General features: G+C 38.0%; 1 protein-coding gene and 1 pseudogene across 1 annotated transcript; both read left to right on the forward strand.

The window, feature by feature from the left end:
* Nucleotides 1-10284: 10284 nt before the first annotated feature.
* LOC122436123 lies at nt 10285-10397 on the forward strand (annotated as a pseudogene).
* Nucleotides 10398-17452: 7055 nt separating this feature from the next.
* On the forward strand, nt 17453-49024 carry YIPF6 (Yip1 domain family member 6). The gene is made up of 7 exons (XM_043458486.1): nt 17453-17755; nt 35221-35349; nt 36396-36474; nt 39191-39233; nt 41473-41598; nt 42239-42396; nt 44338-49024. Exons 1-7 carry the CDS (start codon nt 17699-17701, stop codon nt 44454-44456), a joined length of 711 nt encoding a protein of 236 aa, XP_043314421.1. The 5' UTR covers nt 17453-17698; the 3' UTR covers nt 44457-49024.
* Nucleotides 49025-72089: the final 23065 nt, after the last annotated feature.

Genomic DNA, 72089 nt, shown 5'->3' on the forward strand with positions numbered 1-72089 from the left:
TTTTTTTTAATGTGGAATTTTCAGTCTGCTTTTTCACTCTTTTCTTTCATCCTCATTAAGAGTCACTTTAATTACTATTCACTTTCTGCCATTAGAATCATATTATCTTCATATCTGAGTTTGATGATGTTTCTCCTGGCAATATTGATCCCAGCTTGTGATTCATGCAGTCTGGCATTTTCACATGATGTGCTCTGCATATAAGTTAAATAAACAGGGTGACAATATACAGCCTTGTCATACTCCTTTCCCAATTTTGAACCAGTCCGTTGTTCCATGTCTAATTCTAACTATTGCTTCTTTACCTCCATACAGGTTTCTCAGGAGACAGGTAAGGTGGTCTGGTATTCCCGTTTTTTAAAGAATTTTCCACAGTTTGTTGTGACTTTAACCTAGTCATTGAAGCAGAAGTAGAGGGTTTTCTGGAATTCCTCTGCTTTATCTATGTATGATTCACCGAATGTTGGGAATTTGATCTCTGGTTCCTGTCTTTTCTAAATCCAGATTGTACACCTGGAAGTTCTTGGTTCACATACCTCTGAAGGATTTTGAGCATAACTTTACAGATTTAAGAGAAAACAGATTTAAGGGAAATTTTTTAATATTTTCAATTAAATGAAAATGAAATATGTAACATTTTTTAGGATGCAGCTATAAAAGTGCTTGGAGAAAAGATTATAACATTAAATTCTTAAATTAGAAAAGAAGATCTTAAATTGGTAAATTAGGTCTCCAAATTAAGAAATTAGAGAAAATAAGAATAGAAAAGAAGTTAATCTAAAACAAACAGAAAAGTAAAAGTATATAAAGAAGAAATGAATGAAATAAAAAAGAAAAATGGTTCTTTGAAAAAGATCAATACAATGGATAAATCTCAAGAAATTCTCACCAAGAAAAAAAGAGACACAAATTACCAGCATCAGAATTTAAAGAAATCTGTACTGATTGCACAGATACTAAAAGAATGATAAAGAATTAATGTGAACAACTATGCTAAAAAAAATAAAATAAAAATAATATAGGTATACACAATTATAAATTTTGCTAGATATACTCCTACCTGAAAAAGTATGTCAATTACTATTTCGTGAGTTTGTTCATGTTTTCACAACTTTTTATCTCAAGAGTAACTGTGGATTTTTTAAGGATCACCTATCCAAAAACATAAAGTACTCCACCTTATACCAGTCTTCTACCGTATTTGTTAAACAGGGAACAGGTGTGTGTAGCCTGAAAAGGCATCCAGGTAACCTGCTGCTGCTGCTAAGTCACTTCAGTTGTGTCCGACTCTATGCGACCCCATAGACGGCAGCCCACCAGGCTCCTCCGTCCATAGGATTTTCCAGGCAAGAGTACTGGAGTGGGGTGCCATTGCCTTCCCCACCAGGTAACCTGAATACTGACTAAATCTACAACTGCACTATTAACCTGACCTCTTCCTAGCCCAGTTGGAAAGCTCTTGGAAAGCTCAGGGATAAAGTATACGGTGGAGGAGTTAGAAAGATAACTTATTTTGGAGACTGATGTAGAGATAAGAATTATAAAAACCTCAGGGAAGAGGAAAGGATTAGAGAATGGAATTAGGGAAGGGCTGGGGCAAGACAGCAACAGGGAAAGAGGTGGAGGTAAATAGAGAGGTTAGGGAAGGTTTATCACTAATTTTTTACAACAGGAGAAAAGAGAAACTATATTTACACTAGGAAGGGTGGAGTGTTTATACAGAGAAATGCTATACTTTGGAAGAGGTAAGTGCCAAGAAAGGAAAATACTGAAAGTGGGAAACATGCCTAAAGTTTATAGAGCTGGAAGGTTGCTTGTACATTAGAGAGAGAGGGTTAAGATATGGTTAATGGACGAGGATGTCCATGGGGACCAATTGCCTCAGAGAGAATGAGCAAGGCTGGCTTTGGCCCCAAAGTGAGGAAAGTCTAATTGCATTGCCTAGTACTTCCAGAACAGTATCAAATAGTTGTGATAATAAACATTCTCTGTTCTTGTGTTTCATGGGAATGCCAGGTATAGCAAGAGGTTGCTTTTGGTTTGATACAGATTTCTTTACCATGTTAAGTAAGCACATTTCTATTCATACTTTATTAATATACTTAATTTGTAAAAAAAAAAAAAAAATCACCCGCCATTCAAGTTATCAAGTACCAAGTCATTAGCTGTTGCAGTCACTGACCTACAGCACACACTGAAAGGAATTTAGGATGAAGCATTCTGTATTTTGTATATATGGGCCCCTAGATAGTTAAGATGCAATGCATATCTAAGGAAGAATTTCATTGACCCCATATTCTTGCATATTCCCATACATAAAAAAAGCACTAAAATAATTGAGATACCTGAGCTTCATGACTAGAAGTAACATTTTACTGAGCTGTATGCTTTGTAGTTCAGTCACTAAGTTGTGACCAACTCTTTGCAACCCCATGAACTGCAGTATGCCAGGCTTTCCCGTCTTTCATTTTCTCCCAGAACTTGCTCAAACTCACGTCCATTGAGTCAGTGATGATATCTAACTATCTCATCCAATGCTGCCCCCTTCTCCTCTTGACCTCAAATTTTCCAGCATCAGGGACTTTTCCAATGATTCAGCCCTTCACATCAGGTGCCCAAAATATCAGCACTTCAGCATCAGCATCAGTCCTTCCAATGAACATTCAGGGTTGATTTCCTTTAAGATTGACTGGTTTCATCTCCTTGCTGCCCAAGGGACTCCCAACAGTCTTCTCCAGCACCCCAATTCAAAAGCATCAATTCTTCAGCACTCAACCTTTTTTATGGTCCAACTCTCACATCCATACATGACTACTAGAAAAACTATAGCTTCAACTATATGGACCTTTGTTGGCAAAGTAATTGTCTCTGTTTTTAATACACTCTATCAGTTTGTCATAGCTTTTCTGCCAAGGAACAAGTGTCTTTTTAATTTCATAGCTACAGTCACCATCTGCATTGATGTTGGAGCCCAAGAAAATAAAATCTGTCACTATTTCCATCGTTTCCCCATCTATTTGCCATGAAGTGATGGGACTGGATGCCATGATCTTCATTTTTTGAATGTTGGGCTTCAAGCCAGCTTCTTCACTCTCCTCTTTCACCCTCATCAAGAGGCTTTTTAGTTCTTTGTTTTCTGCCAGAGTGGTATCATCTGCTTTTTTGAAGTTGTTGATTATTTCTCCCAGCAATCTTGATTCCAGTTTGTGATTCAACTAGCCCAGCATTTCACATGATGTACTCTGCAAAAAAGAGCAGGATGACAATGTACAGCCTTGATGCACTCCTTTCCCAATTTGGAACCAGTCCATTGTTACACATCCAGTTCTAACTGTTGCTTCTTGTCCTACATACCGGTTTCTCGGGAGACAGGTAAGGTGCTCTGGTATTCCCATCTCTTGAAGAATTTTCCACAGTTTGTTGTAATCCACACAGTCAAAGGATTTAGCATAGTCAATGAGCAGAATTAGATTTTCCTTGGAATTCCGTTGCTTTTGCTATGATCCAGAGAATGTTGGCAATTTGATCTCTGGTTCCTCTGCCTTTTCTAAACCCAGTTTGTACATCTGGAAGTTCTTGGTTCACGTAATGTTGAAGACTAGCATGAAGGTTTTTGAGTATAACCTTGCTAGCATGTAAAATGAGCAACATTGTATGGTAGTTTGAACATTCTTTGGCATTGCCCTTCTTTGTGATAGGAATGAAAACTGACCTCTTCTAGTACTTTGGGCACTGCTGAGTTTTCCAAATTTGATGACAATATGTGTAGCACTTTAACAGCATCATCATTTAGGACTTTCAATAGCTCAGCTAAAATTCCATCACCTCCACTAGCTTTGCTCATAGCAATGCTTCCTAAGGCCCACTTGACTTCACACTCTATAATGTCCAGTTCTAGATAAGTTGACCACATCATTGTGGTTATCTGGTTCATTAAAATCTTTCTTATATAGTTCTTCTGTGTATTCTTGCCACCTCTTCTTAATCTCTTCTGCCCCTGTTAGGCTCTTACTGTTTCTTTCCTTTATCATGCCCAGTTTTGCATGAAATGTTCCCTTGATATCTCCAATTTTCTTGAAAAGATCTTTCATCTTTTCCATTCTATTGCTTTCTTCTATTTCTTTACATTGTTCACTTAAGAAAACTTTCTTATCTCTCCTTGCATTCTCTGGACCTCTGCACTCAGTTGGGTATATCTTTCCCTTTCTCCCTTGTTTTTCATGTCGCTTCTCTTCTCACCTATTTGTAAGTCCTCCTCAGACAACCACAGCTATGTGTATTTCTCAGCCTTCCCCCCAAATCATATATATATATACTGGCTCCTCCCCTAATTCTTTGGAGCAGTTCCTCACAGCTATCTGGGAGGCTGTCTCTCCCAGGCTATAGTACTCAGTTAAGTTCCAAAATAAAACTGAAATTTATAGTTCTCACATTGTTTGGGGATTTTTTGTTGTTGATGATTTTGGCAACCATGAAGGGACCCAAGGTATACTTCCCACCTGAACTATATTATCCTAGGAGCCCTGGTCCTGTGATCATCCTCCTCCTCAGCAAGTCCAGACCAGTGAGAATTTTCCCAGTTTAGAGACACTGGAAAAAGTGTGTAGTTGGGAAACAATGGGAAGATTTGCTCAGTTGAAAGACACTGAGTAGTTTGGACTTGGTGATTATGTAGGAGACAGGCCTAACATCTTTTCTCAATTTGAATACCTTAATAGAATTTGTCAGAATTAAAGTGAAGACACCATATGAGAGTTCTCTGCTTTAAAAAAAAAAAAAAAAAGGAAAGGGGACACAGCTCTTTCTGGCCAATTATGGCTTTCTCAGAAATTGAGAAATTTATGGGAGTGGTGAAGGCAAGTCCTCATACCATGCAGTGGTCCGATGGGGAAAACCACTCATTAATTAAAAACTTGCTCACCTAGTGACACACGATGTAAAAGTTGACCAAGCAGTACTCTAAGCACCCCATGGTGGCTTTAGACTGAATGAGGGAGAAGCTGAGACACATAAAAGAGCTGAAAAGACTCTAGGGTGACATCTAGAGGAGTTCAACTCACAAACAGCACACGGGTTCACCATATAATTTCATTAACAATTTCATTCCAACAAACCAACTTTCAAGTGGGTAAGAGTTTCCCAAACAGTGAAATGAGGGGAGTCAGAAAACCTCTGACTTAATACCCCAGCCAGGTTTATGTATGTCCAGATGAAATTGAATAAGCGTCTCTTATTCTCAGATCTACCAATTATTGGTTGACAATCCTGAGTTTTATTTGGCTGTGAATAAAAAGGTACCTGACTCCTCAGTTAACAGACACTGAAGAGGATTTTCCCAGTTTAGAGAATTTATATTCACAAGTCCTTTTACACTGTGAATTAAAGGAACCCTTGCCCTGAAATGGCCAAGATGAGACTCGGTTGACATTCCAAATTTAGTTTCTATGCATGCAGTTAGAGAAAGCTGGCAGAAGGTAAAAATTCTTACCATATCTGTCAGTTTCTTTGACCTCTGCCTGCAGGGTTTGCTGGAAATTAGAGTGGTAAGAGTTCTCTTTTCTAAAATTAGGTTAGTGGGAATAAATTTTTGTAGAGTTAGCTCCTTGGATTCAGTGACTTTTGGTTTGAAACGTGGGAGAGTATTCTAGGTTTGTTAATCCTTTTCCTCCCAGACACAGTCAGGTTTTCTTGTTGTTTCTGTCTTTTGTGTCTTTGGTCATATGGAGGAAAATTATTGGTCTGATTAGGTTTTCCTTTAATCTTGTTATATATCCTGAAGACTTGTCTCTAAAATACAGAAGGTGCATGTACATTTGGCAGTCACTCAGTATACTGGAATTCCAAACTGAGAAATTCTTTGTCTGACAGAGTCAGCTCTCAGGGGAGTTTGTCATAAGGGATCTCAGTCCATAAGCAACCTTTGTCATCTCAAACTTTGTTGTTTCCATTTGTACAATGAAGGTCTTTACTTTCTTAGAACATCCTTGGGAGTGAAATGTCTGCATCTTGTGAGGGCTGCATCCTTTGTGATCTCTTGCAGGAAGCCTCTTACATACTTGGTTTAGCTACAAAAAGGCTTATTGAGTTGAGTCGCTATTAAGATCCTACTCCAACAGACATCACTTTGCCAACAAAGGTCTGTACAGTCACAGTTAATGAATTTTCCAGTAGTCAGGTATGGATGTGAAAGTTTGACCATAAAGAAGTCTGAGCACTGAAGAAATGATGCTTTTGATTTGTGGTGCTGGAGAAGACTCTTGAAAGTCCCTTAGACTGCAAGGAGATCAAACCAGTCAATCCTGAAGGAAATCAACCATGAAAGTTTATTGGAAGGACTGATGCTGAAGCTGAAACTCCAATACTTTGGCCACCTGATGCAAAGAGCCAACTCAATGGAAAACTCATTTCCCTGATGCTGGGAAAGATTGAAGGCAAAAGGACAAGAGGGTGGCAGAGGATGAGATGGTTAGATAGCATCACCAACTCAACGGACATGAAATTGAACAAATTCCAGGAGATAGTGAAGAACAGGGAAGCCTGGCATGCATGACTTACTGACTGAACAACATCAATAGACAACAGGATCCTCAGAATTTGAAAGACTTTGAAATTGTTAAAATTTTAGATAGTGCTCATCTTAAACACTTGTACCTATTTTAATTGGTATGCAAAGTCCCCAAAGACTTCTAATTTCCAAAACAGCTTCTTTGAAGGATTTGTGGGTATAAGGCTAATGAATGATTAAAGATATAAAAAGTATCTAAAACAAAAGACTGTAAGTTTGACATAGCTCCTACTCCCCTCTATCCTCCTTTATTTGAGTACTCATTCTTCTAATCTTCTGTGTGAATTGCTTTTCCACTCTGAAGAGACTGTTAAGCAGTTACCTTTAGAAATGGGACCACTTGAGGCTGTAGGAAAATCCTCTTTGGGTCAAGGGGTGAACTGAGGGTCATAGTTAAAGAATTCCTTAAATGCAGAGAGGATCCTCAAAAGTTTTTGTAAATGGATTACCTTGATGGGAGGCCATTGGTCTGATTAAACTAGTGAACACAGCTGATATTCACAGCCTGATAAGGAACTTTTTGGCCTTCTCCCCCAAGCTAAACATACCCAGAGGGAAAGAAAAGCATCCCAACATAGGTGGACGGGTATGTCCATCCTTTGATGTTTATGAAAGTGAGTGAAAATTGCTCAATTGTGTCTGACTCTTTGCAATCCCATGAATTATACAGTCCATGGCATTCTCCAGGCCAGAATACTGGAGTGGGTAGCCGTGCCCTTCTCCAGGGGATCTTCCCAACCCAGGGATCAAATCCAATCTCCCTCATTTGCAGGCAGATTCTTTACCAGCTGAGCCACCAAGGATGTGGCTACTCAATTCCTTGATGGACTTTCCAGGTGGATCAGTGGTAAAGAATTTGCCTGCAGTGCAGGAGATGTAGGCAGATACAGGCAGATTCGGGTTGAGAAGGTCCACTGCAGGAGGGCATGGCATCCCACTCCAGTATTCTGGCCTAGAGAATCCCATGGACAGAGGAGCCTGGTGGGCTACAGTCCATAGGGTCGCAAAGAGTCATATACAACTGAAGTGGCTGGGCAAAGGATGCATGCACTCAATTCCTTGAGTACAGCAGTACTCAATTTTACAGATATACTCTTTTCAGGACCAGAGGAATGGCTTGAGAAACAATTCAAAGCCCATCAATCTTTTTTTTGTTGTTGTTTTCTCTCCCTCAAACATCTCCTAGTCTTCCCTGGTGGCTCAGATGGTAAAAAAAAAAAAAAAAAATCGGTCTGCAATGCAGGACACATGGGTTTGACTCCTGGGTTGGGAAGATCCCCTGGAGAAGGGAATGGCAACCCATTTCAGTATTCTTGCCTGGAGAATGCCATGGGTAGAGGAGCCTGGTGGTCTACAGTCCATGGGATCACAAAGGGTTGGACACAAAGGGTTGGAGCAACAACCAACACTAATTAACCCAAATTTCCCCTATTTATCTTCAGAGGTTTGTAAGTATTAAAAGAAAAAAAAATTCTGGCCTTATGGGAACAAAGCCCTCCTAGAAGGATCTTGCATTTCTCTCCCTGAGCCTTTGAGATGTAAAACTTGGTCTTCTCCAGAAGGTTTTATCTAGGCCACCTTTTTAAAGTGCAAATTTCAAGAATGTAATTTTTATGGAAAGAAAATGAATAGGGAGATAGGTCATTTGGAACTTGACTTGTCAAGGACAAATATAAGTCTTCAGTGTCTTCTCAATAAATATTAGTAAAAAAAAAAGGGGGGGGGGGGTTTAGCCACCTAAATAAGTGACCATCTGCCAGAAACCCAATTCAAATCTGACCTTTTCCATAACGAATGGGTATTGTTTTATTGTACCTGACAAGGCTGAACATTTGGAATTGGAACTAAGGGATCTCTATTTGTGTGTGTCTACATATATGTGTATGTTGTAGATGTGTGGTATAGTCAAAATTAATTTGTAAAAGAGTCCTATTTGGTTGGTTTAAAGAAAATTAAGCACTTAGATAAATTCTCAGAAATATAAAAGAAACTAAAATGAATTTCAGTTTCACAAGATTTGGGAAATATTCAGTATTGAATTAATGTTTGGTATTAGATAGTTTAGTTCTTTATTAATATAGATATGTCTTTAGAGTTATCAGCATTAAATATAATACTTTTGTTGTACCTAGATTTATAAGAAGTTAAATAAGATCTTATTACATCTGTTGAAAATTTGTCAGCCAGAAAAATGACTTGATATAATAAAATTTTTAATAGTAAATTAAGTGTGTGTTCAGAGTTTCTAAGCGAACTCTTTAAGAGTAATCATGTTTTATGGTGTGTCTACTTAAGAGTTTCTCTAAATATTTTTGGCAACTTCAAACTTTAGAGTTTTACTAATTTAAGGTAAATGACAGAAGTTTATTGACTATCTAGATCATCCCCTAATAAGATACTGTAACATTAATTACTAAACATAAGCTTCCTTTTACAGAGAAACTAAAGATATTGAGGGCTATTTAGTAAATATGTTTGGTGCCACATGGAGATATCTTCTATAAAAAAGCACATAGTTTAAAAAAATCATAAGTAGTATTTAGAAGTTTGCCAATCTACAGAATGTAAATATTCATAATGGCTTACTTCTTAGTTTTTGTTAGAAATGAAGGTTTTTAAAAGTTGAGAATTCTAATTAAAATATGTAATTAAAACCACTAAAATTAATAAAGAAAACATCTTTGCTTTCAAGAAAAAAGAAGATATGAGGAATGGAAACACATTTATTTCTGGGAAGATAAAGTAATTTTGTCCTAAAAGTAGTTTGTTTTTTTTTCCCCATTTATTTGTATTAGTTGGAGGCTAATTACTTTACAATATTGTAGTGGTTTTTGTCATACATTGACATGAATCAGCCATGGATTTACATGTATTCCCCATTCCAATCCCCCCTCCCACCTCCCTCTCCACCCTATTCCTCTGGGTCTTCCCAGTGCACCAGGCCCGAGAACTTGTCTCATGCATCGAACCTGGACTGGAGATCCGTTTCACCCTAGATAATATACATGTTTCGATGCTGTTCTCTTGAAACATCCCACCCTCGCCTTCTCCCACAGAATCCAAAATTCTGTTCTGTACATCTGTGTCTCTTTTTCTGTTTTGCATATAGGGTTATCGTTACCATCTTTCTAAATTCCATATATATGCATTAGTACACTGTATTGGTGTTTTTCTTTCTGGCTTACTTCACTCTCTATAATGGGCTCCAGTTTCATCCATCTCATTAGAACTGATTCAATGCATTATTTTTAATGACTGAGTAATATTCGATGGTGTATATGTACCACAGCTTCCTTATCCATTTGTCTGCTGATGGGCATCTAGGTTGCTTCCATGTCCTGGCTATTATAAACAGTGCTGCAATGAACATTGGGGTGCACCTGTCTCTTTCAGATCTGGTTTCCTCGGTGTGTATGCCCAGAAGTGGTATTGCTAGGTCATATGGCAGTTCTAATTCCAGTTTTTTAAGAAATCTCCACACTGTTCTCCATAGTGGCTGTACTAGTTTGCATTCCCACCAACAGTGTAAGAGGGTTCCCTTTTCTCCACACCCTCTCCAGCATTTATTGCTTGTAGACTTTTGGATAGCAGCCATCCTGACTGGCATGTAATGGTACCTCATTGTGGTTTTGATTTGCATTTCTCTGATAATGAGTGATGTTGAGCATCTTTTCATGTGTTTGTTAGCCATCTGTATGTCTTCTTTGGAGAAATGTCTGTTTAGTTCCTAAAGGTAGTTTTAAAATAGAAAGAGATTGGAATCACACAGAGAAGATTAGCATGACCCCTGTGCAAGGATGACACACAAATTTCAGAAGCATTCTATATTTTTATTAACAGATGCAAACTATTATATATAAAATGGTAAAGAACAGGTAAACAACTGTCTAGTATAGAGAACTATATTCAATATCCTGTGATAAACCATAATGAAAAAGAACATGTAAAAGAATGTATATATATATATATATGTATATATGTAAAGTTTTTTTTTGTTACCTTTTGAGTAAATTGTTGTAATTTCTGTATTTGCATTTGAAATCTTTCATCACTTTTGGGTGGATAACTAAGTATTGTTACATAGTGACCTATGATCCTATTTGATTGTTTTAACACTTTTAATATAATTGACAAACTTCCCCCAAATCAAATTCTAAATGAAGTTTTTTTACCTCTAGCTAACTTTGAGGTTTTCTAGAACACCCCTGGAACACCTCAAGATGTTTTCTCTGCTTATCAAAGAAAGACATTAAACTAATTAAGACCTATTTGGTAAGTTAAATTACATGGGAAGCATTGTTAAATGAATAGTGATAAACCTTCTTAGGTTGCATTGTATAGATAAATGTCATTAATATAAATGTTCTAGAAATCAAATGAAATTTCTAAAATTTAAATATGTCCCAGTGTGATGTCATCAATCATAATTCTAGCTATTATTTTAATATTATATGCCACTACAATAGCAAATTTCTTTGACAATTTCATTGTAAACAGGTTTTTAACCTTGCTTTTTAAGTCTTTTGTCTTCAATAGATAGTCATTTTTGTACTCTGATGCTTTTGCAAAAATGTTTCATGTTCAAAAATATTCATAGAAAGGGCCTTTTGACACATCAGGTTTCTGATAACTTTCAGCTCATACCAGTGAACTAGTTAAGAAATTAAATAATTATAATGGAAACTGATGACTTCATAAGACTGTTAACAGAAGATCATGATCAACAAGAATTAATTACATAGGCTGAATGTTAGTGTGTATGACTTTTTGTCTGAAATATTACCAGCTTTTAATCTTTGTTGTCCAAATATAAGGAAACTGTTCCCCTTAAGTTAACTAGGACTTACAGCAATTGATACATTATAACTTTGTAAGCAGAACTGTAACATTCATCTTTTCTCTCTAAATTCCTACAGAATTTAGAAACTCTTAGTGAGGATTCTTATTTTTATGGCAATATAATTATTTGCATAAGTTTGATAAGAATCTGTTCTTAGAACAGGACATACTGGAAACATTGGGGTTACATTACCATGGTTTTGACTGGAATGCCATATTTGAGAAAATCCATAGAATCAGATGTGACCAGATAGCTTTAAAGAACTAAGGTGAACTTTATGGAGCCATGAAGCCCATTAGGATTGTAGTTCTTGCTTCTTCTGTTTGCCCTCTGATGAAAGAAGAAGGTAAGAGGATTGTGCAAGCTTGCTGACAGGAGGCACTGGCTGTGGGGAAGACTGGGTCTTGCTCTGGTGGGCAGGGCCATGTTCAGTAAATCTTTAATTCAGTCTTCTGTTGATGGGTGGAGTGGTGCTCCCTCCCAGTTAGTTGTTTGGCTGAGGTGCCCAGTACTGGAGTCGACAGGCTCTATGGTAGGGCTAAAGGCAACCTCCAAAAGGACTTATGCCAACATGCACCTTTCTGGACTATGGCTGCCAGAGTTCCTGTCCCCGCAGCAGGCCAAGTCTGACCTACACCTTTGCAGGAGACCCTCAAACACTCACAGGCAGGTCTGGCTCAGTTTCCTGTGGAGTCACTGTTCCTTTCCCCTGGGTCCTGGTGAACACAAGGTTTTGTTTGTGCCTTCTAAGAGTCTCTGTTTCCACAGTGCTGTGGAAGTTCTGTAATCAAATTCCACTGTACATCAAAGTCAGATTCCCTGGGGATTCCCAGTCCCTTTGCCAGACCCCCAGGTTGGGAAGTCTGAAGTGTGGGGCTTAGAACCTTCCCAACAGTGCAAGAACTTCTTTGGTATTATTGTTCTCCAGTTTGTGGGTCACCACCCAGCAGGTATGAGATTTGATTTTAACATGATTGCACCCCTCCTACAATCTCATTGTGGCTTCTCCTTTGTCCTTGGACATGGGGTATCTTTTTTGTGTGGGTTCCAGCACCCTCTTGTTGATGGTTGTTCAGCAGCTAGTTTCAATTTTGGTGTTCTCACAGAAGGTGAGTGCACATCCTTCTACTCTGCCATCTTGAGGATTATGAATCAGATAAGTTGCTACACTGAGAGCAGAGAAAGTCCAGCACTGCTACACCTATGAATCTACCTTAGCTGTTGTGAACACACAATGAACATGGGAGTACAGATATCTTTTTATATCTGTTTTTATTTTCTTTAGATATATACCCAGGAATGGCTTGCTGGATCATAAGGTTGTTCTATTTTTCCTCTTTTGAGGAAACTGCAAACTGTGTTCCATAGTGGCTGCACCAATTTACATTCCCATTAACAGTGCACAAGGATTCCCATTATTGTTTGTTAATTCACATTATACTTAAAAATTTTATATAGTTTCAATCCACACATTTAAAAAATTGTTTCCACTTCTTTTCACACTCTTCTAATTTCTTTGACATCTTCAGCTATATTCCCTGGACAGCATATTCAAAAGCAGAGACATCACCCCGCTGACAAAGGTCCACAAAGTCAAAGCTGTGGTTCCTCCAGTCGTCATGTACAGATGTGAGAGCCAGAGCACAAAGAAGGCTGAGCACTGAAGAACTGATGCCCCTAATTGTGGTGTTGGAGAAGACTCTTGAGATTCCCTTGGACTTCAAGGAGAGCAAAGCAGTCAATCCTAAAAGAAATCAATCCTAAATATTCATTGGAAGGATTATTGCTAAAGCTGAAGCTCCAACACGCCAGCCATCCAATGCAAAGGGTCAACTCACTGGAAAAAACCAATGAGTATGACCATATGGTCAAAGCTGTGCTTTTTCCAGTGGTCATGTGCTTTTTTTCCAGTGGGACGTGAGAGTTGGACTGTGGAAAATGCTGAGTGTCAAAGAATCGATGCTTTTGAATTGTGGTACTGGGGAAGACTCTTTTAAGTCCCTTGGACTGCAGGGAGATTGAACCAGTCAATCCTAAGGGAAGTCAACCCTGAATATTCATTGGAAGGACTGATGCTGAAGTTGAAGCTCCAATGCTTAGGCCACCTGATGTGAAAAGCTGACTCACTGGAAATGACCCTGATTCTGGGAAAGATTGAGGGCAGGAGAAGAGGGCAACAGAGGATGAGATGGTTGGATGGCATCACTGACACAATGGATATGGGTTTGGGTGGACTCCAGGAGTTGGTGATGGACAGGGAAGCCTGGTGTGCTGCAGTCTATGGGGATGCAAAGAGTTGGACACGACTGAGTGACTGAACAACAACCATAACAAAGCCCTTTGGAAAAACAACCTGTTACCTTACTACAGGGAGCCCAGCAGCCTTACCAGGTAAATAAGAAAGGTTACATCCTTGAAGGCCAAGAACCTCAAAATATTTTGAGGACCCCAAGCAGACGGGTATTCACCTGATCTATATGTATCTATATAAATATAAATAGTACAGGCAGATCTGATGACAAGTCTTTGGTATGACTTTTCTGATCTTAAGAGGCCTTTTATTAAAATTCAATCTGAGATTCCTTATGGAAGGTTCCAGCAGAGCCAACTTAAAAAAGCCTGCATGATTAGTTATGCAAATAATCAGGCAAAATTTACTGAAACCAGACTTCTTTTGCAAACAAGTTAGTCTTCATTTCATTTGGGTATATTTTGTAGAAATGAGGGTAATTTTAGAGAGAAAATGATTGTTTCTGTGAATTCTGAGTTCTAATGTTGTTAATTGTCTTTGAGGTTTTGTATTTACTGCCCAAGACTCACTTCATGGATATCCTTGTCACTATGTTGCATTGTGACAAAAGTTTAGTCCAATTATTTAAAAGATATACTAAGATTCTTTCTGAAGCTTATCACATGGATCTATTTTTGAATGAAGACTGGGTGACCTATGGCCTACACCCAGGAGATAATGTATAATATAAAAGAGATCATTGAAATGACTCTCTCCAGCCTAGATTAAAGGACCCTTGTCAGATTCTCTTAATTAACTCTTGCACAGCATTACTTACTTATTTACTTAAGTAGTGGCTCAGTCCTGTCTGACTCTATGTGACCCCATGGACTGTAGCCTACCAGGCTCCTCTGTTCATGGGATTTTCCAGGCAAGAGTACTGGAGTGGGTTGTCATTTCCTTCTCCAGGGGATCTTCCTGACCCAGGGGTAGAACCCAGGTCTCCCACATTGCAGGCAGACACTTTATCATCTGAGCCACCAGGGAAGCCCCAGTTATGCACAGCATAACTGAAGAGAATTGATTCTTGGATTCCTATTTCCCACTTAGAAAGGGACCCTGCACTGGACTTGTCAATAGAGAGGACTGCTGACCTCAAACTCACCTTATAATAATACTCAAACAGAGGAGAAACTACTTCCACCCCAAGATAAGAAGAAGACATTAGAAGGAGATAGCTTTGCCCAGATGCTGGATCTGACCCACATGATTATTTATAGTGTTTTTTTCATTTCTTTGACTTTTGCACATAACTCAAATGTTTTTATATCAGGGGCACAAGTCCCATGTAGAGTTTAAAAATTAATCCAATTGTTGGATTTATGGTCAGTTACCTACATCAAGAACTTCTTGGTGCATTTCTCCAAGGCTCTGATTGGACAACCCTTAGAAAAATTACTCTAGAAGAAAGAAGTTATATTTCTGTTTGAGCCACTTTTGATATTGCTAGATCGGAGGCCTTCACTTGGACAACCAATCATACTTGTTCTGACCATGGTCATAAATATGAATTACTTAAATCTTCCTTAATCACCCTTGTTTACTGTTGCTTTTCCTGGTAACCTCCCATAACTCACTCTCCCCACCCTCAAAATTCTATTTTGTCTTTAGCTGAGGATGATATTTAAGGTGACGGTTTTGGCCATTTTGGTGAGTTACCAGTTTTTCTGGGTCTCTTCCCAGAAATGTTATTAAACCTTGTTTTATTTTCTCCTGTTAATCTTTCTCCTGTCAATTTAATTCTTAGACAAGCCAGAAGAATGTAGATGAATAGAGGAAAATTTCTTCCTCCCTGACAGTAGCCTTCAAATCCATTCAGTACCTTGGGGGTGGGAGGGGAGGATAGCTCTTTGTCAACTCTTTTTTTTTTTTTTTTAAGTAACACATAACACATGTATATAGTAAAAATTTCAAACTGGATGAAAGTTCATACAATGAATAGCCTTCCCTTGAAAGTCAATAAACAATCCCTCCCACTTTATTGCCAGTCCACCAGTTTCTCCCTCAGAGGCAACCACTGTTAACAGTTTCTTTGTAGCCATTGGGACATAGTCTGAATATTCAAATACATGGATATACATTCCCTTCTATTTTTTTTACAGAGATGATAGCATACCATGTAAACTGTTCTGCACCTTGTTTTTTATATTAAAATTTATTTTCTTCCAAAATTTTGTCCTAATGAAATAAGCTGTTTCTTTTTTGAGTTAATTTTGACCATTTCTTCAGGAAACTGCCTGTTCCCTCAATATTTTCCAGTTGTTTTCAGAGTTAGAACAACTAACAAAGTTCTTCATACCCATTGGTCTGTTAATCCCACTTCCACCACTTACAAAGTTTCTAAGCAATTTGGGCCAAGTCCTGTGACTGGTGATGTAGGGTAAATGTTCACAGTGTAACAGAGGGTAATGAATGTAGCATATTAGAGTAATGAATCAGTTTGGAAATTTTGTTAAGATATGGTTGCAATTAAGAACATAAAACAATTACTATTTTGGGAGTGTAACCCTATGCCACCCCTTTCCTCTTCAACTTTCTTTCCTGAGTTTCTCTCTTCATAGCATATTATCTCACATTCAACTTGTACCCTATTAGTTAAATGAGGAACACTGGCATTTTCAGACTGAAATAACGCCTAGGTAAGCCAAACACTGACTTTCTCAACAATTGTTGTATGGCCTGTCCTCCTCTTAAGCCAGCACCAAGGCCATCCTGAAATCAGTGGCAAAGAGGCCAAGAGATAAGGTTAGGTGTTATAGTTGTGGTTTTCAGTTGGGGAGAGATAACTAACTTTGGAGGTTGGCAAGGAAACAGAAAAGGTTATTAAAGGCCTCAGGGAAGCCAGAAGGGACTTGGTAACCTGATAAGAGTGCTGAGGTCAGGACAGGGTAGGGGTGGCATTGGGGGGTGAGAATGGTACTGGCAGGGATGGTGGAGGAGGTATGGGAGGCTGAAGCGGGGCCTGGGGAATTGTACATAATATTCTCTTGTAACATTTTTTTAAAGTTTCATATCTACTGGCCTAATTTTTAATATTATTCCCATCAGTATTTGCCCAAGTACTGAAAATGTGCTTGGTCCTACAAGGTGAGTTATAAGAATATTTAAACAAAACAGAACAACACACACACCCCTCATTAGTTTGGGAATTTCATCACACTATAGCCACATTCTTTTACGTTTACTACTTGTGTGCTTTCCTAGATTGCCCCCCAAAAATAAAACTCCCTATTTCACATCATCCCCTACCCTGTTTGTTAAAAGTGGAAAACTAGTATTTACTTGCCCCAAGAGGCACTCTAGCGTATTGCTCACATCAACAATGGATGCATTGCCTGATCTCATTTTAGCCTGGGGCGAGGTGAACTGGAGTCTGAAACACTGAGAAAGTCCCGAGATGAGACAGAAAAAGAGATAGGGACATGTAGGAGTATTCTTTAAAAAGTTACTTTAATATTCATCCTCTTTCAGCCTGGAACATCTTCAGTACTTGCCCCAGATCGCTTAGGGCCAACAGTAGAAGGAGCAGTTGGTAGGGAAGGCTTCATCCTTTTATTCAGCAGCTGGGAAACAGCCGTTCGGCCGCTGGGGGAGGGGCAGGGTTTTTCCCTAAAGTGCAGTTGTGGTGTGAGGTTGGGGGCGGCACACCGAGCCTCCGCCTGAGAGCCGGAAGCATGAGCTGGAAGGGGAGTGGCGCTGAGCCGGGGGAGGAGTGAGAGAAGGAAGCAGCAGTCTTCTGGCATACGGAGCCAGCTGAAAATCAGGGTTGAATGTTAAAAAGGGAGCGTATTTAGCGACACTCCTGGCCCCGAAGAAAGGAACTGAGGCGACACGAACCCCCTGTCCAACACCCAGAAGACGAGAGACCAGTGCCAGGGCCGCCAGCAGCTGTTAGGCGCTTTTTGGTGACGCGGCCGCCGCGCGCAGACGCTGTGACGGGCCACGGAATTCCACGTCGCAGGTTCCGCAAAGGCCTGTGGGAGCGACCGGTAGGAGGGCCAGGATGGCAGAAGCGGTGGAGTCTCCAGGAGACCCGGGGACAACAACGCCCAGGCCCCTGGTGAGCTTGGGATCTGCGACAAAGGGGACCGAGGGTGAGGCAAAGTGCCCCTTAAGGAAGTAGGATGACGGGCTTGTACTTGAGAGTACTGGAATTTCTTCCTCCCGACAGGCCCTTCCTGTATCAGATGCCAGATCCAGTCCCAACCCTCTACCTGTTCTTTGGGCTAACTGCCCCCCCATCCCCCTCGCCACCGCCCCTCTACTTCTTTCCAAGCTTTCCTGTGAAACTCTCATTCACTTTCCTTTCGCAGGCTCTCACCACTTGTCCTCCTCCCCTTCATTTTGTTAAATGCTGAGCTTTAGGCGATTTAAGTATCTGCATCTGCTATCCCCTATTTTATCGAGACTTGTCACTAGTTCTCGATGGAGTAGCAGCGTTCTGAGATTAATGAGAGATTGATTCTCATGGGACATGATAACTTGATTATTTATTTGCTCAGTGAACCCCAGTCGTCCTGTTTTAATCCCTGCCCTCCCTTGTCACAGCTCCTTGCAGTCCTCTTCATGATGATCTCTTGCGCCTGTCTCTGCAGAGGACAGAATTTCTATTGCAAGTACTACAAGTCCAAAGCCTGGACATGTATTTAAGAACACAGGGTTTGGAGTTAAAATTACTTGGCCTGGAATCACCCATTCTGGCACTTGTGTGAATTTGGGCAAGTCATTTAATGGAGAGTATTTCTTCATGTGTAAAATGGAGATAAAAATACCTGCCTCAAAGAGTTTTTAGGAAATTGAAATGACATAATTTATGTGAAGTGTCTAATAAAATTAGTACCATAACTGAGTAGTGTCAACTCAACATTCTGCCCCCCATCCCACCTCCCAAACAACGTTTAGTCATGTCCCAAATAGTGTTTATGAGTAGGTGCTCAATAAATGGTACATTCCTTTTCTCTGTTTTAAATTGTCAACATAGTAGAGGACTGACCTGGGAGTCAGGTGAAACTGATTCCAGTTATGGTTCTGCTTACTAGCTTTATTTGTTCATCTCTTCATTCTTTTGACAAATATTTATTGAGCATCCACTATGATCCAGGCACTCTTTTAGACATGGTGGATACAACAGTGAAAGAGAGTGAGTAGGTCCAAGTTCTCATGGAGTACTTGTGACCCTGAGGAAATAACTCTGAACCCGTTTTGCCTTTTGGAAAATGATAGTAAGTCACCACAGAGTCAGAGTACTGAATGAACTAATATAAGCATAGGGCATGGTATGCCATAGTTACAGGTGTTTAGATGTTTTTAGTTCCTGTTTTTCATCTAAACTGCCCCACTTCTCTTTTATGAAGCTTTCCCCCAATTAATTTTAGTGGTTCTGATTACTCATTACTCAGTATCTGATACAATTCTATTCAGCCGTGTTTGTTGATCTCGCACAAAGTGTAATACACTATGCTAGTTGCTTTAAGAAATACAAATGGCCTGTCCTTATGGTGCTTACAGCCTGATTTTAGACATAAGACAAACATACAATGCTAACATAAGACAGTATGTAAGAAAGTTACAAATAACATTTTAACATAATTTAAAAGATGCTATCATGTCTTGTTGAGGTGATGAAGCAGGCAACATGGTAGAAGTTATATTTGAGGGAGCCTCAAAGGATGGGTAGGATGTGAACATAAGAGCTATGAATGATTGACTACCTGATATGTGCCAGGATTGTGCTAGACATCCTTTGCATATTTTCTAAACTTTATAGCAACTATTTCAGTTAGGTGGTTTTTAGACTATGTTTTACTTGTAGGTGAGGAGATGAGACTCAGAGAGATTTGATGATTTCTGTAGGGTGACAAGGCTGAAATTTGAACCTGGGTCTGCTTCTGAAACCAAGACTATTACCATTAATGCTACACAGACTCTCATCGGTGAAGATACAGAGGTTAGGAGATACTAATGTATTTGTAGAACAACAGAGAGGTTACTTTAGTTGAAGCACAGGGAAGTATTAGAAAAGAAGCCTTAAAAGATAAAGCTACTGAAGTAGAGAAGCAGTATAGAACAGTGGCTTTGTGTGCTCTGGGAGTCAAATTGTCTAGGTTTTGTTCTATGCTCTGTTATTTAACTAGCTGTGGGATATTGGGGAAATTACCAAAATCTCTCCATGTCTCAGTTTCCCTATCTGTAAAATGGAGATAAAGTAATACAGGGTTGTTCGGTGGATTGAATAAGTTAATACACATAAAACCCTTAGTGGAGTGCCTGGCACATAATAATCATGCAATAAGTGTTATTTCCTTTTATTGACTACTATGCCGGGAGGTTTAACAGGCAACAAGTCAGTGGAAATTTTTGAGGAGGGAAGGGTTTTAAATCATGAATTTGACAGCATAACAAAGGAAAAGTTACCATGGGAAATGTGTGGAATCTAGAATACCAGTGCAATTGTTGCAGTAGTTCTGGGATGAAGTGATGGCTACCTGGATTATAGCAGCGGTAGATGTGAAGATTTGAGAAAGGCAGAATCCTCGAGGATTTACAGTGCTAGGGAGAATGTGTCTTAGTGTTTTTCAAACTTTAACATGCTAGCAATCATCTGGGGAATCTTATTAAATTGCAGATTCTCTTTTAGTAGGTCTGAGATGAGGCCTAAGATTCTGCGTTTCTAATAAGCTCCCAGATGGTGCTGCTGCTCCCAATATCACATTTTGAAAAATAAGACTATAGATAAATGGGAGGAAAGTGATACCCTAAACAGAAATACAGAAGAAGATGAGGGCCCTAAATGTTGATTCATTCATTCACTTTTGGAAGTGTTTAGTTCCAGATATTGGCAGGCCATCCAATAGATATCCAGCAGGTAGTTGGACACTAAAATCTGGACTTCAGGGCTCACAGGAGGTCAGGACTAGAGAGATTGATTTGGAATCATCTGTATAGAGTTGAGAATATAGAATCTTGGGTAATGCTTGTCTATTGCCTATCTATTTAAGGAGCAGAAAAAAGAACCATAATAATCACTGTAGCCCAGGGTCTGGAAGGATGTTGGTCCCAGGTGGACCATGCCACTAAGCCCCTTCCCGCCTGCTTGGACCAAGTTGTTTCCTGCTTGATTTCATCCTCCCCAGCCCACTTGTTGACCTTGTTGACTTCTTTTTCTCTTCAGAATTTTGTCCAGTAGTATGACCCATCTGCTCCCAAGTGCTTTCTTAAGGCTGCAGTCCCCACATTTATTGTGTGTTTTTGGCCCTGCCTTTACTTGCTCCCCTCATTGGCCCAAGCCAGGCAGCAAAGTGTGCACATGTGTTTATACACATATGTATGTATGTGCACAAGCCTGCCAGCACAGAGGAAGGGGAAGGACCTGAGGTCCAAGTCACCTTTCATCCTCACCAAGGGGCTAGTCAGAGAGCAAGGTCCACTAGCTGAGGGCCTGGTAGCACTGTCTCATATATGGGGCTGGTGAGCTTCATATCCTGGCTCAGTTCACTGAGCAATGTTACTGATTCTCTGGAGAAGAGATATTGAAGAACGGTTGGGATGAGGGGTGAGTGGGAATCACATGGCACTTTAGTGACTACAGTCACTTCCAAAACCAAGTAACTGGAGTTAGGCCAAACTTCCCCAGTTAAGGGCCCAGTCTTCCAAAAGATTGGCCACTTCATATACCAGCCACAGGTTTGGAGGTTCCCAGGACCACCCCCACTTCTGAACTACTGCCTACAAGTTCAAGGGTTCCTATGGTCAGGCTCTGTAATTCACTAGAATGACTCACCGAACTCAGGACAATGGTATACTTAAAATTACACTTTTATTACAGCAAAACGGTACAGTCCAAACCAGCAAGAGGGGGAGATGTGTAGGTTGAGGTCTGAGATAGTTTGTAACACAAAGCTTCCTTGTCTTCTCTCTGGGGAGTAAAGGCAGGACCTTGTTACCCTCCTGATACGTTGATGTATGACAGACAGTAGGCAGAATATTGCCATCCAGGGAAACTCACCCACATACCTAGAGTTTTTATTGAGGTTTCATTACATAGGTGTGATTGACTGGATCGTTTTTTCTTCCACTCCCAAGAGACCAGGTTTGTATCACAGTACTCAAGTGAAGTCGCTCAGTCGTGTCCAACTCTTTGTGACCCCATGGACTGAAGCCTACCAGGCTCCTCAATTCATGGAATTTTCCAGGCAAGAGTACTGGAGTGGGTTGCCATTTCCTTTTCCAGGGGATCTTCCCAACCCAGGGATCGAACCCAGGTCTCCCACATTGTAGGCAGACGCTTTACCATCTCAGCCACCAGGGAAGTCCTCACAGTACTCAAACTTAACCTCAATCCTCTAATCTTACGTTTGGTCTTTTAGGAGTGGTTAGCCCCTATGCTGAGTCATCCATTAGCATAAAGTAAGGATCTACCAGGACTCACTTGTTAGCTAAACTGTTAAGGCTCATTGTGAATAACGAAAACATTACTATCCTTTAGGAAAACCCAAGAGTTTAGAGTGTACCTCCCAGGAACAGGAAACAAAGGTTAGCCAAATACTTTATTCTAAAACAGTGACAGAACCTGAATTGACTCCCTGGGACCCTGAGCTCCTAATGTTTATTTAGTCCTTGCTGTGAGCCTGCTACTTAAGTGCTTTACTTCTATTAGTATATTTCTTCCTCAGGACAACGCTGTGATGATGGTACCATAATCTCAATTTTACAGATGAGGACACTGAGGCACAGAGAGGAAAAGGAACCTGCTCATTGTCACACAGGTAGTAAATGAAGAAGTTAGGATTAGAACTCTTGGAGCCTCCAGGAGAATTGCACCCTTAACCAAGGCTGTCCACATGCCACATGTTGAGCATTGATTATGTGCTACATGACTTGCAGGTGTTACCTAATTCTCATAGCAGTGTTGTTTCCAAGGAAGGGCCATTCAGCTTCAAAGCCCATTGGTTCTGCACTGCCCTGCTTACCCTAGCTGTAGCAGGCAACAAGATAACTCAAAACACGAAATCCTGGAGTTTGAAAGGACAGTATCATAGTAGTGAAGAGAGAATAATGACTTCAAAATGGGGTGGTTTACACATTAAGTGCTGAAGAATATTCAGAAGATGAAACTGAGAAAGGATTCTTATATTTCCCTTTTTTAATTGCAGATTTTATTTATTTATTTATTTTGGACAACCTGTAGTGTGTAGGATCTTAGTTCCCTGACCAGGGATCAAACCCATGCCTCATGCATTGGAAGCACAGAGTACTCTTGACTGCCAGGGAAATCCCAGGATTCATATACTTCTTGATTGTGAGGTCACTGTTAGCAGTGTCACTAAAGTTGTGGGAAGACCAGTACAGATTACAAAGGATTAAGCAAGTAAGAGAGTGAAGAGCAGTTTGATCAGAGAAGAGGAGAAGAAGGAGAGCAGTTTGAGGTGGTAAAAGAAGCAAGAAAGTGAAATATTTTACCATTTTATTATGTGAGCTTTCATATATTTACTTTTATTTTTAAAAATGTTTGTTTGCTTACATATTTGTTTATTTGGCTGTGACAGGTCTTCGTTGTGGCATGTGGGATCTAGTTCCCTGACTAGGAATGGAACGCTGGGTTCCCTATTTTGGGAGTCTTATCTTAGCCACTGGACCACCAGGAGAGTTCCTCAAACATTTAAATAAAATAAAGAGTAGTATAACAAATCTCATATAACTTTCAGCATTCTGCTATTATTTCATTTATTCCCTTACCACATTTTTTTCTAAAATAACCTTTTATTTTGAGCTAATTTTAGACATAGAAAAATTGCAAAAATGGCACAGAGATTTCCTGTATACCCCTCACTCAGCTTCCTCTAGTGGTAACATTGTATATAACCATAGTACAAAGATCAGAACCAGGAAGCTAATGTTTATACAACACTATTAAACTATAGTTCTTATTTGAATTTTATTAGGATTTCCACGAATGCCCTTTCCAGGATCTTGTCCAGGATCTCACATTGCATTTAATTGTTATTTTTCCTTAGTTTTCTTCAGTTTGTAATGGTTCTTCAGTATTTCCTTGTCTTTCATGATCTTTTATGAGTATTTTAAAGCAAATCCCAGATGTATCCCTTTACCCATGAATACTTCAGTATGTTTCTCTAATAGGTAAGGACTGTTTGTTTTCTTTGGTTATCACACATAACATAATAATAATCACTCCTTAATATTATCTAATCTCAGTTCATCTACCAATTTTCTAAAAAAAAATGTGTTTTTACAATTTGTGCAAATCAGGATCCAAACAAGGTCAAATTGCATTTGGATAATAAATTTCTTTTAATATATGTGTCCTCTTTTTGATGTAATGTATTTGTTTAAAGTCATTTGTCTTATAGAATTCTCCACTTTCTGTATTTGGCCTATTGTATCCTATTTTTAGTAGGTGCCTCTGTCCACATATTTCCTGTAAACTCTTAAGATCTAGAGATTTGTTTATATTTAGGTTCATTTTGGCTTGGGTAGGGGAGGCAGAAAGAAAAACAAACTTAGGTGGCCCCTAAAATTAGGATTTCTTGTTTATTTTTTAACTTTCTGTTGAGAAAAGTTTCAAACATATACAAAAGTAGAATAGTTAAGTGCACTCTTGTGTACCCAACCTTCAATAATAATTACCAGTTTATGGCCAGTCTTCTTTCTTCTGTAGCCCTTCCCACCTCCCTTCTATACTATTTTAAAACAAATCCAAAGCATCATTACATTAATAAATATTTAATATGTATCTTTAAAAGATAAGAATTCTGTTTTTAAAGAACATAACCACAATATCAGTACATGTAAAAAATCAATACTTCCCTAATATCAAATATCTTGTCAGTGTTCAAACTTCCAGCTCTCTCCTAAATGTTGTATTTTTATAATTTTGACCCACCACCTAAGTTTCATTGGAACACAGCTGCACTTCATTTTTTAATGTATTGTCTTTGACTTCTTTCATGCTACAGAAGCAGAGTTGAGTAGTTCCAACAGAAACCATTTAGCTCTCAAAACCTAAAATATTTACATTTGGATCTTTCACAGAAAAAGTTTGGTGACCTCTGCTTTAGGCAGTTACCTTTTAGGATCATTAAAAATAAGAAACAATGCATTTTATATTGACTTTCATTTAAACCGCTTCTGGAGATCTTCATTTCCTTGTGGAAATACAAACCTTCTTCTGATACCATATTTCTTTCTGAAGATTATTGTTTAACATTTCTTGGAATGCATGTTTCAGCTTTTTGCTCATCTGAGAAAAGTCATTATTTTGCTGCCTTTTTTTGGGAGGGGGTTATTATAAGACTTTTATTCAGCAAAGACAGTGTTACCTTGAGAGTTGGTTAGAGTATGTTGTAAGTGTATAAAGTCATAATTCATGTTTTGATGCTGTTAAACTTTAATTTTATTTCATTTTATTTTAGGGAGCAGGAGAGGTTTACAGTTTTCTTTGAGAAACAAAAAGGGAAAGCAGTTATCCCTCATCCAAGGCAGGAAATAGTCAATTATTGCTTTACAGCAGCATTGTCATTTCAAAGAAGTTGGAACTAGTCCCTCTTTAAATGGCTTTTTAATTCAATCAGTGTTACTCCAGTATAATGCCTGTTCAGTAAAAATCACCCATTTTAAGTATGTAGATGGTTTTCAAAACATGCTTGTTTCTGAGATCATACTGGGAGAATGAATAAAAGTGTTTGGAGTTTGCAGTCCTGAGAAGCATCTTTGTTATCTGTGATTCTGGCTCCTTTGCATGGCAAAATCACATATGCCTGAAAAGACAGCTGTCATTTCAACTTTAACTGATGTCCTGTTACTTGGGACAGGACATCAAGAACAGGAAGTCAAGGATATTCTGGAAGGCTCCAAGTTTCTGGGCCTTTGAGTTTAGTATGGATGACCTCAGGGCCTTTTCCCTCTGCTCCATTTTTTTTTTTTCCTCTTTCTGGAGGAGAGGCCAAAGGCACAGGCGGATATGTCTTGCACAGAGCCCCATAGTCCATGGATGTGGCTGGTGGTCTCCCATGAACCTGAGACATGTATTGCCTTTCATTTTTAATAGCTATTTTTGTTGTTTTTTGAATTGTGGGTTGAAAGTTTTATTCATTCAGCACTCTAAAGGTGTGTTTGTCTTCTTTCTTGCATTGTTTTGAGTGAGATGTCTATTGTGTCTTTCTCTTGATCGCAATGTCTTTTTTCCTCTGGTTACCTCTAAGGTTTTCCTCTTTATCTTTGGTTTTCAGTAGTGTGAATGTGTCTAGGTTTGTGGATTTTTGCTTTTGTTTTGTCTTTAGGTATTTATCTTGATTGGGGTTTTCTGGACTTGGATCTATCATTTGAGGTCTTCGTCATTCTGGAAAACAATTCAGCCTTTACCTTTTCAGATATGTTTTCAGATCCATTATCTCTCATGGGATTTCAATAATATACAAATTAGATTATTTAATATCAACCCCACAGTTCTTGCATGCTGTATTCTGTTTGGGGTGGTCTTATGTTTTTTTTTCCTGTTTTATTGAAATATTGACATATAACATTGTATAAATTTAAGGTATACAATAGAATGACTTGATATATGTGTTTATTTTCTTTTCCAGCTCTTGTTTCTGTTTAGATAATTTTCACTGACCTATCGCTGATTTCTTTATTTGACCTTGTTGAGTCTGTTACTATGTTCTTTTATTTCTAGCATTACCATTTGACTCTTATAGAAATGGTAGGGACCTAACAGAAGCAGAACATATTAAGAAGAGGTGGCAAGAATACACAGAAGAACTTTACAAAAAAGATCTTCACGACCCAGATAATAACGATGGTGTGATCACTCACCTAGAGCCAGACATCCTGGAATGTGAAGTCAAGTGGGCCTTAGGAAGCATCACTACGAACAAAGCTAGTGAAGGTGATGGAATTCCAGTTGAGCTATTTCAAATCCTAAAAGATGATGCTGTGAAAGTGCTGCACTAAATATGCCAGCAAATTTGGAAAACTCAGCAGTGGCCACAGGACTGGAAAAGGTCAGTTTTCATTCCAACCCCAGAGAAAGGAAATGCCAAAGAATGCTCAAACTACCACATAATTGCACTCATCTCACACGCCAGCAAAGTAATGCTCAAAATTCTCCAAGCCAGGCTTCAGCAATGTGTGAACCGTGAACTTCCAGATGTTCAAGCTGGTTTTAGAAAAGGCAGAGGAACCAGAGATCAAATTGCCAACATCTTTTGGATCATCAAAAAAGCAAGAGAGTTCCAGAAAAACATCTATTTCTGCTTTATTGACTATGCCAAAGCCTTTGACTGTGTGGACCACAATAAACTGTGGAAAATTCTGAAAGAGATGGGAATACCAGACCACCTGATGTGCCTCTTGAGAAACCTGTGTGCAGGTCAGGAAGCAACAGTTAGAACTGGACATGGACTAACAGACTGGTTCCAAATAGGAAAAGGAAGTACATCAAGGCTGTATATTGTCACCCTGCTTATTTAACTTATATGCAGAGTACATCATGAGAAATGCTGGGCTGGAAGAAGCACAATCAGGAATCAAGATTGCCGGGAGAAATATCAGTAACCTCAGATATGCAGATGACACCACCCTTATGGCAGAAAGTGAAGAAGAACTTAAGAGCCTCTTGATAAAAGTGAAAGAGGAGAGTGAAAACGTTGGCTTAAAGCTCAACATTCAGAAAACTAAATGTTGGTCCCATCACTTCATGGGAAATAGATGGGGAAACAGTGGCTGACTTTATTTTTCTGGGCTCCAAAATCACTGCAGGATGGTAATTGCAGCAATGAAATAAAAAAAAAAACGCTTACTCCTTGGAAGGAAAGTTATGACCAACCTAGATAGCATATCAAAAAGCAGAGACATTACTTTGCCAACAAAGGTCCATCTAGTCAAGGCTATGGTTTTTCCAGTGGTCATGTGTGGATGTGAGAGTTGGACTATAAAGAAAGCTGAGTGCCATCTGTGTTGCCCAGTGTTGTTCTCATGCTTTGCTGCAGATGAGCAAGTGTTCATGTCCCATCTCCTTGGAAGTGCCTGTCTTTGCTTAGATTTCTTTCATGCTACTTGGTTGCCCTAAAACCTCAGCTCAGATGGGTTCAAGGAAAATTATGATTTTGTAATTAATCTGGCTTTTTTTCATTGTTCTAGTGGATGGAATGCTTATTCCAGCTTTCTATATCCTGATTAGAAATCAAACTACAGTGCTGTAAGCTCACTTGAGATAGTTACTCTTTGTGTGGTTATGTATTTAATTTAGCAGGTTCATTTGTTCCATTTTTCTTTCAGTTTTAGGGACTACTTTTAAATTTTAATTTTGTTTAATAATTTTGTGAAGTATTTATATGATTTCAAGTCATAAATACAGAACAGTGTGTATTCTAAGAAGCCTAACTTGTCTCCTTGTTTCCTCCACCTTTCCCCCTCCTTTCCAAAATAGGAAGCTTTAAAAAAAAATCTATAAATACTACTTACATTACATGTGACTTAAGTCACTTTGTGTGTGCATGCTCAGTCTCTCAGTCATTCTGACTCTTTGTGATCCCATGGACTGTAGCCTGCCAAGCTCCTCTGTCCATGGGTTTCTCCAGGTGAGAATACTGGAGTGGGTTGCCGTTTCCTCCTTCAAGGGATCTTCCCAACCCAGGGATTAAACGTAGATCTCTTGCATTGTAGGCGGATTCTTTAACGTCTGAGCCACGAGGGAAGACTATATTTTCAGGGATCATTTCTAAGTCATATTGCATGATTTATTTCTTATTTTTAACAGTTAACATTCAGATATGTGTGTGTGTGTATGTGTGTGTGTATATATGTGTGTGTGTATATATATGTGTGTATATATATGTGTGTGTGTATCCCTTCCTTTCTTAGAGGTAGCATGTATACAAACTTTTCTTCACATTCTTCTTTAACACGCCATAATATTGAGGTGGTGAAAAAGTTTGTTTGGTTTTATCTGTAAGATGGCCCCAAGGAGTGCATCATTGTCTTTTTTAATTTTTTTTTAATTATGAAAGTATGATAACACATTTATAGGAGACTTGGAAAATACAGAACAAGATTGCATATAGTTCCACTGTATATTACAATTATTTTAAGTAAACTATGATTTTTATTTGGAGTTTCAATATCAAACTCTCAAAAATTAATAAATGAATATACAGAGAAGTAGAAGGATATAGTAGATCTGAAAAGCACTGTGAACCAGTTCACACAACAGTAGGATACAAATTCTATTCACATTCCCATAGACTGTAGACTCAGAGACACTGGAACATATCCAGGGACATAAAGTGCAAAATTTTCATGGTCTAATGCTATTGAAATTATACAGAATCTGTTCTCTTGTGCTCACTTAGTTGTGGCTGACTCTTTGCAACCCTATGGACTCTCCAGGCTCCTCTGTCCGTGGAATTTTCCAGGCAAGAGTACTGGAGTGGGTTGCCATTTTCACTCACTGTGGAATTATGTTAGAAATCAATATCAAAAGATATTTGAAAATAATCCACATTTTTCAAGTGCATTGTGACATTTACCAAGAGAGATTACTTAAACTTAGCCATCAAAAGATTCAGTAAGGTTAGACTGAAAAAAACAGAGAGGATGATTGCTGAGAAGAAATGCTTAGTTGTCTTTAACTTCATTTGAACCAATTTTGTTAGCTTGTGACTGCTGTCATATCACATTCATTTTGTAAAAACTTACCAAAATGGTGAATTTTTGTATAGCCATTTTAATATTGAAGATGGGAGGGAAAAAGCAACATTTTTGGCATATCATGCTTTATTATTTCAAGAAGGGTAAAAACGCAACTGAAACACAAAAAGATTTGTGCAGTATATGGAGAAAGTGCTGTGACTGATAGAACATGTCAAAAGTGGTTTGGGAAGTTTTGTGCGCTGGTTGATGCTCCATGGTTGGATAGAACAGTTGAACTTGAAAGTGATCAAATCAAGATTAATTGAGAACAATCAAAGTTATATTATCAGGTGGGAAAGCACTGACCTACTCAAAATATCCATATCAATCATTGAAAATCATTTGCACCAGCTAGGTTATGTTAATTGATGTTTGGGTTCCACATAAGTTAAGCAGAAAAAAAACCCAAACTTCTTGACCATATTTCCACATGTGATTGTCTACTGAAACATAATGAAAACATTCCATTTTTTAAAACCAATTTTGACAAACTGTTAGCCAGACTCATCAAGAAACAAAGGGAAGAGGATCAAATCAACAAACTTAGAAATGAAAATGGGGAGATCTCAACAGACGACACATAAATTCAAAGGTTCATAAGAGACTACCACCAGCAGCTATATGCCAATAAAATGGACAACTTGGAATAAATGGACAAATTCTTAGAAAAGTATAACTTTCCAAAACTGAACCAGGAAGAAATAGAAGATCTTAACAGACCCATCACAAGCACGGAAATTGAAACTGTAATCAGAAATCTTCCAGCGAACAAAAGCCCAGGACCAGATGGCTTCACAGCTGAATTCTACCAAAAACTTAGAGAAGAGCTAACACCTATCTTACTCAAACTCTTCCAGAAAATTGCAGAGGAAGGTAAACTTCCAAACTCATTCTATGAGTCCACCATCACCCTAATAGCAAAACCTGACAAAGATGCCACAAAAAAAAGAAAACTACAGGCCAATATCACTGATGAACATAGATGCAAAAATCCTTAACAAAATTCTAGCAAACAGAATCCAACAACATATTAAAAAGGTCATACACCATGATCAAGTGGGCTTTATCCCAGGAATGCAAGGATTCCTTAATATCCACAAATCAATCAATGTAATACACCACAAATTGAAAGATAAAAACCATATGATTATCTCAATAGATGCAGAGAAAGCCTTTGACAAAATTCAACATCCGTTTATGATTAAAACTCTCCAGAAAGCAGGAATAGAAGGAACATAACCACAACATAATAAAAGCTATGTATTTGATAAAAACTGTCCAGAAAGCAGGAATAGAAGGAACATACCTCAACATAATAAAAGCTATATATGACAAACCCACAGCAAACATCATCCTCAGTGGTGAAAAATTGAAAGCTTTTCCCCTGAAATCAGGAACAAGGCAAGGGTGCCCACTCTCACCAGTACTATTCAACATAGTTTTGGAAGTTTTGGCCACAACAATCTGAGCAGAAAAAGAAATAAAAGGAATCCAGATTGAAAAAGAAGAAGTAAAACTCTCACTGTTTGCAGATGACATGATCCTCTACATAGAAAACCCTAAAGACTCTACCAGAAAATTACTAGAACTAATCAGTGAATATAGTAAAGTTGCAGGATATAAAATTAACACACAGAAATCCCTTGCATTCCTATACACTAACAATGAGAAAACAGAGAAATTAAGGAAACAATTCCATTCACCATTGCAATGAAAAGAATAAAATACTTAGGAGTATATCTACCTAAAGAAACAAAAGACCTATATATAGAAAATTATAAAACACTGATGAAATCAAAGGGGACACAAATAGATGGAGAATCTATTCATGGATTGGAAGAATCAGTATAGTGAAAATGAGTATACTACCCAAAGCAATCTATAGATTCAGCTATCCCTATCAGGCTACCAACGGTATTTTTCACAAAACTAGAACAAATAATTTCACAATTTGTATGGAAATACAAAAAACCTCAAATAGCCAAAGCAATCTTGAGAGAAGAATGGAACTGGAGGAATCAACCTACCTGACTTCAGACTCTACTACAAAGCCACAGTCATCAAGACAGTATGGTACTGGCACAAAGACAGAAATATAGATCAATGGAACAGAATAGAAAGCCCAGAGATAAATCCACGAACCTATGGACACCTTATCTTTGACAAAGGAGGCAAGAATATACAATGGAAAAAAGACAACCTCTTTAACAAGTGGTGCTGGGAAAACTGGTCAACCACTTGTAAAAGAATGAAACTAGAACACTTTCTAACACCATACACAAAAATAAACTCAAAATGGATTAAAGATCTAAATGTTAGACCAGAAACTATAAAACTCCTAGAGGAGAACATAGGCAAAACACTCTCCGACATAAATCACAGCAAGATCCTCTATGACTCATCTCCCAGAATATTGGTAATAAAAGCAAAAATAAACAAATGGGACCTAATGAAACTTAAAAGCTTTTGCACAACAAAGGAAACTATAAGCAAGGTGAAAAGACAGCCTTCAGAATTGGAGAAAATAATAGCAAATGAAGCAACAGACAAAGAATTAATCTCAAAAATATACAAGCAACTCCTGAAGCTTAATTCCAGAAACATCCAGAAATGCCCCAATCAAAAAGTGGGCCAAAGAACTAAACAGACATTTCTCCAAAGAAGACATACAGATGGCTAACAAACACATGAAAAGATGTTCAACATCACTCATTATCAGAGAAATGCAAATCAAAACCACAATGAGGTACCATTAGACGCCAGTCAGAATGGCAACTATCCAAAAGTCTACAAGCAATAAATGCTGGAGAGGGTGTGGAGAAAAGGGAACCCTCTTACACTGTTGGTGGGAATGCAAACTAGTACAGCCACTATGGAGAACAGTGTGGAGATTGCTTAAAAATCTGGAAATAGAACTGCCATATGACCCAGCAATCCCACTCCTGGGCATACAGACTGAGGAAACCAGATCTGAAAGAGACAGGTGCACCCCAATGTTCATCGCAGCACTGTTTATAATAGCCAGGACATGGAAGCAACCTAGATGCCCATTAGCAGACGAATGGATAAGAAAGCTGTGGTACATATACACAATGGAATATTATTCAGCCAGTAAAAATAATGCATTTGAATCAGTTCTGATGAGGTGGATGAAACTGGAGCCCATTATACAGAGTGAAGTAAGCCAGAAAGAAAAACACCAATACAGTATACTAATGCATATATATGGAATTTAGAAAGATGGTAACGATAACCCTATATGCAAGACAGAAAAAGAGACACAGATGTATAGAACAGACTTTTGGACTCTGTGAGAGAAGGCGAGGGTTGGATGATCTGTGAGAATGGCATTGAAACATGTATATTATCAATTGTGAAACAGATCGCCAGTCCAGGTTTGATGCATGAGACAAGTGCTCAGGGCTGGTGCACTAGGATGACCCAGAGGGATGGGATGGGGAGGGAGGTGGGAGGGGGGTTCAGGATGGGGAACACATGTAAATCCATGGCTGATTCATATCAATGTATGGCGAAAACCACTACAATATTGTAAAGTAATTAGCCTCCAACTAATATAAATAAATGAAAAAATAAAAAAACAAAAAATAAAAACAAATTGTTTTGGGCAATGAAAAGTGGATACTGTGCAGCAGTGTGGAACAGAAGAGATCATGGGGCAAATGAGATGAACCACCACCAACCACACCAAAGGCTGGTCTTCATCCAAAGAAGTCAATGTGTACATTGTGGGATTGGAAGGGAGTCCTCTATTATGAGCTCCTTCTGAAAAACCAACGGATCACTTCCATCAAGTACTGCTCCCAGTGAGACCAACTGAAAGCAGCACTTGGAGAAGTGTCCGGTATTAGTGAACAGAAAATGCATAATCTTCCTCGGGGTAACACAAGACCTCAGGTTTCTTTGATCACCTGACAAAAACATAATTGTTTGGCTGGGAAGTTCTGATTCATCCACTGTATTCACCAGAAATTGCACCTTCAGATTTCATTTATTTTGGTCTTTATAAAATTCTCTTAATGGAAAAAAAATTCAATTCCCTAGAAGATTATAAAAGGCACCTAGAATAGTTATTTGCTCAAAAAGATAAAAAGTTTTGGGAAGATGGAATTATGTAGTTGCCTGAAGAATCACAGAAGGTAGCAGAACAAATGGTGAGTACATTGTTCAGTAAAGTTCTTGGTGAAGATGAAAAATGTGTCTTTTATTTTTACTTTAAAACTGAAGGAACTTTTTGGCCAACCAGATGGTTCTTTAGAGATATCCTCATTCTTCTTACAGCTGCATAGCATTCCATTATGACATACCATGCTTTATTCAACTAATTCTCTGTTGATGGACATTTGGGCTATTCTCAGGGTTTTTTTTTTTCTTTTTTTTTTCTTTTGCTTTTACAGGTAGTATTGTAATGAGGAGCCTTGTGTATATGTCTTTTTGTATATTTACCACTTTAGACTCCTAAAAGTGGTGAGCAATCCATATGTAAATTTGCTAGATATTGCCAGATTCATCTTCAGTAGGGCCTAGTACCATTTTGTCTTCCCACCAACCGTGAATGCTCTTTCCCCTCGGCTTTACTTGCAGAGTGTGTTGTCAAACTTGGATTTTTGCCAGTCTAATGGGTGAAGAATTTTCAAGTACGTTTAATAAAACTGTGATCAAAAAGTTGTTTTTTTAATAAATTTTTTGAACAACCTCATTCTTTCTAGAATTTTACTGTACTGTCTTTTCATTTATCTGCAACTGTTGTACACTAAACATTAGACCCATTGGACCAAGAACCATATGAGGAGGGTTTGCTTCTGTTCTCTTAGAAACTTGAAGATTCTAGAGTTTCAATCACAATAATCAAATTTGGCATATGAATGTAAGAGTTTAAAAGTTTACAGTCTTGCAGTTCACTTTGGAAATGTTATTTGATCTGTGGTTGCCAATAATCTGGTAAAAAAAAAAAAAAAAAGAGGATAAATAGTGTGCTTTACTGTTTCTATGTTCTTCCCAATTTTCTTTTAGATTTTACATAATGTTCCTTCTTAGCCAGCAGAGGCCACTAGAGCTAACTAAAGAGCAGAAGTGTAAAAGAATCATGACAGTGCTAAGATGTGATCACTGAAAGGTCACTTTTTTTCAATAGTTCTACAATCTTACCAGCTATGTCCTGTTAAGATTTCATGCTTGAAAGAAACTATTTGAGGCCAAGAAAATATCTATTGTTGTTGTTTTAGTTGCTAAGTCGTGTCTGATTCTTTTGTGGCCCTGTGGACTGACCCCCTACCAGGCTTCTTTGTCCATGGGATTACCCAGGCAAGAATACTGGAATGGGTTGCCATTTCCTTCTCCAGGGTATCTTCCTGACTGAGGAATCAAACCTGTGTCTCCTGCATTGGCAGACAGATTCTTTACCTACTGCACCACTAGGAAAGCCCATAAAATATCTATGCCATTTACTTGATAATTTTTTTCATCATATTCCATCTGGCTGATTCATGTCAATGTATGACAAAAACCACTACAATATTGTAAAGTAATTAGCCTCCAACTAATAAAAATAAATGAAAAAAAAAATAAAGATACAGAAACTTTGGGGAAAAAAAAGATATTCCATCTCCTTTAAAAGAAACAAGTATTTGAAAATTTTAGTTAACTGTATTGGTCAATGCTTGGTGAACTAACACCTTACTTTAAAAACTGTATAAAACCCTATAAAAAGATACAGTCCTGCTCACTGGGAAATGATATCTTTGGGGGAATCCTGCAGTATATTACAGGCTTTAAATTTTTTTCCCTAACTCTTCTCAGTTTGCAGGCCTTTCTGATATATCTATCCCACAAGACATCCCTGTGGAAGGAGAAATCACTATTCCTGTGAGATCGCGCGTTCGGGAATTTGACAGCTCCACATTAAATGAGTCTGTTCAGAATACCATTGTAAGTTAGATGAGTTGAAAGAATTTCTGTTCAGTGTCATATGCTAAATAACTAATAGCACTTTGTAATATTTTTGTTTGGTTCACTAATTTTCAGTGTATTTTATTTATTGAAATTTAAGATTCTCCCCTAGAGAATAATTTGGTACAGCCTTTTTGGAAATCAGTTTGGCTGTAATGGATATTAAGGAACTTAAAATGTTCACATTTTTTAAGGTGATAATTCTGTATAGTATAAGGAGAAAAAATTCAATACAAAGATAATTTTAAAAGAAAAATATTTATACAAAGATGTTTGTTACAGCAGTCTTTATAGTGGGGAAAAGTTGAACAGAAGAGTAATCGGCTAAGTAGATTATGTTACATCTATGTGGTAGAATGGTAAACAACCATTAAAAATCATGTTTTCAAAGAATATTAATGATGTGAAGAAATTTCTAGGTGAAAAAATTAGGACAGAATTACCTCAACTATATTTTGAGAAGTTAAATGACTGTTCCCTTCTTCAAATGTCTTGATTTTTTTTTTTTAATGTCTTGATTTTTTAAAATCTGACTTCTAGGATTCTTTTGCCAGAATGAATGGGAATGTTGAAAATTAATTGATTTTACATATTGTGAAGAGTGTGGTAGCTTAGGAGCAGGCCCTTTGGCTCTTATGACCTTATGTATGAACTGAAAGTTAGATGCTGTGTTTTGCAGAACAGATTTTACTAGTGCTATTATTTTCATTTCTTTAAGTAGCATATTAAGAGGGCTATATTTCTCTTTTGCAGAGTTTAAAAAATCAAAATCAGCAGAACTGATGAATGTAGTAGAGTTAGATGTTGGCTTTAGGAGTTAAAGGAAAAGTTAATAGAAAAAGGAGTTAATACAAAAACCCCACCTCTCTGGTTTGTTTGTATGGTGAAGGAGTTAGACTGGAGTTATGGCTCTAAAATTCAATGAAGGGCTCCTAGGGGGATTGAAATAAAAAACTTGAGCAAATTGAAGTGGCTACTTAGCAGCCTTGGTTATTACAGTACAGCATATTGTTTTTATCTTTCAGATGCGTGATCTAAAAGCTGTTGGGAAAAAATTCATGCATGTTTTGTACCCAAGGAAAAGTAATACTCTTTTGAGAGATTGTAAGTATGTGTGGTTTTCGAGGCTTTGCTATTTTTCATCATACCTTATCATAAGCATTTATAAGGCTTTGTGATAATAAAACTGATATCATTTCGCAGGATGAAAAATATGTAAATGAATATATTATAGATGACATTTTTGAACAAAGTTAAAAATTGAGGATGGAATTTCAGAGATTGGAAGATTTTGCTTAATATATTGTTTTCATCAATAAATATAGACTGTATATTTTCACCTGCTGTACTAGACGCTGCAAAAAGTATTTCTGTAAATGGCAAACACGTAGTGACTTTGTTCAGCCAAGAAACTTAATGATCTCCAAGGGAAAGACAAAATGTTAAAATGTTACATTAGAGTAAGAGTAATAGCTAATACCCACTAAGGATTAACAAATTAATAGTACTTTATTGACATTTCTATTTTCAGAATGATCATTGTTGACTGCTTTAAGAGTTTCAAAACAGTTTTTGCAGAAAATTATGCTATTATTTAGAATTTATTCTCGAAATTGTTAGACTTTTAGTTTTCCTTTTCAAACATTCTTGGTTTTTCTTAGTACCATTTATCAAAAAAAAAATGACTCATTTTTTTGAGAATAGTAACAATGATGTTGGATATGAGTGTACCTTCTATTTTGGCAGCATTTCTGCTGTAACATAGGGATGTCAAATATGTGGCAAATGTGCCATCACTGTGGTGTTTGGCTGCAGTGTCAGAATACTTTTTCAGCAAAGTACATTGTGGGTTGAAGCTAACACAGGATTTGCTACAGCTGGTATATAGTGGAAAGAGCATGGGCAAATCTGGGTTTTGAATAGTGATTCTGTCACTAGCTGTGTGATTTTGGATAGTGGTTCCATCACAAGCTGTGTGATCCTGGATAAGACAGTTAACTTTTCTGAGGTTGAAGTTTCTTCCTCACAAAAGCTGTATTATTCAATGAGATGCCACTTCAGATCCATTATTTCAAAGAAATAGAGAATAACAAATTCTATTTCAAAGAAATAGAGAATAACAAATATTGGTAAGGATGTAGAGAAATTGGAACCCTTGTGCATTGCTGGTGGGGATGTAAAATGGTACAGCCACTGTGAAAAACAGCATGGTGGTTCCTTGGAAAATTGTGTAGAGAATTACCACATGATTCAGTACTTCCACTTCTGGGTATATACCCAAAAGAATAGAAAGCAGGGACTCAAAGAGATATTTGTATACCCATGTTCATAGCAGCAGATGAAAACAACTCAAATGTCTATCAGTGGATGGATGAGTAAATGAAGTATGTTATATACACCATGGTATATATCATATATGAATGGAATATTACTTAATCCTTTAAAAAGAGTGAAATTCTGATACATGCTACAACATTGATGAACCTTGGAAGACTTTATGCTAAGTAAAATAAGCCAGATACAAAAGAATATGTATTATTCTACTTAGGTACCTAAAATAGTGAGATTTATAGAAACAGAAAGTAAAATGGTTGTCAGGGACTGAGGGGATATTGGGGAGTTATTGTTTAATGGGTTGGAGTTTCAGTTTGGGAGATGAAAATTTTATTGTTTACCTAGTAAACATAGTCTATTAGAGTATTAGGATTGTGATTTTTCTTTTTTTTTTTTTTTACATCTTTTACAAACATTCCACAGTGGTGCCAAAATTACTCTTTCAGGTAAAGTTATGTACAAGTGAAGTTAAAGTTGGAAGTAGTATGTACCCTTTTTCATATTATTTGAGGAAGATAATTGTGCTTTAAGCTTTATGTTACTGAACTATTGGTGTATTAATCACCCAACAGCTATTGGTTGAGAACCACCGTGCTTAGATCTGATATTGGCAGAGCCTTTATAGTTTTCAAAAAGTTTTCATGTTATTTGTTAACATTTAACCCTATGAAATTACCAATGTTGGGCTGTTTTCTCACTTTATGAGAACAGCAGTTCTGTACTGGTTCAGTGTAGTAATTATGAAAGGAAAGCTGTATTGTAGAGTAGAAAGGACTTTGTAGTAGGAATCAGAAGATTCTGGTTTTGTTTCTAGGTTCTGGTCCTACCCACACACTTAACTGTTTATATTAACTTGGGCACATCTCTTCTTCTCAACTTCATTTTTCATATTTTTGAGGTGAGCCTGATTATACTTGCCTTGTCTAACGTAGTCTCAGATTGGTGAAGTGACTTGGCTTTAGTCTTCTTTCCGACTGTGCAGGGTGGGGCATTTACGTTTTCTGACTCCTTGCCTATTGGTCTTTAATGATAGCTTGCTGGAATGTGGCTTAGTAGGTGGTGTGTGTGTTAGTCACTCAGTCGTGTCTGACTCTTTGCAACCCCGTGGACTGTAGCCCACCAGACTTCTCTGTCCATGGGATTATCCAGGCAAGAATACTGGAGTGAATTGCCATTCCCTTCTCCAGAGGCTCTTCCTGACCCAGGAATTGAACTCTGGTCTCCTGCATTGCAGGCAGATTCTTTACCATAGTAGCTGGGGAGAGGGGTTATTTGTGTTGTATGAAATGAGCAAAATTTAAAGGATATATGAAGAAGGGCATTCAGAATTGGGGAGCAGAGAAGGCCAATAGAGGGATAGGAGAGGTGGAAGCTTTGGGCAGACAGAGAAAGCCTTGATGTCTGAATGCCAAGAATGGCAGAATATAAGACAGAAAATGCTATATGCCTGTGTCTTAACAATTTTCTGTCTTTTCTTTTCTTGTAGGGGATTTATGGGGCCCTTTGATCCTTTGTGTGACGCTTGCATTGTAAGTACTTATATTTCCTTTCTTTGTCATTTGAGATAGACTAAACTTTTTTCATGGAGTTTCAAAATTGAAGGGGATTTTGACTGAATTTTTCATTTTGGACTTTGACAAATTATACTCTTTATGCATTTAAATCTAAAAAGTCAAGTAGCTTTCTAGATCAGTTCAAAGAGTGATGGAATTTAAGATATGAAAATTATGCCCACCCTCATTTATCAGTGAGTTCTTACCCTGTTTTAGTCATTTCTATTCAATATTTATTCACACTCATTTACCTCCCCATCATTAAGCTAAGTGAATTAAGTATCTTAAAGGTTTAAGTACTAAACAACTAAAGTAGTATTTATTTGCAAACATAATTCTTTTAAAATTTTACTAAAAGTATAAGTGAGATTAAAGTAGAAGTGGTTGAGTTCAAAGCAAGATCTTGTTTCACAAAGTGTTGTATTTTTCATACTCATTGTATGTAAAGGGGAAGAGGACAGAAAAAGGAAAGCAAAAGTTCTGCTGGAGAGGGTAATATAACCACTGGTAGAGTGGAAAAAATACTACACTAGGATCCATTTCTGGGTTCTAATACTAACTTTGCTATCAGCAGAGTAACTTTGGACCTCTAAAAAAAACTTTTAAATACCTTCTCTTATCCCCATAACAAGAAGTGAATATTATTCTCCTCTTTTGACAGACAAGCTCAGGTTCAAAGAGATTGAGGACTGAACTAAACACCACATAATCAATCAGTGGTAGACCTGGAATTCCACTTCAGGTTTCCTTGACTGCCCATTCTCTACCTCTGTGATTATTACACATCTCTTCCTACCTAACCTCTCTGGGTTTCCTTTTCCATATCTATAAAAGTAGATGGTTGAGGGTCCTTTCCAGGCCTAACCTATTGTGACTGTAGATTGAAACTTCTTACTGGCTTCTCTAACCCTTTTTAAATGTAAAGTCAAGTGCCTGGTAATTTAGGTAAAAACGTGGAGTGCTCTATCTTATACTTTTAATAACCATATCAAGGGACATAATCCAGTGCCTTGATGTAAGTGTTTATATTAAAAGCTCTGAGCATATACTTTTTTAGTTTTGAAAGATTAGAGATTATGGAATTTAATCCTGCTTATTTGCAGAGAAGAAAATCGGAGTCCCAAGACATCAAGTGATTAGCTCTAGTTTACATATCTGGTGACAGAATTAGGATCAATATCTGAGTCTCCTGCCTTCCAGGCCAGTTAATCCTCTTTCTATCATACCATGCTGAAGTAATAGGAGTTCCAGAGAACAAGTGATCAGGGCTAGCATTCTTCTCATCAAATTGTCAGGACTCGGAATGGAGTATGCAGAACCATAGAATACAAAAGCCTGTGCTGGCAAATAGCATAGCAGCGCAAGACTTACAGTGTGATTTGTCTATACTTTGTAATAAGAAGAGGTTGTTAAAAAAGAAGTTTTGAGGTGATGTTATTTATTCTGTTACTGAAAATAATGACACAGAGTACAAGTGTAAGTCCAAAATTCAAAACAGTTTATTTATGTGTTAAATTTTTAAGATTTAAGTGACTGTTCAATTACTCAGTTTCAAAGAAAGCTTTTTAGTGGTAATCTGTATGTTTTGATTTTTAAAAGATCAACAACTACATAGATAGGCTGTTTGCATTTTTAAATGCCAGAACTAGAACCTTAACCCAAGAATTACAAATTCAAATGTGTATATGCATGTGTTGCAAATTGGTGACCAAAAGCCCTTGTGAAGGAATCTGCTGCTGTGTCAACTGCACCTGATTGTTGCCATGTAGAAATGCAGGCCCGGTGAAAGAAACTCTTCTGATTTTTTAAGAAAATCCAGAAATACATATTTTTATGTGAAATCTCCCAATTTTAAAATAACATCAAGTTGAATTTAAGACCTTTTAAAAGTATTATATGGACCAGCAACCTCGTGTCCGTAAGTCACACTTAGGCCTTCAGTTTATATCCTCTGCTTAACCAAAAAAGGTCTTCAGTAATCCATTTAAACATTCCCACAGGATCAAAGGGGGCATCCCTTATAGTCCTGAGGGATTTGGAATTTGAAATAAAGGAGCCTTGCTATATGCTTGTGGCATTTTCCTTTTGTACAACCTATAAGAGATCTTCAGGTAAGATATAGAGCAGCACCCTGATTCAAAGTTTGAGAACCCGTACCTTAACTGTGTTGCTCTAAATAAGGTTAGGCAATTCTCATGCCATTTCCTTGTCACAGAATGCTTCAAAGAGGCTCTGTAGATAGCGAAAAAGATGGAGGGCCCCAGTTTGCAGAAGTGTTTGTCATTGTCTGGTTTGGTGCAGTTACCATCACCCTCAACTCAAAACTTCTTGGAGGAAACATGTGAGTATTATTAAAATGCATCCTTTTTCCATTTCTAGGTTGCATATCTTAGATTTTTTAAGGAAGTCTGGCTTGTTATGTATTTTTCAAAAAGAAAAATCAAAATAAATGAGAGCAAAAGGAAAGTTCTCTTAAAGACACTGAACAGAAATAACCTAGTTGAATTAAATTATGTTAAATTATCTGGGGTCCTTTGATAAGCTTCAGATGTTCTCTCTCCAGCCCCTGAAATTATGTGCAGAACGTTTTGTGTTAGAAGATTACATTTGTCTTTGGGAACAGATGCCCCATAGCTTTCAACAAATGCTCAAATAGGTCTATAAACCAGAAAAGATTAAGAAACAAAATCTTAGCAGTTTAGTGGGAGAAAGAGGTCTCTAGGAATTAGAGTAGATCATCTAGATCCTAAATGGCTGACTGTTAAGGCATTCAAGTAGAGAGGAGGAGAGTATGGGGAGAGAAAAACTAAGGCATATGTTTAATACAGAGGCCTATCCTCATAAAATGAACATTAGGGTATAGGTAATATCTATCTGGAGGAAAGTAATGATCCATGATACATAGAAATCTGTATAATAAATTGCATCATGATATAGATCAACTATATTTATGATCTTTATGGATATATGTTGTTTTTTAGATCTTTTTTTCAGAGCCTTTGTGTGCTGGGATACTGTATACTTCCCCTGACAATGGCAATGCTGGTTTGCCGGCTGGTACTTTTGGCTGAGCCAGGACCAATAAACTTCATGGTCCGGCTTTTTGTGGTGATCATCATGTTTGCCTGGTCTATAGTAGGTAAGAATGTACTTAATCTCTGTGGTAGCAGAGCAGACTGAAAATATAGGTTAGAGATGAAGACCAGGTGAGGAGCAGTGTAACTTATAAGTCACATTAATGGTATGATTCTTGCTAATGTCATCCATAGAACCATCTGCTCTCAGTAGGGATAACATCCATCTTATCTGAGTTGACTATCTGGACATCTGAGATGTGGAGTCACATCTTTCTTGTTTCTTCAGTCTTTAAATAATGGATAGGGTTGGGAAAGGACATTACACTAGAACTAGCTTAGTCCTGGCATATAGGAGGCATAGGTGACTTGAGAAATGACTTGAGCCTTTTCCAGACAAATTAATCATGATAATAGTTAGCATTTACTGATTACTTATTATAGGCCAGGAACTGTCATAAGTACTTGATTTATGTCATCTCATTTAACCCTCACAACAACTGTAATAAATAAAAACTGTGTTATTATTGGTCCCATAATTATAGATGAGAAACAGACACAGAGAGGTTAAGCAACTTGCCCTAGGACACATAACTAGAGAATAGGGGAGTCAAGTGTCAAACCCAAGTAGATCACATACCTTTTTAGAACTGTACTATAGCACCACCCAGTATAGGTTGTTAAATATCATTACATAGTACGTTTCTGCTTCAGTAGAAAATTCTGCTAAAGATTAAGGAGAGCCTATAGCAGTGGCGATGAATGCTGTTTATTCATTATTTGTACATCCCTAAAATTCTCTTGAAATCCCACCTTAAACTGAAAGTGTTCACTAGCTTCTTTTTAATGGGATAGATAGGCTGCCTAATATTTTTGTGTGCAGTAACATCCCTTTGTTTTAGAAAATGGTTAAAAGCCAAGAAGTGACCCAAACTAAGGTTTGAGAATGCCAGAACTGCTGTCCCAAAGACTATAAGCTTGAGCACTTCAACTGCCTATGGAAAAACCCCTCATTTCCTCACTTAGAGTCTGATGATTTACTGTACATGTAGTTCTCAATAGCTTAGTTGTCCAGTGTCCAGGCCCACCAGGGTTCAGCAAGTAGAATCTTAGAAGAGAGAGAGGTACTTGTAATTCAGCTAATGTGTATTAAGCACAAACTATGTGTCAGGCATTGTGCTAGGCATGGTGTCTATCCTCTGAGTTCACAATCTAGGCATGTAAACACTTAAGGGCCATGAAGTGTTCCAGGTGGGCAATGGAAGTCTGTGCCAGGTATAGTGGGGACACAGAAGAGGTAAGTGGGTGGTTCTACCTGGGGTGGTAGGATGCCAGATGGTTGTTCAGGAAAGATTTCCTTGAAGGATCATTATTGAATAAAAAGGTGAGTAGGTGTTTCCTGAATGGTCAGGAGGGTTGGCATCTAAAAGAGCTGATAGGGACCTCCCTAGTGGTCCAGTGGTTAAGACTCCATGCTCCATATGCAGGGAGCTTGGGGTTTGATCCCTGGTCAAAGAACAAAATTCCACATCCCACAACTTAGAGCCTGCATGGCATAACTAAAGAGCCCACATGCTACAGTGAAGATCCCACATGTGGCAGTGAAGATCCAGTGTGCTGCAGTTAAGACCTGGCACAGCCAGAGAAATAGATAATAAAAGAGTTGATAATAAGACCAGTTACTCAAAAAATAACAACAGTGTGAGACCATTTGGCATAGGAGCTTTGTAAGCCTTTTTAGCACAGTTCAGTAGCTTCTCAGAAAAGTGTAAGAAACCCCTTTTTAGAAAGGTTTCTGTCTAAAATGGTTGGAAAGAAGCTTTCCATGCTTGAACCAAGCAGCTCTCAGCTGCTGCCAAATGCAGTTTTAAGGTCACAAATATAACTGAACTTGTAGTATATAAGTCTGTGTCCCAGACTATGCCAAGCACATTCAAGTTTAGTAAATGTTAATAGTTGTGGCACTCGTATTGTATTAAATATTCCTTTTGTTTTGTTTTGTTTAGCTTCTACAGCTTTTCTTGCTGATAGCCAGCCTCCAAACCGCAAAGCCCTTGCCGTTTATCCTGTTTTCTTGTTTTATTTTGTCATCAGTTGGATGATTCTCACCTTCACTCCTCAGTAAATGGAAATTAAAAACCAGGGAATTCAAAACTCATCTCAAAGATGCAGTTCACCACGAAGCTTTGCCTCTGGCCCTCTTTTGTCTATTTTGGAGTTACTTGGTAACTGGGTGTGTGAGGTGATTTAAAGGGAGCCATAAAGCACCGTCACAGTTTATGTAAGGAACTGTTTGAAAAGCTGTCCTTTCCCTCTTAATGTTACTTCTTTAAAATATGTGTGCATAGTACACACAATATAATGCCTCCTAAGGCATGATGGGATCACTGTGGTTCATTTGGGTGACAGCCAATGACTTGGAAAGCAACATGGATTCATTCTGCAAGTTGAATAGAGTTGGTAACTATATTTTCAGTTTTGAGAATACCAGTTCAGGTGCAGCTCTTAAACATATTGCCTTATGACTATTAGAATATTCCTCTCTTTTCATAAATAAGAAGGGATAGCCTATCTATTTTATTTCTCTTAAGCATAAAAAGACAATGACAGAGGTTGGGAAGGGGGTTCATAGATGTGGGAGGAGAAAACATGCACTAACCAAAATTCAGATTTTGATTAGAGACAATTCTGCACTTGTTGCTTAAAAAAAATCAAAGGACATCTAAAGCATAAGTTTGTTTAGTCTTTCTGTATAGTCACCTCTCTGCCATGTTAAATAGCAGCTCAGTGACACTTTAATTTTCTCAGTGACACTTTAATTTTAATCTTACTCCCAAGTTCTGCATTTGCAAGCTAAGATATTAGCAGTGAACATGTAATTTTTCTTCGACTGAAGCTCTTAGTGGACCAATGCTTGAACTTACCCAAGTAGAAGACCTCAGAAATTTAGATTGGTAGGTCCCTGATGCATATTATCATGTGGGCACCTTCTATTCAGGGTAGAATGAGGCAGTTTGGATACAACATAACTCTAAGGAATTTCTTGCTGTTCTGTGTGGTGTGGCCTCTAACTAGAAAGTAAAGCTAAATCAGAAGGCTGCATTCAACCATGTGAACATGGAGGGATTTAGTGTTCTGATGGCTGATTGACAGAACAGCGACATGCTTAAAGCATTACATAGGATGAGTTGAGTTTACAGCTGCCACCTTTTCTACTAATGGGCTTAGCAGTTTTTTGATTAGGTGCGTTTTTCAGGTTGGGAAATAATGGTTTATTTTCTTGGTTTTAAACTTCTATTTGTAAAGCTAGTTAGATTTCTTTTAGACAGCTACTTTTTTGCACATGTGCACCTACTTGTATTCTCAGCTGTTTATGCACACAAGTCTGAAGGGAGCAGAGTGTCTGAGACAGGCTGATTCTGAGCTAATTGGGGCTCCTTTAAGTTAATATGAGCTGCTGACTTCTGTAAATTGCACAGTGAAGAACTCTTAATAGACAAAAATTAGGAGTCAGGCAGAAAACATTGTAAATATACAGTTACTTACAAATATAGCAATTTCTTATTCCACATTTTTTCTTTATCATGGAATTTAAATATTTATTCATTTGCATTTGAAGATGACCTACACATTGATATGTAATTTTAAAAGCATATTTTCCTCATCCCTGGATTAACCAAGACCAAGTGAACAGTACTAGGACAAATGAGTCCTTGGAATGATATTCAATTACAGAGCATTGCAAAGTGGGTCTCTCTGTCCCGGTCTTGTCCAGATATTTTGGTTATGTATTTGTTTCAATTTCCCTTTACAATTTCAAAATAAATCCTGTTAGGACAAAGCCAATATTTCATTCTTGAACTGGTAAATATTTATATTTTGAAATATTTTGAAACTGGTTCTAAGTTTGAAATTGGTCCTAACTTGTCATCTGTTTCCACTGTCTGAAATTTTCTAACTTCTCACGAAACACACTCTCTTCCAAAGTTGTTTTGTAATCTGTCCCAATGATTATAATGTAAAATGAAAGAAATAATCATGCTTCTTAAAAGGGAATTAAATCTTTACTGAATTTTACTCAGGCTAAATATTTGATCAGAAATTCCTAAGGCCACAACTTTGGTGGGGGTCTGTGTGTGGTTGGGGGTAGAGGGAGGGTATTACACATATTGGGTGTTAAGGTAACTTGTTCTGTTTTAATCTGTTGGTTTTGGGTGACTTAGGGAATAGTTTTATTTGAAATTATCTTTCTGAAAATGAGTGGTCAGTTTGAGGGCATAAATAAATATTAATATATGCAAAAAAGTGCATTGCTTTCTGGCACAGAAGATCTGAATATCTGGAAGTCGTAACCCTCAAAACAACTTTCCCTGATTTGCTGCAGAGGCACATGGCTAATTATAGAAAGCAAGACCAGAAGGGAAAAGGACTCGAACAAAGGAAACTCTGTTCCAAGAATTGGAAGGTTTCATGTTTTAGATGAAATTCAAGCGTGTGAGCATCATTGCCTAATGTGGTGCATTACTGCCATTGTGGTTTATCACTTGCTGCTCCTACTTCTGAGATTGACTGTTGTCATATTCTTCTAGCAATAGGAAAGTTGAAGATTGGATTTAATTGCTGTTCAGATTATAAAAAACTCAATTGATGCAAATATCTTTATGCAGTAGTGTTAAAATTCAGTCACTAATTGTCAGATCTTTTGCCTTTTGCCTCTTAAGTGACTTATTGCGTGAGTTGAGTTGTATCTTTTTGTTGTGTTGGGGATTTTCTTTTGTGCAAGGTGAGGGGGACCACAGGGCATGGTAAACATTTTACTGTGTAGTTGTTTTTTTATAAAGTGTCCCCAAAAAGTGATTAGAAGGCTAGTAAGCATATATTTGAAAGTTTAACTGTGTACACTACATAATCTAAGCACTTAACTGTATTTGGACTTCTTGTTTATTCCTGGAGATGAAAATGAAAATCTCCCATCATTTCAGATTCTTGGGTAGCTTCAGGTCATTGAAATTTACCTAAAACCTATCCTGATATGATCAGACATCCATTGCATGCAGTTGTTTTATTCCAGATTAGAATACTGAAATTGTGATTCTTAAACTGTTCATTTCTCAGACAATTTGGATAGAATAAATGTGTGAATGTTAATCCATATATCATATATGTAAAATAGAAATACTTTTCTGGATTCTGTGGGCTTTTATTAAAAATAATTTCTAGGGATTTACTTAGGTCATAGGATGGCTAAATAATAATGTAACAATAATATTACTACTAATAATAGCTAACATTTATTGGGCACTTACTGTGTACCAAACACTTCTATTTTTTTAAGAATTTTTATAACATCTTTATTGGGATACACTTACCACAAAATTCAACCTTTTAAAGTAATGTACAGTTCAGTGATTTTTCAGTATATTTACATAATAGTGCGCCTATCACCATTATCTCATTTTAGAACATTCTATTATTCCACAAAGAAACCCCATATCCATTAGCAGTCACTCCTTGTTTCCCTTTTCCCCACCCCCTGGCAGCCATCAGTCTTCTTTCTGTGTCTGTTGATTTGGCCAGTGTGTCTCCTCCAGTCTTCAACATAAAGTGGTACAATCCTCATTTTGTTGTTGTTGTTCAGTCACCAAATAGTATTCGACTCTTCATGACCCCATGGACTGCAGCATGCCAGGCTTCCCTGTCCCTCACTGTCTCCTGGAGTTTGCCCAAGTTCATGTCCATTGAATTGGTGATACCATCCAGCCATCTCATCCTCAGTCGCCCTCTTCTTCTGCCTTCAATCTTTCCCAGCATCAGGGTCTTTTCCAAAATCCTCATTTTACTGGTAGAAAATTGAGGCACAGAAAGATTAATTAAATCATCCAAGGTCACACAGTAAATTGATTTAAAATAGGAAAACACATTATCTGAGATCATAGTAGGACAATAGTTTTGAACTGCATTGTTATGCATATGAAATAAACCCTCCCCAGGGTATGTTCCCCATTATTAGCCATTACAACCTACAGCTATAGGTGGTCAATAACCTGTTCTTTTTTTTCTGAGTACTAGAGCAGTACATTTAGCAGCATCTGAGGAAAACACAAGAGCAGTTGTACATTGGGAAGTTAGGTTTGCTGCCCTCACTCCTTGAGCCCCTCCCCTCCTCACACCACCAGACACACATATCCCTCCCCCTTAAGGGATCTTAAGAATCTTAAGAATCAGGTCTTAATAATCAAGCAGCTTCTGCCTCTTTGTTTTATTTTTTCTAGAGGGATAGTTAACACATCAAAATTTAACTTGTCTATTCAGGTGTTTATAGTCAAGAGATGCCGCTGGTCACATATAGTACCAGCTATATTCCTAAGACCTCAGAGAGCAGTAGTATGAGAATAGAATGCATTTCTACTTGGGTAAACTAGGTGGGAGGGAGAAATAACACAGTAAATAAAGGTTTTGCCTTAATGAATTTAGTGTTCCAGCCTCTTAGGAAGTGGCCACATGCTGCTCTTGTTCACTCTGTTCTCTTTCAGAGCATTTGTACTCTGCATCATCACTGCTGGTATTTCTTGGTCTTCTTCAATATGCTGTTTTAATCCTCATCTTTCCTATAAAGAACCTGTGAAAAGAATAAATCTGTAAAATGATTTGTGAATATTAAATGTACAAATAAAAAACACTGGAAAAGGAGAATTTGCATGTGCCTTTCTTGTGCTGAAAGGCAGTGGGATATTTGCTGCATAGTATTTTCAGATATACTGTCATCAGAAAATATCAAATGCTGTGTAGCATTGCACAGCCAGCAAGTTAGAAAGGAAGTTGCATTTACTGATCAAAGAATATTTACCAGGTGCTGTTTTTTTTGTTTGTTTGTTTTGTTTTAAAATTTTTTTGCCACTCCGCGGGCATGTGGGACTTTAGTTCCCTGACTAGGGATGGAACCAATGTTCCCTGCATTAGAAGCATGGAGTCTTAACCACTGGACCACCAGGAAAGTTCCATAATAGTTGTTTTGTAATCACTATTGTTCCCGGTGAAGTTAGGTTCTTACCTCATTGCAAAAGAATTAGGAGACAAGCAGAGAAGTTAAGAAAGTAAAGTGACTTTGAGCAAGAATACTCTCTCAGGAGGAGTGGGCAGACAGAGCTATTGCTCTGGATTTCTTTGGCAAGCCAGTTATGAGAGGTATACAAATGAAGGGATGGAATAATTACTGGGGAAGGAGGGGTTTCGGGGTAGTAGTCCCTGATTTTCATCCCAGCTTCATCTTTCAGAGGGCCGGAGGGATTTTTGTCCTTATTTAGCTTGTAATTGTCATGGTGTTGGTTCATGATGGGTCCTTATATATAAGGCCAATTTTATTGTAATGAGAGCCTAATGAGCAACAGGTCACATTTGAACATAGGAGATTCCCCACCTTTCTTTGCTTCTCCAACACTTATCACCCAAAAGGTATGGTTTCCTGTCAGTCTGCTTTACTTTGTCTGTCCATGGACCCCTGCTGTTTACAAGCTGCATGGTCTTTTGCACCCTGGTTCCTGCCCCCATTTCTCTGCTCATATCTAGCTACCTGCCTGCTGCAACAGTATCTTTAAACACAGCAGTCTTTTGAGGTTGATGGTATTATCATTAATCTCACAGTTGAGGAAACTGGGACTCAAGGAGGTTAAAAAAGTTGCCCAGAGGGACATAGTGGTGCAACCAGGATTGAGACTCACGTTTTATGACTCCATAGTCCCCTATATCAGTTTCTTGCCAAACTAAAATATATGCTTACCCATGTAAATGAAACTAAACCACATCAATCATGCAGCTTAAACGAGTGTGGTGAGAAACAGCTTTCAGCTTTGTGCTGTAGACTATCCCCCCTCAGTATACAGTCTGTGTGGAGAAACTATATTCCCTACTCCACTGACACATAATAGTTGAAATACATGGTGATTCTTATTTTTGGTACCACATAAGATGTCATAGTCGTCGGTAAGACTAGGGGAAAGTCTTTGAAATATTGAGAATGTTTCATCCAAGAGGAGAGGAGGAAGAGCATTCCAGATGGCAGAGAATACTGATGAGCAAAGGTGAGAGGGAGCAGGCAAGCCTGTAAAGCCATCTGTGTGCACGTGTGAGTGTGGCACATTGTCCTGTACACAATCACAGTGCTTTGTGACAGTTTTCTAGCTGTTTTTATACATCTTCCTTCACTCTGTGAGGTAGGTAAAACTAAGCTTATTTTGTAGTTAAGGAAATAGGCTTGGGAAATGAAGTAGTATGCCTTGGGTTACAAAGCCAGCCAGTCTCTTAAGAACACAATTGGAAAGTTGTTAATACAGTGATTTTTCTAATAACTCACATTAATGAAGTGAATTCAACTGAATTTGGGAAATGAAGTTAGTGGAATAAGGTGAGACCAAATTATTGAAAGTATTGAAAAGTAGGAAATCATAAGCTAGGTCTCATGGTAAGAAATCAGGCATCTCCAAATGTTCTGAAATGGTAATGTCTTGATGAGAGTGACTTTGAAGGAATAAGTGAGAACACGAGAAATTGGATTGGGAGAAAGGTGGAAGAAAGTGCCAGGAGCAAGAAAGATGCTCTTCTGTATGTTTGGGAAAATGCCATGTTTCTGAGAACAGTTGTAGAGGTGCCAAGTTTGGCTATCAAAATGGTTATATCCTAAAGACAACTGGAAATAGGAGTCTGGAGAGTTGTAGAAATCATAGATACATAGGTTTGAGCTGACAGATGTGATGCATGTTGAGAGTGCGTTGTCTCAGTCTTGGTGACAAGCATAGTTGATAGAGGGCAGGGCTGCAAAAAGAAAGATGAGAAGGAAGGAGGGGTCTTTTCAGGCACAGAACATTAGACATGAAAGGAATTTAAGAGGTAACTGATTCAATTTGCTCATTTTGATTCAATTTGCTCATTTTACCAATGAAAAGCTAAGTCCCAGAGAGGGAAAGTTACTTATCCAACGTTACTGAAAGGAATCAGAATATAACCTAGTTTTCTTTGCTTTTGGCCGTCTGTTCTTTCTATAACATCAGAGAGTAGAATACCTAAATAGGACTGTAACTTGATATCAAAAAAGAAAGAAAAAAGGAAACCAACACTTTATTTGGTCAGTGGATAGGTGCATATTTAACAATGAAATAGGAAGGAGCACATGAGAGTTATAGGCTCCAAGGAAAAGAGTTTATTGAGGGAGTAACACCCCAAAGATGAAAAGGACTTTGATTCAGAATATAGTTGATAGGTTAAGCTTTAGAGCTTGTCATACAAACTTCTCAAAAAAACTTGTCTACACTCACATGTAACTAACACCTCAACTAACTGCAGTCTGGCTTTTATGCTCACTTTAGTGTTCTCATTCCTAATTGCCAAGTCCTTGCATTACTATTCTGCATTGACACTATCACTCCTAATTTCTCCTGGAAATAATTTCCTCTTTTTGTCCATGATAATCAAACTGCTGGTTCTCATAATCATCTATTTCTTACTAATGGGCTCCTCTTCCTTTCTGCCTGCTGCTCTTCTCAATCTACAAACTCCCTACACAATGAAATCTACTCTCATAATTTCAACTGCCACAGTAGGCTATTGCCTGTTCAAAGTGCGTTTCCATCCTCTTTCTAGTTCTTTTGAAGAATTCCTCCCTCACTGGTACTGTGAGGTGTCATCTGTGGTGCTCATATCCTCCCTGCCACAGAAGTAGACATGAGACCTGTGTGCACATGCTAAGTCACTTCAATTGTGTCCAACTCTTTGTAACCCTGTGGACTGTAGCCCTCCAGGCTCCTCTGTCCATGGGATTCTTCAGGCAAGAATACTGGAGTGGGTTACCATACCCTATAGGGGATCTTCCTGACCCACGATCGAACCTACATCTCTTATGTCTCCTTCATTGGCAAGCAGATTCTTTACCACTAGCACCACCTAGGAAGCCCCAATTGAGCCAATCAAGTTATTTCCTTTTCTTCAACACAGTAATTAATGAAAGGATGAGTATCTGTCCAAGTTGGCCTAATCAGAGGCCTCCTTAGTCTTTTCTGCTAGAAAAAGTAGGAAAGACTGTCTTCCTTTTGGATAGTGAGTTGTAAAGATACAGGCCTAGGGTGGTCAGTGGCCAACTTTTTCTCCACCTGGAGGAAGACAGCAAAAGAATGAGTTATAGAAAGAGAATCTGACAACTGAGGAACACTTCAGGAGGCTTGAGCCCTGAATCTAGCTGTGTCCAAACACAGCAAGCTCTACTCCTGGATGGATGAGCCAATAATTAGTTTGAAGAATTCTGATAAATTTGAAATCTTATCCAGAACTTTGATGTATGATATCTAACATGACATAGAAATAATTGCCTGCTGGATGGTCACTTGAAAGTCCCATATGGTCTCTAAGCTTGTCATGTCTTAACTGGATTTGACTGGTCCCCCCAAAGTCTGCTCCTCCTCCTATGTTCCTTATTGTAGAGAAGATCATTACCATTATATCCAGTTACCCAAGTTAAAAATCTAAAAATTTGCCCTAAACTTCTTCCTACTTCCCTATATTTATTCTCAACAATATTGCTAGTTTTACTCACTGAACTCAGCTCGACTCCATCTCTTCCTGTCTATCCTCACTTACAGTTTGGTTTCAGTCCTCATTTTCTCTTGTTTGGACTATAGCAAGAAACCTCTATATAGTTGACCTGCTCAAATCTATTTGTCATACTGTTGTCAGAGTTACCTCCTTTATAGATTTGACCACAGCTCTCCTGCAAATAGATGGAGAAACAACGGAAACAGTGACAGACTTTATTTTCTTGAGCTCCAAAATCACTGTGGATGGTGACTGCAGCCATGAAATTAAAAGATGCTTGCTCCTTGGAAGAAAAGCAATGACAAACCTAGACAGCTTATTAAAAAGCAGAGATGTTACTTTGCCTATAAAGGTCTATATAGTCTAAGCTATGGTTTTCCCAGTAGTCATGTACAGATGTGAGAGCTGGGCAATAAAAAAGGCTTTTTTTCTCCAGAGCTCCAGATATGTTTCTAATAAATTAGTTAGTTAGTTAGTTCAATCACTGAGTTGTGTCTGAATAGTCATGTTTAAAAACAACCGGACTATATGATGATCTTTTACTTTTATCTAGTTTGTTTCACATTTGTTATTTTGTATTCAGTGCTCCCATTTCATTTAGTTTATGTTCTCCAATCTCTCCATCTCTTTTTTTTTATGTTCTTTCTCAAGCCTTTATCAAGTGTAGTAAAAAAGCTTTTGTATACATAGATATAAATATGTATAATATATATTTTAGAAAACTTATGAATTTTTGCCTAACTAAAAAATTATGACATTTGATTCCACTTGTTTGACTTAGTATGAATAAAATTCTAGATTTCTAATTAAAAAATAGACATGCAATAAGCAACAAAGGTTTGCTGTATAGCATAGGGAACTGTAGTCAATACATTGCAATAACCTATGATGGAAAATAATTTCAAAAATAATATATGTGTATTTATATAGTTGAATCACCTTGCTGTGCACCTGAAACATTGTAAGTCAACTATACTTCAATAAAATATATATATTTAAAAAAAGGCTGAGTGCCAAAGAATTGATGCCTTTGAACTGTGGTGCTGGAGAAGACTCTTGAGAGTCCCTTGGACAACAAGGAGATCAAACCAGTCAATCCTAAAGGAAATCAACCGTGAATATTCATTGGAAGGGCTGGTGCTGAAGCTGAAGCCCCAGTACTTTGGCAACCTGATGCTAAGAGCTGATCCATTGGAAAAGACCCTGATGCTGGGAAAGATTGAAGGCAGGAGGAGAAGGGGAGGACAGAATGAGATGGTTGGATGGCATCACCAAGTCAATGGACATGGGTTTGAGCAAACTCCGGGAGATAGTGAAGAATAGGGAAGCCTGGCATGCTGCAGTCCGTGGGGTTGCAGAGTCGGATAAGACTGAGCAACTGAACAACAACTCCTGAGTTTAAATCTTTCCACTGCCTCCCCATCTTCTCTAGGATAAAGCTGAAAGTCTTTATAACATGGATTATAAGGCCTTCTGTTATCTGACCCAGCTTTCCTCTCTAGCTTCAGTTCCTGGCCTTAAATTCTGTGCTCTTGCAACAATGAACTACTTGTTCCCAAATACCCACTGTGCTGTTTCTCACCTCTGTGCCATTGCTCATGCTGTTTCCTCTCCATACCCGCCTTTTCCTTTAAAAATCAGCCCACCCTTACTTCTTCAGGAAGTTAACTGCCCTCTTCCTGGGCAGTTTCTAACTCCTGCCCTATTCCACCTGGTTTAGGTATTGTCTTCTGTGCTACCATAATACCCTTCATTCCATCAGTAAATATTTATTGAGTGCTGATTAAAGTGAACAAGATAGCCTCTCCTTTCATGGAGGTAACATTTTCTTGCCTTGTGGTAAAGTTCATATCAGTCACTGCACTTTATACTGAATTAAGTTGAATTATACTCACCTGTTTGACTTTTCTGCTAGATCATGAGATATAAAAGGACAAAAATCATGGCTAATTTAACTTTTTATCCTTAGAACCTGGCCAGGAAACTGGTACATGATAGACATTCAATATTTGTTGGTTGATTTAGACTCAGGAGGGTCATTCCAGAAGACGGGTAGGAGGGAAACAGGAGTAGGGTTAGGTCTGATCCCAGGGGGGACAGGGAAAGAGAGACTGGAGAGAGAGATAAAGGGATAAATTTGACTACAATGTGGGAAGCATGTTAGTAGAGGCTATGGGAGCCCAGAGATGTGTTTTTATGCAGTGTATTGAAGTAGTTGGTGACCCATGAGGCTATTCATTCTGTATGGTTAGCAATCTTTTCTGGAAAGGGGAAAGCCTGCTGCTCTACTATAATGGAGAGATTATATGCTGACGTTCAGTGTATGCTTTCATTGAGTCCTCCCTCACACTAGCCCTGCAAATTGTGTATAATTAGTACCATTTTACTAATGAGAAAGCAGAGACTCAGAAGTGAAATTATTTATCCAAGGCCACACAGTAAGTGGCAGAGCTGGGACTTGAGCCCAGGTCTGATTCTAAACAGCATAATCAGTTATTATTAGGTTCAACTGCATATAGTAGAAAAAAATGCCAGATAAGAATGTATTAAATAAGATAGAGATTTATTTCCCTCTCATATAAAAAAGTCTAGAGGTGGGAGGTCTGGAGTTGGTATGGTGATTCCCTGGCATCACCTAGGACCTAAGCTCCAATTTCTTGGTGCCACCATCCTCAGTATTAGTTTCCTTCCTGGAGGTTACCTCATGGTCTAAGACAGCTGCTGAGCCTAGTCTATTATATATGCATACCAGGCAGCAGTTAGAAGTAGGGGAAAACAAAAGAGTAATTTTTTTTCCCCAGGCAAGTCAGCTCCCTTTAAGCTATCTTCTGAGAAGTTACACACAGCACTTCTGCTTATATCTCCTTGCTAGGAAACTTATATCAGGCATATATAGCTGGGGTGGGGGGGGGGTTGGATAAATGCACTCTTTCAGCTAAGTGAATTTGCTGCCCCAAATAAAGGTGGACTATTGCTATTGAAGAAAAAGAGGGACTAGGCATTGAGTGCACCAAGCAATCTCTGTAAAAATATTGTTTCAGTACATTTTAGGAATAATTTACATATAATAAAGTGCTCATTTTAAATGTGCAAGCTGATGAGTTTTGACAAGTGTAAGTAGTTGTATAATCAGCACCACAATCAAGATATTAAATATTTTTTATCATTTCTAAAAGGCCTTTTGTGTCCCCTTGTAAGCAATGTCCTCCAATCCCTCTTCCCAGACAATCAGCGATTTGCTGTCACTTTAGTTTTTCCCATTCTATTGGTTTGGCCAAAAAGTTCATTTGGGAAAGACCTGAGTGAACTTTTTGGCCAAACCAATAGAATTTCATGTAGTCTTTTGTGTCTGATTTCTTCCACTCTGCGTGTTTTATAAGTTGATTCTTTTTGTTGTATGTATCCATAGTCTGTTCCTTTTTATGGCTGAAGAGTATTGTATGGTATAAATATCCCACGGTTTTAAAAACCCATTCTCAGTCAAGATGGCAGAATAGAAGGATGCAATATTCAGCTTTCCTTACAAATACATCAAGAATACATATACAAATGGAACAATTCTCACAGAGCACCTGCTGAACATTAACATAAGACTTCAGACACCTCAAAGAATAAGAAAAATCCCTTTGCAGCCAGATAGGATGAAAGAAAAAAAGAAAAGAGGAATTGGGAAGGGACCAGCATGCCTGGCAGGAAGCTGAAGATGAGGAGAGGTCCCTGCACGAAAAACTCCCTCACAGTGGGGAAATCTGCTGGGACATTTTGGGGGACTGAAGGGGAATGCAGTAAATGGTATGTGGAAGGCAGGACAAAGTAAGGACTGTGTGCATGGTCTGGGTCACAGCCCAGCACACCCCAGACTAAGTCATATGTCTTCTCTTATGGAGGGGGACTGGGTGCTGGAAAGTGGGATTGGGAGTGCAGATCCAGGGAGGGGACAGCTGTTGGGTGTGAAAAGACAGCCTGCAGGGACAGGAGTGAGGAGCTCCACAACAGGAGAAGTTTGTGGAAGATGCCTGGAACACCATAGAGCCAAGGCATCATTGTTGAGTGGCATGCAAGGGTTGGAGCCACCATTGCAACCCCCTTTCCCACCTGCTGGCTTCTGCCTCTGCAGGCACTGGGAAGGGCACTCATCTGAGCAGAGTCACCCACCCCTCAAGCCAAGGCCTCTACCCACGTAGGCTCTGAGGTCCTGAGTACCACCCATGCCAAAGACGTCTCAAGAGATCAGCCCTGGGAAACTCAGCCAATGCTGGAGGGGACTGAGTGTTAAAGTGTGGGGTTGAGAGATCAGATCTGGGGAAAAGACTGCTGTTGGCTGCATGGATACAACAGAGGGAACAGGAATTAGGGGCTCTGTGGCCAGGAATGCTCCTAGAGGAAGTGTGGTCTGCCTAGGAAATAAGGAGCTGTTGTTGAGTGGTGCACAAAGGGTGGGACCACCACCACCCCCACATGCCAACTCCTGCCTCTGTGGGCTCTGGGAGAGACTTCCACCAGAGAGACCAAGCCTCAGTCTGTTGCAACTGCATGCTGCTGTCTGCTGCCACAGGCACTATGTGCATACCCCAGTTGTGGGTGCCATGCCCCTCCTGAGTAAGTAAGTGTGCCCCAATCAGCCCCTGGTTTTACTCCCTCTCAGCTGAGTGGGGAACAGACACTTGAGGGTAGTGCACATGCAGAGGTGAGGCCAAAACCAAAGATAAGCCCAGCGCTCAGAGTCTGAGCTACCCCACAATACCCACCGCAGGTCCAGAGAACTAGATAGAGGTATTGGAGAGCCTCCTGGGGAGATGAGGGTTGTCTGTGACTCACTATGGGAGCAAGGACACTGATAGTGGAAGCCACAGGAAATATTTTTACTATTCTTTTACAATTGTTTGATCTTATTCAGTTGTTTTATTTATTCTTTTAAAGATATTTAATATGTCTTTTTAAAATGTGTCTTTTATGTTTCTTTTTACTTTTTTGTTATTTTATGTTTTTTATTTTTTGTTTTTATTAGTTTAGTCTTTATTGATTTCATTTTGGAGGTCATTTTTTTGGTTGTCCTCTTGGTTTTTTTCTTTTTTTTTTTTTTTTTGCTGAGTTGTTTCTGTTTGTTTGGGATTGTTTTTATAATTTGTCTTGGGCTTTGTTTCTTTATTTACTTTTTTCCCCTTTTCTCTAACCATGCCATGAAGCTTACAGGCTCTTGGTTCCCCAGGCAGGAGTTGGGCCTTGGTCTCCAGGGTGGGAGCACTGAGTCTAAGATACTGGAGTGCTGGAGAATTCCCTGACTTGGGGAATATTAATTGGCATGTGCTCCCTGGAGGTATTTATCTTGACATCACTACCCAGCTCCAACTGCCTGCAGGTACTAGTCCTGGACACCTCACTGCAAGCAACCAGAGAGATAATAACACAGTCCCAACCATTAGCAGACAGGCTGCCTGAAGCTGTAGTAAGCTCACAGACACCCCAGAACACAACACCTGATGCAGCCCTGTCCCCCAGAGTGCAGGCACCAGTCCTTCCCACCAGGAAACCTACCCAAGCCTCTGGACCAACCTTACCCACCAGGGGGCAGACAACAGAAGCAAGAGGAACTATGACCCTACAGCTTGGAGAAAGGATACCATAAACAGTAGGTTAGACAAAATAAGATGGGAGAGAAATATGTTTCAGATGAAGGAGCAAGGTAAAAACCCACAAGAAAAAGGTAAATGAAGGTGAAATAAATAATATAACTGAAAAAGAATTCAGAGTAATGAGAATAAAGATGACTCAAGACCTTGGAAATAAAATGGACGTATGTCAAGATGATCCAAGAAACCTAGAGGGACAAGGATCTAGAAGAACTAGAGAACAAACAATAACTGAAATGAAAAATACACTAGAAGGAATTAACAGGAGAATAAATGAGGAGAAAGAACAAATAGGTGAGTTTTAAGATAGAATGGTGGAAATAACTGCAGATGAGCAGAATAAACAGAGTGAAAAGAAATGACAGCCTCAGAGACATCTAGGACAATATTAAATATACCAACATTTGAAGTATAGGGTTCCCAGAAAAGAAAGAGAAATGGTCTGAGAAAATATTTGAATAGATTATAGTTGACAACTAACATGGGAAAGGAAATAGTCACCCAAGTTCAGGAAGCACAGAAAGTCCTATACAGGATAAAGCCAAGGGGAAACACACTGAGACACAAATCAAACTATCAAAAGTTAAATACAAAGAATAAAAATAAAAAGCAACAAGAGAAAAGCAACAAATAACATACAAAGGCATCCCAATAAGGTTATCAGCTGATTTTTTAGCAGAAATTCTGTAGGCCAAAAGGGAGTGGCCTGATGTATTTAAAGTGATGAAAGGTAAAAACCAACAACCAATAATTCTCTACCCAGCAAGGATCTCATTCAGATTTGACAGAGAAGTCAAAAGCTTTACAGACAAGCAAAGGCTCAGAGAATTCAGTACCACCAAACCAGCTTTACAACAAATGTTAAAGGAACTTCTATAGGTAGGTAACACAAAAGGATATACAAAAACAAGCCAAAAACAATTAAGAAAATTGTAATTGCAGCATACATATTGATAAATTTAAGTGGATTACATGCCCCAACCAAAAGAAACAGATTGGCTGAATGGATACAAAAACAACATCAGTATATATGCTGTCTACAAGAAACCCACTTCAGACCTAGGGACACATACAGATTGAAAGTGGAGGAATAGAAAGATATTCCGGGCAAAAGAAAGCAGGAGTAACAATACTTGTATCAGGCAAAATAGACTTTAAAGACTATTGTAAGAGACAAGGAAGAACACTGCATAGCCATCAAGGGCTCAATCCAAGAAAAAGATAATAGTAAATATTCATGCACCCAATGTAGGAGCGCCTCAGTACATAAAGCAAATGGTAACAGCCATAAAAGGGGAAATCGACAGTAACTCAATAGTGGGGGATTTTAACATCCCATTTTCCAATGGATAGAACATTCAGACAGAAAATGCATTGCAGGCAGATTCTTTACCATTGAGTCACCAGGGAAGCCCCAGTAAGGAAACACAAGCCATAAATGACACATTACACCATAGATTTAATTGCTATTTATAGGACATTTTATCCAAAATTAGCAGAATATAGTTTCTTCTCCAGTGAACATGGAACATTCTCCAGGATATATCACATCTTGGGTCACAAATCAAGCCTTGGTAAATGTAAGAAAATTGAAATCATACCCAGCATCTTTTCTGAGCACAGTACAATGAGATTAGAAGTACATTACAGGAAAAAAAAGTAGAAAACAGGAATGCATGGAGGCTAAACAGTGTGCTACTAAATAATCAATGGATCATTGATGAAATCAAAGAGAAATTAAAAAAAATACCTAGCAATAAATGACAACCAATACATGATGACCTAAAAACCTATGGGATGCAGCAAAAGCATTTCTTAGTTTATAGCAAACTAATCCTACCTCAAGAAACAAGAAAAATTAACAACCCAACCTTACACCTAAATCAACTAGAGAGAGAAGAACAAAAGACCCAAAGTAAAAATTAGAACAGAAATAAATGAAGTCAAACAAAACAATAGCAAAGACCAATGAAACTAAAAGCTGGTTCTTTGAGAAGATTAACAAGATTGATAAACCTTTAGCCAGACTCATCAAGAAAAAAAAGGGAGAAGACTCAAATCAATAAACTTAAAAATGAAAAAGGAGAAGTTACAACTGTCATCACAGAAATACAAGTGATCATAAGAGACTACTACAAACAACTATATGCCAATAAAATGGACAACATGGAAGAAATGGGCAAATTCTTAGAAAAGTATAACCTTCTAAGACTGAACCAGGAAGAAATAAAAATATGAACAGACCAATCACAAGTAATGAAGTTGAAACCATCATTAAAAATCTTCCAACAAAGAAAAGTCTAGGACCAGATGACTTCACAGGCTAATTCTATCAAAAATTTAGAAGAGTTAACACCTACCTATCCTCAAACTCTTCCCAAAAAATTACAGCAAGGAACACTCCCACACTTATTCTATGAGGACACCATCACCCTGATACAAAACTAGACAAATACATCACAAATTATAGGCCAATATCACTGATGAACATAGATGCAAAAATCCTCAACAAAATACTAGCAAACAGAATCCAGCAACACATTAAAAGATCATACACCATGATCAAATGAGATTTATCCCAGGAATGCAAGGATTCTTCAATATACACAAATTGATCAATGTGATACACTATATTAACAAATTAAAGAATAAAATCCATATGATCACCTTAATAGGTAAGCTTTTGACAATATTCAATACCCATTTATGATTTAAAAAAAAAATCTCTCCAGAAAGTGGACGTAGAAGGAGTCTATCTCAACATAATAAAAGCCTTATATGAGAAACTCACAGCAAACATTATTCTCAGTGTTAAAAAGCTAAAAGCATTTCCTCTAAGATCAGGAGCAAGACAAGGGTGTCCACTCTCACCTCTACTATTCAACATAGTCTTGGAAGTCTTAGCCACAACAGAGAAGAAAAAGAAAGAAAAAGAATCCAAGTGGGCACAGAAGAAGTAAAACTGTCACTGATTGCAGATGGCATGATACTATACATAGAAAATCCTAAAGATGCCACCAGAAAACTATTAGAACTAATCATTGAATATAGTAAAGTTGCAGGATACAAAATCAAAACACAGAAATCTCTTGCATTCCTATACACTAGCAACAAGAGGTCAGAAAGACAAATTAAGGAAACAATCCCATTTACCACCACAACAAAAAGAATAAAATACCTCCAAATAAACCTAACTAAGGAGGCAAAATACCTGTACTCTGAAAAGTGGAAGATACTGATGAAAGAAATAAAAGATGACACAAACAAATGGAGATATATACCATCTTCTTGGATTAGAAGAATCAATATTGTGAAAATGACTGTACTACTCAAAGGAATCTACAGATTCAGTGCAATCCCTATCAAATTACCAATGGCATTTTTTCACAGAATTAGAACAAAAAATTTTTGTAATTTGTATGGAAATAGTGAAGACCCCAAATAGCCAAAGCAATGTTGAGAAAGAAAAACAGAGCTGGAAGAATCAGGCTCCCTGACTTCAGACTATACTGCAAAACTACAGTAACCAAGACAGTATGGCCCGGGCACAAAAACAGAAATACAGATCAGTGGAACAGGATATAAAGTCCAGAGATGAACCCACACACCTATGGTCAATTAATCTACAACAAAGGATGCAAGAACATACAATGGAGAAAAGAGTGTCTTCAATAAGTGGTGCTTGGAAAACTAGATAGCTACATATAGAAGAATGAAATTAGAACATTCCCTAGCACCATAAAAAAATGGACTCAAAATGGATTAAAGGCCTAAATGGAAGGCCAGACACTAAAACTCTTAAAGGAAAACATAGGCAGAATACTATTTGCAAGAGTGTTGATAAATCTTTGATAAATATCTTTGATAAATCACATAAAGATCTTTTTTTGACCCACCTCCTAGAGTAATGAGAATAACAAAAATAAACAAATGAGATAAATACAAAACTAATAAAACTAAAAACCTTTTGCACAGCAAAAGAGACCATAAACAACACAAAAAGACAACCCTCAGAATGGGAGAAAATATTTGCAGATGAAGCAACTGACAAGGGGTTGATCTCTAAAATATGCAAACAGTTCACACAGCTCAATATCCAAAAAAACAAACAACACAATCAAAAAAATGGGTGGAAGACCTAAGCAGATATCTCTCCAAAGAAGATATACAGATGGCAAAGAGGCACATGAAAAGATGCTCAACATCACTAATTGTTAAAGAAATACAAATCAAAATTTCAATGATGTATCACCTCACATGGGCCAGAGTGGCCATCATCAAAAAATCTACAAACAATAAATGCGGAGAAAAGGGAACCTTCTTACACTGTTGATGGGAATATAAATTGTATAAATTGATAGAGTCACTATGGAGAACATCACGTAGGTTCCTTAAAAAGAACTACCATATCATCTAGGATTCCCACTGCTTGACATATACCTAGAGAAAACCATAATTCAAAAGGATGCATGCACCCTAGTTTTCAATGCAGCACTATTTCCAATAGCCAGGACATAGAAGCAACCTAAGTATCCATCAACAGAGGAATGGATAAAGAAGATGTGGTACATATACACAATGGAATATTACTCATCCATAAAAAGGAATGAAATCGTGTCATTTGCAGAGACATAGGTGAACCTAGGGAGTATCATACACAGTGAGGTAAGTCAGAAGGAGATAAATATCCTATGTTAATCCATACATGTAGAATCTAGAAAAATAGTGTAGATGAACTTATTTGCAAAGCAGAAATAAAGACACAGACATCAAGGATAAATGTATGGATACCAAGGGTAATGGGGGGAGGGTGGAGATGAACTGGAAGATTGGGATTGACATATATAAGCTACTATGTATAAAATAGATAACTAATGAGAACCTACTGTAAAGCACAGGGAACCTACTATAAATCACTTGGTGCTCTGTGGTGACCTAAATGGGAAGGAAATCTTTAAAAAAGAGTTCTGGAAGGCCAAGAAGTTATTCTCTTTTCTTGGTAATATGTCTCTAGTATGGCTTAGTTGGTTTTAACATTCTAACAATTTTGTTAGAATGCAGCTGTTTTGTCACCATGCATTTAAAAAGTTACAAAATTTAGTGAATTTAATATTGAAGATGGAAGGAAAAAGCAACATTTTTGGCATATTATGCTTTATTATATCAAGAAAGTTAAAAATGCAAGTGAAACACACAAAAAAATGTGCCATGTATGGAGAAGGTGCTCTGTATGATTGAACATGTCATTTTGTGCTGAGATTTCTTGTGTGACAATTTTCCATGGCTGGGTAGGTCAGTTGAAGTTGATAGTGATCAAGATATTAACTGAGAACAGTCAATGTTATGTCATGCAGGAGATCACTGGCATATTCAGAATATCCAAATCAAGCATTGAAATAATTTCCACCAGGTTGGTTATGTCAATCACTTTGATGTTTGGGTTCCACATAAGCAGAAAAAAACAAAACAAAACTTCTTGACCATACTTCCAAATGTGATTCTCTACCGAAATGTAACTAAAACATTTTGTTTTTAAAACAAATGGTGACAAAAAGTGGATACTGTACAATAATGTGGAACAGAAGAGACTGTCGGACAAATGAACCAAAGACAGGTCTTCATCCAAAGAAAGTGATGTTGTGTACATGGTGGGATTGGAAGGGAGTCCTCTATTATGAGTTCCTTCCAGAAAACCAAAGGATGATTTCCAACAAGTACTGCTCGCAATTAGACCAGCTGAAAGCAGCACTTGATGAAAAGTGTCTGGAGTTAGTCAACAGAAAACACATAATCTTCCATCAGGATAATGCAAGACCTCATGTTTCTTTGATGGCCAGGCAAAAACTGATAAAGCTTGTCTGGGAAGTTCTGATTCATCTGCTGTATTCACTGGACATTGCACCTTCAGATTTCCATTTATTTTGATCTTTACAAAATTTTCTTAATGGAAAAATTTTCAACTCCCTGGAAGACTGTAAAAGGCACCTGCAACATTTCTTTGCTCAAAAAGATAAAAAGTTTTGTGAAGATGGAATTATCAAGTTGCCTGAAAAATGGCAAACAGTAGTGGAACAAAATGGTGAATATGTTGTTCAATAAAGTTCTTGGTGAAAATGAGAAAAAATGTGTCTTATTTTTACTTAAAAACCAAAGGAACTTTTTGGTCAACCCAATAAGTTTATGTATGACTGATTCACTTTGCTGTACAGTAGAAACTAAACAACAGTACTATCCACTTGGACAACTATACTCCAATAAAATAATAATAATAAAAGCTAGCATATATAGAAAAAATAGAGAACTTTCTTGTATGTGGAAATTTTTTTCAAATTAAAAATAAGTAAAGTCCATTCTCCTGTTAAGGAACATTTCATCTGCACTCTATAATTTGTCACCAAAGCCACATTTCCCACAGGGTGCTTCCTGCAATGAGAGTGTGATATGAAAACCAAGACAGGTTCATTCCTGGACGATGGGATTTTTCTGATGGGCGATTTTGGTTTAAGGACTCCTGGACTGGCTCACTATACTGTTCTTAGAACAGCACTATAGTCAAAAATGCTTTCAGCCAACTTTCCTTCTCTCTCTTCTTCAGTCGATATCAGACCTGCATGATGATCTGATGGCTCTTCTAATCTCCCTTAACTCTGTCCTCATTTTTTCTCTCGGGATTTTCCCTGATACATATCTAGCACATTTTACCCAGCCCTATCAGAGGACTCAGACTCGCACACATGACTTTCAGTGTTTGGCTATTTTGAATAGAGTAGCTATGATCATTTTTGTTCATGTCGTTTTTTTTCTTTTTTTCATTTATTTTTATTAGTTGGAGGCTAATTACTTTACAATATTGAAGTGGGTTTTGTCATACACTGACATGAATCAGCCATGGAGCTACATGTATTCCCCATTCCAATCCCCCCTCCCACCTCCCTCTCCACCCTATTCCTCTGGGTCTTCCCAGTGCACCAGGCCGGAGCACGTGTCTCATACATCCAACCTGGGCTGGTGATCTGTTTCACTATAGATAATATACATGTTTCGATGCTGTTCTCTCGAGACATCCCACCCTTGCCTTCTCCCACAGAGTCCAAAACTCTGTTCTGTACATCTGTGTCTCTTTTTCTGTTTTGCATATAGGGTTATCATTACCATATTTCTAAATTCCATATATATGTGTTAGTATGCTGTAATGTTCTTTCTTTCTGGCTTACTTCACTCTGTATAATGGGCTCCAGTTTCATCCATCTCATTAGAACTGATTCAAATGAATTCTTTTTAACAGCTGAGTAATATTCGATGGTGTATATGTACCACAGCTTTCTTATCCATTCATCTGCTGATGGGCATCTAGGTTGCTTCCGTGTCCTGGCTATTATAAACAGTGCTGCAATGAACATTGGGGTGCACCTGTCTCTTTCAGATCTGGTTTCCTCAGTGTGTATGCCCAGAAGTGGGATTGCTGTGTCATATGGCAGTTCTATTTCCAGTTTTTTAAGAAATCTCCACACTGTTCTCCATAGTGGCTGTACTAGTTTGCATTCCCACCAACAGTGTAAGAGGTTCCCTTTTCTCCACACCCTCTCCAGCATTTATTGCTTGTAGACTTTTGGATAGCAGCCATCCTGACTGGTGTGTAATGGTACTTCATTGTGGTTTTGATTTGCATTTCTCTGATAATGAGTGATGTTGAGCATCTTTTCATGTGTTTGTTAGCCATCTGTATGTCTTCTTTGGAGAAATGTCTGTTTAGTTCTTTGTCCCATTTTTTGATTGGGTCATTTATTTTTCTGGAATTGAGCTTCAGGTGTTGCTTGTATATTTTTGAGATTAATCCTTTGTCTGTTTCTTCATTTGCTATTATTTTCTCCCAATCTGAGGGCTGTCTTTCATGTCGTTTTATGAGCTGTTCTTTCATTTACCTTGGGTAAATACCTAGGAAGGAAATTATTGAGTTACATGGTAAATGTATGTATTTTTAACTTTGTAAAAAATTGCCAAGTAGTTTACCAAGTGGGTGTGTGAGAGTTCCATTGTTCTACATCCTCCTGAACACTTGATATTTCTCATTTTATAAACTTGGTGTTAATAATTTTAGCTATCCTAGTGCTTGTGTAGCAGTGTGTCATTGACTACCATCTTCTTATCCCTTACATAACCACAGTTTGACCCTAGACATGTCTGAGTAAAAACCCTGTGCTTTTTCCACTATCTGAGATGCCTAGCACTAGAATGGAAGACGTGAGAAAAAATATTAAGTCATTAGGTAGAAAAAGGAATGAAATTAATGCTGTAAGGAATGCTAAATAAATGGAGATGTAAATGAACAAGTATATAACTAAGATAAGACTCTCAAATAAAAATAGAAACATTATTCAGTCATGGAAAGGAATGAAGTACTGTTAAATGGTAGAACATGTACTTTAAAACGTTATATGAAATAACAGAAAACAGGCACAAAAGATAATATATTATGATGCCATTTACATGAAATATCCAGAATATGTAAATCCTTGGCTCTCTATGAAGTAAATAATTGGCAATTTTTTGTAGGAAATGGGTCCCTGGTAGGACAAGAATGTGAAGACCTGCCCTGCTCTGCCATGTCTCCCCCCTCCTTTTTTTTTGAGGCTTTCATCTAAATACATGCAGAAATGCTGGGAAAATAAGCAAAATATGGTCTTCAGATGAGCTGAATAGCAAGAGGAAAAAAATTCCATAGTATTTGATCTATATTTGTTAATTTAGTGTATTAAAAAATAAGGAGGTGATTGGGGTGGATGGAGATTTAAATAACAGTATTAATGTTTATTCAGTGGCAGCTATGTGCCAGACCCTGGGACTAGACATTTTATATATACATATATATATATATAATCTCTTTGATTTTACAATATTCATAAACTGTTTGCAAGTAACAGAAAATCAACTAACTTAAGCTATATACATATTCACTTACCTGGAAGTCCAGAGGGCTGGCCTAACTTCTGGCACAATTGAATCATCCACATGTTCAAACAATGTCTTTAAGACTTGTTGTGTGTCTTCACCCATCTGTCAGCCCTGGGGATTGGCTTCATTCTCTGATAGACTGTATTCAGTTCAGTTCAGTTCAGTCGCTCAGTCGTGTCCGACTCTTTGCGACCCCATGAACCACAGCATGCCAGGCCTCCCTGTCCATCACCAACTCCCGGAGTCCACCCAAACCCATGTCCATTGAGTTGGTGATGCCATCCAACCATCTCATCCTCTGTCGTCCCCTTCTCCTCCTGCCCTCAATCTTTGCTAGCATCAGGGTCTTTTCAAATGAGTCAACTCTTCGCATCAGGTGGCCAAAGTATTGGAGTTTCAGCTTCAACATCAGTCTTTCCAATGAATATTCAGGACTGCTTTCCTTTACGATGGACTGGTTGGATCTCCTTGCAGTCCAAGGGATTCTCAAGAGTCTTCTCCAACACCATAGTTCAAAAGCATCAGTTCTTCAGCACTTAGCTTTCTTTATAGTCTAACTCTCACATCCATACGTGACCACTGGAAAAACCATAGCCTTGACTAGATGGACCTTTGTTGACAAAGTAATGTCTCTGCTTTTTAATATGCTATCTAGGTTGGTCATAACTTTCCTTCCAAGGAGTAAGCATCTTTTAATTTCATGGCTGCAATCACCATCTGCAGTGTATAATTGCAAATATGGCCTTCAGCTGCTCACAGTGTACATGGTCCTTAGAGCTCAAATCAAGCTCTTTGAAGGACAGGCGTTTTCTCTCATAGCAACAAGGATGAAGCTGGCCTGGGTAACTTGCACTCCCTTGGAACACTGTGTCCAGGGGAATAGAGCAATCCAATTAATTGTTTTAAGTGTCTCTCTCTGTGGTGGTGGAGATGGACTCCTGCACATTGATAACTGTCGGCAATCACACAGTGGATGAGGGACAGGTCCCTAATAGAAAGAGACGTGAGGAATCAAAAACATAATAGACATCACTTCATCTATGTCAAATAAGCATTATCATCTTCATTTTACAAATTAAGACACTAAGATGAAGTGATGTGCTCTGTATTACACACCTAAAATGTTGGAAGTCTGAGTTGGAACAGGCAGCATGAAAAGTGGACAAAGCTCTGGACTATGGATCAGATAAACTGGATTTGGATTTCACCCTGGCTTTGGCCACTGACTATGTCATATATATATATATATATATATATATATAAATATATAAAAAATATATAATATATTAATATAATATATTGATATATTTACATATATAATATATTTATAAATAATTTATATAATATATTCATATAATATACATCATATATATGTATACACACACACATATATATATGTATACACACATATATTTGATATATAGACTGGCTATATATACATATATAATTGTTTATATTATTGTATTATAGATATATATACTATATAAACAACTTGGAGGGAGTCAATTCCAGTAAGTCACATATTCCACTTATGTGAAATGGGAATAGAATATCCCTGTTTCTGAATTCATCGTGAAGGTTAAGTGGACTATATTATGTGAAAGCACTTTGTAATAAACTGTGATGTAATTTTGGAGTGTATTGCTTTGTCTAGGATATTTGACAATGGGAACAGATATTTTACAGTTGCCAGATTTGTTTTTTTTTTTTCACTCACAGTAATAATTGACCTTTTTGTGGGGTATACAGTTCTATGTGTATACATAGAAATAAATTTGTGTTATCAGAATATAGAATATTTCCTTCAACCAAAATATATCCCCATAGTGCTGTGCATTTATAGCCTATGATACCCTCCACCAACCCAAACACTGGCAACTACTGAGCTGTTTTCTGTTGCTACAGTTTGTCTTACAGAGAATAGTATGTAAACAGGATCATACAACCTATCATCTTTTGAGACTGACTTCTATCATTGTTAACATAATATTGATACATTTTAGATTCATCTAAGTTGTGTGAATGTGTCCTTTTCATTGTGGATTACCACCTCATTGTAAGTATTATACAACAGTTTATCCAGCCACCACATGAAAGACATTTGTGTTGTTTTCCAGTTTTGTGCTATTATAAATAGAGCTGCTATGAATATCCCTGTGCAAATCTTTATGTGAACATAAGTTTTAAATTCTATAGCATTACTTAGGAAAGGGATTGATGAATCATATGGTAAATGTATGGTTTAGTTTATAAGAAACTGCTGGACTGTTTTCCAAAATGGCTATAAAATTGTGCATTCTGACCAGCAATATAGGAGATTTCTAGTTGCTTTGCATGCTGTCAACACCCTGTGTTGTCAGTATTTTTTGAATTTCAGACATTCTAGTAAGTTTGTAGTTAAAGTTCATGTGTGACTTTGTTTACATTTCATTAAGAGCAAATGATGTTTAACATCTTTTCATGTGGTTATTTACCACTCATATATCTTCTGTGAAATGTCTGTTTATGTATTTTGCCCATTTTCTAGTTGGATTGCTTGTATTTTTTTCTGTTCGGTTTTGAGAGTTTTTTATATATGCCAGACAAAGATCACTTGTCTGATATGATTTGCAAATATTATGTCGTGATCTCTAGCCTGTTTTTTATTCTATTAGCAGTATTTTTCACAGAGCAAAGGTTTTTAATTTTTATGAAGTCCAAATTATCAGATTTTAATTTTATGGATTATACTTTTGGTGACATGTCTAAGACCTATTTGGATAACCCCAGGTCATGAATATTTACTCCTGTATTTTCTGCTTTACATTTTATATCTGTATCAGTGGTTCTTAATCAGGGGCAATTTTGTGTGGTTCATGAAATTTTGATTTATATCTATGACAGATTTTGAATTAATTTATTCCCAGCTTTATTTGGCTATAAATTGTTAATTAACTTTGTATAAAGTGTCAGTTTAAGTCAATTTTCAGTTTTTTGCATATGGATATCCATATATTTATTGAAAGAACTACCTTTTATGGAATTGCTGTTATAACTTTATCAAAAATTAATCAGCCATATTTCTGTCATCTATTTCTGGACTCACTTTAGTACTGTTGATTTTTGTGACTTTCCTTTTGCTAATAAAACACAAATTTCATGACTTTAACCTTCAGATTAAGTAGAAGGACCATGACAAAGTGGGATTTATCCCAGTCAAGTTGGTTCAACATACAAAAGTAAATGTACTGTACCATATTAAAAGAACAAAGAACAAAAATCATGTCAATAAACATACCCAACACTCCATGATTAAGAAAAAATATAACCCAATAAATGAGGAGTAGAAGGGAACATCCCCAACCTGATAAAGGGCATATACAAGATATCCACAGCTAATACCATATGCATGAGAGGGTAACAGGCAGGAAGACTCAGTTCAGTTCAGTTCAGTTCAGTTGCTCAGTCATGTCCTACTCTTTGTGACCCCATGAATCGTAGCACACCAGGCCGCCCTGTCCATCACCAACTCCCAGAGTCTACCCAAACCCATGCCCATTGAATCGGTGATGCCATCCAGCCATCTCATCCTCTGTCGTCCCCTTCTCCTCCTGCCCCCAATCCCTCCCAGCATCAGGGTCTTTTCCAATGAGTCAACTCTTCGCATCAGGTGGCCAAAGTATTGGAGTTTCAGCTTCAGTCACAGTCCTTCCAGTGAACACCCAGGACTGATCTCCTTTAGGTTGGACTGGTTGGATCTCCTTGCGGTCCAAGGGACTCTCAAGAGTCTTCTCCAACACCACAGTTCAAAAGCAACAATTCTTCAGCGCTCAGCTTTCTTTATAGTCCAACTCTCACATCCATACTTGACTACTGGAAAAACTGTATCTTTGACTAGATGGATCTTTGTTGGCAAAGTAATATCTCTGCTTTCTAATATGTTATCTAGGTTGGTCATAACTTTCCTTCCAAGGAGTAAGCATCTTTTAATTTCATAGCTGCAATCACCATCTGCAGTGATTTTGGAGCCCCCCAAAATAAAGTCAGCCACTGTTTCCACTGTTTCCCCATCTATTTCCCATGAGGTGATGTGACCAGTTGCCATGATATTAGTTTTCTGAATGTTGAGCTTTAAGCCAACTTTTTCTCTCTCTTCTTTCACTTTCATAAAGAGGCTCTTTAGTTCCTCTTCACTTTCTGCAATAAGGGTGGTGTCATCTGCATATCTGAGGCTATTGATATTTCTCCTGGCAATCTTGATTCCAGCTTGTGCTTCTTCAAGCCCAGCATTTCTCATGATGTACTCTGCATATAAGTTAAATAAGCAGGGTGACGATATACAGCCTTGATGTACTCCTTTTCCTATTTGGAACCAGTCTGTTGTTCCATGTCCAGTTCTAACTGTTGCTTCCTGACCTGCATACAGGCTTCTCAAGAGACACATCAGGTGGTCTGGTATTCCCATCTCTTTCAGAATGTTCCACAGTTTATTGTGATCCACACAGTCAAAGGCTTTGGCACAGTCAATAAAGCAGAAATAGATGTTTTTCTGGAACTCTCTTGCTTTTTCAATGATCCAGTGGATGTTGGCAATTTGATCTCTGGTTCCTCTGCCTTTT

This window comes from Cervus canadensis, chromosome X (assembly GCF_019320065.1).
Source record: "Cervus canadensis isolate Bull #8, Minnesota chromosome X, ASM1932006v1, whole genome shotgun sequence".
Taxonomy (NCBI): Eukaryota; Metazoa; Chordata; class Mammalia; order Artiodactyla; family Cervidae; genus Cervus; species Cervus canadensis.

Excerpts from the sequence above, each read along its gene's own strand:
- YIPF6 (XM_043458486.1), top strand. The coding sequence starts at position 17,699 with ATGGCAGAAGCGGTGGAGTCTCCAGGAGACCCGGGGACAACAACGCCC. Across the intron at positions 39,234-41,472 it reads CTTTGTGTGACGCTTGCATT|AATGCTTCAAAGAGGCTCTG; the intron begins GTAAGTACTTAT and ends TCCTTGTCACAG. Across the intron at positions 42,397-44,337 it reads GTTTGCCTGGTCTATAGTAG|CTTCTACAGCTTTTCTTGCT; the intron begins GTAAGAATGTAC and ends TGTTTTGTTTAG.